The 72,089-nt window shown below is 44.9% G+C and overlaps 1 protein-coding gene and 1 pseudogene across 1 annotated transcript; one reads left to right on the top strand and one right to left on the bottom strand.

The window, feature by feature from the left end:
• Positions 1-40,044: 40,044 nt before the first annotated feature.
• LOC117853340 (large ribosomal subunit protein eL20z) lies at positions 40,045-47,022 on the top strand. The gene is made up of 4 exons (XM_034735729.2): positions 40,045-40,358; positions 40,447-40,567; positions 41,256-41,370; positions 46,703-47,022. Exons 1-4 carry the CDS (start codon positions 40,184-40,186, stop codon positions 46,760-46,762), a joined length of 471 nt encoding a protein of 156 aa, XP_034591620.1. The 5' UTR covers positions 40,045-40,183; the 3' UTR covers positions 46,763-47,022.
• Positions 47,023-69,721: 22,699 nt separating this feature from the next.
• LOC117853526 (uncharacterized) overlaps positions 69,722-72,089 on the bottom strand; it is a 3,377-nt pseudogene continuing 1,009 nt past the window's right edge.

The raw sequence follows: 72,089 nt of genomic DNA, 5'->3' as shown, positions 1-72,089 counted from the left end.
CGTCGTACGGTGGGGTTTTCTTCTAACTCAATATTGGGGAATGCCATGTGCTCTACCCGCTACTGTGAGATCTTGCTCATATACAAATTGATCCAGAGATTGATGAACCATCAGGGGCCACCTGGATTTCAAATCGGCTCTCCCTTTGATAGTTTGAGAGGGCCTTGCCGGCACTAGATGGATGGATCACAACTCAAGCACTAGTCAACTAACACCTTCACATACTACATGTCATCCTAGGTGCATCGTTGCGATGTGATCCATACGTTTCCGCCCTTTTCGTGGAGTAGAAACACGTCTTAAGGGACCAAACTTCAAAGCTGAGTTCCTGCTCGTGAGAGGGCCTTGCCGGCACTAGAATGGATGGATCACAACTTAAGCACCAGTCCAACAACACCTTCACATACTACATATCATCATAGGTATATCGTCGCGATGTGATCCATACGTTTCGGCTCTTTTCGTGGAGTAGAAAAACATCCTAAGGTACCAAAGTTCAAAGCTGAGTTCTTGCTCGTGAGAGGGCCTTGCCGGCACTAGAATGGATGGATCAAAAGTCAAGCACTAGTCCAACAAGACCTTCACATACTACATGTCATCCTAGGTGCATCGTTGTGATGTGATCCATACGTTTTGGCCGTTTTCGTGGAGTAGAAACACGTCCTAAGGGACCAAAGCTTAGAGCCGAGTTTGTTCCTCCCTGAAAGTCCATAACTTTTTCATTTTGAGCCTAAATTGAGCGTGGTTTCTTTCATTTGATGCAGAACGCTATAATTTACATACTACAAGGCGAATTTACAAGATTTGAGAGACTGTTTTTATGTAAAAAATAAAATGATGCCCATATGTGGATGTTAGCTTCCCTTGGCTGTGGTAGCGGTGCTGCTCGTCAGTGGGCCTTGCCTGGACTAGAATGGATGGATCACAACCCAAGCACTAGTCAACCAACACCTTCACATACTACATGTCATCCTAGGTGCATCGTTGCGATGTGATCCATACGTTTCGGCCCTTTTCGTGGAGTAGAAACACGTCTTAAGGGACCAAAGTTCAAAGCCGAGTTCCTGCTCGTGAGAGGGCCTTGCCGGCACTAGAATGGATGGATCACAACTTAAGCACCAGTCCAACAACACCTTCACATACTACATGTCATCATAGGTGTATCGTCGCGATGTGATCCATACGTTTCGGCTCTTTTCGTGGAGTAGAAAAACGTTCTAAGGTACCAAAGTTCAAAGCTGAGTTCTTGCTCGTGAGAGGGCCTTGCCGGCACTAGAATGGATGGATCAAAAGTCAAGCACTAGTCCAACAAGACCTTCACATACTACATGTCATCCTAGGTGCATCGTTGTGATGTGATCCATACGTTTTGGCCGTTTTCGTGGAGTAGAAACACGTCCTAAGTGACCAAAGTTCAGAGCCGAGTTTGTTCTTCCCTGAAAGTCCATAACTTTTTCGTTTTGAGCCTGAATTGAGCGTGGTTTCTTTCATTTGATGCAGAACGCTATAATTTACATACTACAAGGCGAATTTACAAGATTTGAGCAACTGTTTTTATGTAAAAAATAAAATGATGCCCATATGTGGATAGAAGCTTCCCTTGGCCGTGGTAGCGGCGCTGCTCGTGAGAGGGCCTTGCCCGGACTAGAACGGATGGATCGCAACCCAAGCACTAGTCAACCAACACCTTCACATACTACATGTCATCCTAGGTGCATCGTTGCGATGTGATCCATACGTTTCCGCCCTTTTCGTGGAGTAGAAACACGTCTTAAGGGACCAAAGTTCAAAGCCGAGTTCCTGCTCGTGAGAGGGCCTTGCCGGCACTAGAATGGATGGATCACAACTTAAGCACCAGTCCAACAACACCTTCACATACTACATGTCATCATAGGTGTATCGTCGCGATGTGATCCATACGTTTCGGCTCTTTTCGTGGAGTAGAAAAACGTTCTAAGGTACCAAAGTTCAAAGCTGAGTTCTTGCTCGTGAGAGGGCCTTGCCGGCACTAGAATGGATGGATCAAAAGTCAAGCACTAGTCCAACAAGACCTTCACATACTACATGTCATCCTAGGTGCATCGTTGTGATGTGATCCATACGTTTTGGCCGTTTTCGTGGAGTAGAAACACGTCCTAAGTGACCAAAGTTCAGAGCCGAGTTCGTTCTTCCCTGAAAGTCCATAACTTTTTCGTTTTGAGCCTGAATTGAGCGTGGTTTCTTTCATTTGATGCAGAACGCTATAATTTACATACTACAAGGCGAATTTACAAGATTTGAGCAACTGTTTTTATGTAAAAAATAAAATGATGCCCATATGTGGATAGAAGCTTCCCTTGGCCGTGGTAGCGGCGCTGCTCGAGAGAGGGCCTTGCCCGGACTAGAACGGATGGATCGCAACCCAAGCACTAGTCAACCAACACCTTCACATACTACATGTCATCCTAGGTGCATCGTTGCGATGTGATCCATACGTTTTGGCCCTTTTCGTGGAGTAGAAACACGTCTTAAGGGACCAAAGTTCAAAGCTGAGTTCCTGCTCGTGAGAGGGCCTTGCCGGCACTAGAATGGATGGATCACAACTTAAGCACCAGTCCAACAACACCTTCACATACTACATGTCATCATAGGTGTATCGTCGCGATGTGATCCATACGTTTTGGCTCTTTTCGTGGAGTAGAAAAACGTCCTAAGGTACCAAAGTTCAAAGCTGAGTTCCTGCTCGTGAGAGGGCCTTGCCGGCACTAGAATGGATGGATCAAAAGTCAAGCACTAGTCCAACAAGACCTTCACATACTACATGTCATCCTAGGTGCATCGTTGTGATGTGATCCATACGTTTTGGCCGTTTTCGTGGAGTAGAAACACGTCCTAAGTGACCAAAGTTCAGAGCCGAGTTTGTTCTTCCCTGAAAGTCCATAACTTTTTCGTTTTGAGCCTGAATTGAGCGTGGTTTCTTTCATTTGATGCAGAACGCTATAATTTACATACTACAAGGCGAATTTACAAGATTTGAGCAACTGTTTTTATGTAAAAAATAAAATGATGCCCATATGTGGATAGAAGCTTCCCTTGGCCGTGGTAGCGGCGCTGCTCGTGAGAGGGCCTTGCCCGGACTAGAACGGATGGATCGCAACCCAAGCACTAGTCAACCAACACCTTCACATACTACATGTCATCCTAGGTGCATCGTTGCGATGTGATCCATACGTTTCCGCCCTTTTCGTGGAGTAGAAACACGTCTTAAGGGACCAAAGTTCAAAGCTGAGTTCCTGCTCGTGAGAGGGCCTTGCCGGCACTAGAATGGATGGATCACAACTTAAGCACCAGTCCAACAACACCTTCACATACTACATGTCATCATAGGTCTGGAGTGAGCATGTCCGTGATGTCAAGACACATTTTTCTTAGTGTTTTGGCGAAGATGATGTTGAGTCCGCTTCCACCATCGATGAGTACTTTGGTCAATCTTGAGCCTACGACAACAGGGTCGAGTACAAGGGGGAATCGGCCTAGTTCTGAAAAACTTGTCCATTGATCCCTTCTGCTGAAGGTTATGGGTACTTCAGACCATTTTAGTGGTGTTGGAGCAGCTGGCTCGATGGCCATAATTTCTCTAAGTACCAGCTTGCTGGATTGTTTGGATGCAGTACCTGGGATTCCACAAAAAATGACGTTGACTATTTTGGAGACGGTCTGGAATTCTCCCTCGCCTTCTTCATCCTTATCGATTTTGTTTTTTCCCTTGTCCTTTTTTGATTATATTCTTCAGGAGGTGGTGGTGCGGGTAAATCTTGCATTACTCGGCGCATGCTGTAGCAATCTATCGCTGAATGTTTGCTGTTTGGGTGCCATGGGCGTAGTTCGGTGAAGGTGGGTCCTTCATCGCATTTGTGGGATCCTTTCTTTCCTGAGTTGGTCATAGAAGCAACAGTGTTGTCAGGTTTGCGTTTGCGGTTTGAGGTACTCGAGTAGTTATTTTGAGTATCGGTATTCCGGTTCCTGTCTTGTTCATGACTGTTATTGTTGCGCCTGCGGTTGCGATGGGAGCCGAATCGCTCACGCTCTTTATCTTCTTCGTCTGCCCATTGTTGTACCATGACTTTGAGATCCTTGACGGTGATTAGTCGTCATCTGCCAAAGTCTTGGTACGTTCGACGATCGTAGAGGCCATTTTGAAAGCACTTGATGACATCTGTTTCTGAAATGTCGACTATAGTAGCCTTCTTCTCAAAGAATCGATGTAGGTAGTCGCGTAGTGCCTCGCCTTCTTTTTGTTTGACTTGACTTAGGTCGATCTTATTGCCTGGTCGGGTCATGGAGCCCGCATAGTTATTGGTAAAAGCTTTTGTCAAATCTTCCCAAGAGTCAATTGTTCTAGGTTTGAGCGACTCAAGCCATGTTAGAGGCGCGGGTTCCATGCATATGGGAAAATGGATGACATTTGTGTTGTCGTTGCCTCCGGCTGCCTGAACTGCCAGTGAGTAACACCGGAGCCATTGGACTGGGTCCTGCTTGCCATCATACTTAGTGATTCCTATTGGTTTGAATTTTTCGGGTAACCTTGTCCTCATTACCCACGTGGTGAAAGCAGGAAAATGGTTATAATTGTCGACTTCATGTTCGCGTTCACGACGACTATTGATTATTTCCTATAGATCGCTGAAATTTGATATTTCGTGATTTTTTCTGCCATGGTGAGGACTTTTTGCAGAGTTGGTGTAGCTGGCATCTCTGGCGTCTTTATGTCGTATTGGGGCCTCGCGTTTGCTCTGTACTTTGCTATGTTTCCTTGGTTGGTTGACTACTTCGTTGTTGTTTCTTTGAGCTCCGTGATGGCCATTGTTGGCTGCGGCACCCCTGCTACCCTCTCGATGGGTTGAGTTGTGAGGAACAGATGGGATTGGTGATTCTTTATCGAGTAGTTTGTAACTTGTTCTGCGAGTTGTGCGATTAGTCCATTGCCTCGATGCGCGAGTTGAGCTGTTAATTCATTATCTCTGTCTTGGGGTATTAGAGTTGATATGAGATTGATTGAGGCGTTTAACGCGAGTGGAATGTTGTGTTCTTGGGCTTGTACTGCGTCGAATGCTCTTTCAAGGTTCATGATAGGGATGTTTGTGGCTAGTAGCTGTCAACGTTCGGCCCAAGTAATATTTCGTGCCCTCCTTTGGTTTCTTTGCTCGGAAGTTTTGTCTTGCAGGGCATTAGCCGATGACTCATCCTCTGAAATGTTATCGGGCTATGCTATCCGTCGAGGGGTTCTCTGTTGGCTAGTACCCACATTATTGTTTTGAGCGATGACAAAAATTTCTCTGTCTGGGTAGTAGCTTCCAGAGCTTGATGTTGCAATTTTTGTAGTGCTTTCCTCATAGTTTGAACTGAGCGGGATGCCTAATTGATACGACAGGTTGTCTATGTGAGCGACAAGGTGCGACTCGTAGTCATGGGTAAGGAAAGATGGCCTCATCCCCGGCCAATAAACGAATCTGCCTTGTGGGGTTGAAGTAACTACCAGACCTTGAGCTGGTCCTGATAATCGAATTTCTTGGACATAGTCTGAGTCAAGGTTGCAATCTTTAGCCTTCCCATGTTCGGGTTAGGCTCAAGTAAGGAAACTATGGTGGACCTCGGCTGTGTTGTGTAGTCCGTATGGGAATTGTCTTCGAGTTGAAATCGACTTGCAAGGTGACTGGGGCTTTAGCTTGTGTCGACTAGTTCGAGTTGAGGTCGAGTTCGAACTGCAGTCAAGCTCAGTGTTGTTGACTTTGAAAACTTGGTTTTTCTCAGCGAAATCTTCCGTCTCTTGCTGAAGAAAGCTTTCGTTGAGAGGTCCCTTCCCCTGGATGTTGATAATGTGGCGCTGAAATGATCCAACACCGTCGGCGGTGCAAAGCCAGGATCCGAAAACAAAGGTTGCACCTGCCTCAAAGGTGAAAGCAGGCTTGATAATGATAGATGCCATCGAACTCACGCGAGAAACTCGACGACCACCCCTACCTAGCACGCCAGCTATTAGTGTTTTAGACCGGCAACCCGCCTAGGGGGTACCCTAGGTGGTCTTTTGTGCGACAGGTGTCATCGAGAATCAAGGAGCCGATGGTGATGTAAGGAACATGATTTAGACAAGTTCAGGCCGCTAGATCACGTAATACCCTCCATTGTGTGTGTTGATTGTATTGTATTGTAGACGAGTTGTTTGGAGGGGGTCCCTGACTGCCCTTACATGATAGGGGGAGCAGGGTTACAAGGTAGAAACCTAGTCGGGTACGGTTATAGAGTCCTACTCGGTCTAGACAGAGTAGTTTCCTTACGTATTCCAACTAGTCTTGAGGAGTCCGAGTGGGCCATGTTCCCCTGCCACGTAGCCCCCGAGCCCTGATCACGTCCGAGTACGCCTCTGAGCGGGCCGTACAGGGCCTACTCATGGGCCTGGGATGTATGCCCGACAATGATATCCGAACAGATTTGAACTGTCTTGTTGCCTTGATGTGTACTCCAAGTATCTTCATGTCCTCAGCCCGCATGCCCTGGTCAGGCAGGCCCACTTGTCAGATCCGGCCAGTATCTTGATCGGTAGGGAGCCATGGGGTACCCATATCCCTTAGATGATATTCCTCGGCTTGTTGAATCGCGTCTACCCTCTTATGATCACGCGAGGCTAGATTCTGTTCAAGCTCTAAAAATTAGAGCACTACAAAGACATGGAATTTTAGATGTAGGTTCTCCGAGTTGGTCAGCATACTTACAAAGAACAATGTGGTAATCCTGGAGGATGACTGCCGCAACTCAGTAAGATCTTTGTTGTCCTCTGCCACGTACCCAGCAAGGTTAGTCCTGGAAAAGTCCAGGGTCTCAGGATCATCTCCTCCTCGCATGTCCACGCCAGCGTCCCTAGTGGACTTCTTCGGCAGCGGATCATCCCTAGGAAACTCTTCCAGGTGAGGCTTAGCTCCGGCTCTCTCACCAGACAACTACTCGGGCCTAGAGCCAATTACATCAGCATCCATAGGAGCTGCACTCGAAGCCATAATATCCCCGACTATGCCTTACTGCGGCACCGGGATTGGTATAGCTTCTCCTCTAGTGCGACTATCTTGATCCCTCCTAGCCTTTGGAGGCAAAAACTGTTCAAGGACGCGGCCGCTCGCCCCTTCGGCATGGGATGAGCCAACAATCAGTTGCGTACTAGATTCATCATCTAGCACGACCTTCCAGTATCGTTGGTGCGAGAGGCAACTTAAGAAAGATAGGCAGCAAAAGAACCACAACACTATTAATATAACCAGATTGCACTTACATGGTGCTCTGCTTCACCCGGAACTTGGGATGCAAGGGTGGTGGTGGCGACAACACATCTTTGCTCTCCCCCCCATGAATTTTTTTCTTCAGTGTCTCCTTGATCCGCTCAGCATCGGCCGAGGTCATCTCAAGGAGCTCAGCCTTCTTCTTCTTGGTGGCCGAGCTCGGCACGTCCGACTCCACGTCCGCTTCGCTGGCCAATCTTCCCGTGGAGGCTATGCTCGGGGTAGCCTTCTCTTTCTTACCGGCTGCCTTCTTCTCTTGCCACTCGACTTCTGAGATTTGGAGGCGTGAAGCTTCTTCATGGCCTACCATGTTCGGCGTCCAACTGGTACGGAGTCCTCGACCCAACTGACCTCATCTGACACATCCTCATCCGACCCAATGATGGAGTCCGACTCCCAATCGAGGGTGGCAGGTGGCTGGTCTGACTCGGTGGTTGGGCGGACCTTGGGTCATTGTTGCTTGACCCCTCCAGGAAGTGGCGCTAGGAAAAAGAACTCAAACTCATGACTCTGGTCAATCAACAAGATTAGTCGGAGACAATACAAAAGAAAAATGGGATGCCAAATCTGTATAGTTAAGATCATACCGGCTCGGCCGACCTCTTAAGGGAATATGCCTTGGGGTAGCACTTGTTCTTGATGACACCACCAAAGAACTCGCATACCCAGTTGGCGACTTCTTCTTTGGTCCCCTTTCACCACACCTCTCGGGTTGGATCTAGTGGTCCTATATATTCATATGCCAGATGGACCCTGTCCTTGATTGGCTGTGTTAATCTCTGACAAAAGTTGATGCTCACAGCCCTGGCTGTGAGCCCACACCTTTTCAAGTCAGCGGCTTCCTCCAAGAGCTGCTTCACCTGCATCATCTCTGTGGAGGTCAACTAGTTTGACCACTCTGGCATTTGTTACGGGTGCATATCCACAGTGGAGCGGCAACTCGGGCTTCTGATTGGCAATAATGAACCATTCCTTATGCCACACTTTGTTCAGCTCTTTCAGCTTCAAATCAAAATATTCATGGACTCTCTTCGGCCGTAGCAAATATCCACATCCCCCACTCATGGCTTCCCCTTGGTCGACATAGTTTTCAATTAATATAGATACTTCCACAAATTGAAATGGGGGCAATGCCCAAGTACGCCTCACAAAGGTGGATAAAAACTGCGATATCAAGAATGGAGTTGGGGTTCAAGTGTACCAACTCAAGTTTGTAGTAGTTCAACAATCCGTGGAAGAAGTCCCCACAAGGGATCCAGAATCCACGCTCAAAGAAGGATGCGAAGACCACTGTCTCCTTCTTGTTCGCACTGGCGAATTCCTACCCGGCGGTCGCCTTCTATTTGAGCAGTGCCTTGGGTCCCAGAACACCCTGCTTTGACGAGCACCTGGATGCGCTCCTCCATCATCAGGGACTTTACCTAGACTCAGGATGGATCTAGTGCCTATTCTTGGGCCATCTCCTCAATTTCTATACCTCATGATTTGGATCTGATGGTTGCTAGGGTTTTGGTTCACATACGATGGCACGGTAGCTACAAATTTAACTCTAGGCGGCGGCGGCAGATGCGGCTGCTGGATGCGATGGCGTGCCCTAAGGCTTTCAAGTGCGGTGGCGACGGTTAAAGTGGTGATTGCTCTTGGGAGTGAGACGGAATGCAAGTCAAAATGAAGACCGCACCCCTTCGGCTTTTGAAGATGACAGCATGATCTAGCGATGGAATCTGTGGGTTCTCTATTATTGCAGCGCATGCGCACAGAGTCCGTGGGTTTTCCATTATGTTTTTCATGGCGTGCCTCCATGGCTCTGCTAGTCCTCGTGCTCATGCTCAGGGGCTGGGCGTCTATTTCAGGTTGGCGTGCCTCCATGGCTCCGCCAGTCCTCGCGCTCACACTCAAGGGCTAGGCTCCTATCTCTGATCGGCATGCCTCCACGGCCCCACCAGTCCTCGTACTCGGGGGCTTTTGGGTGCCTATTTCTGGTCGGCGTGCTTCTGCGGCTCCGCCAGTCCTTGTACATATGGATTCATTCATGCTACGTTATGCTTTTGACCATTGGACCAATTATTTTAGTTGTTTCAATGCTCGGGGGTTACTCCATATGGAGTGTGTCTTGCGACGCCCTCCATGTCCTTCACTTCGACCTACTGGATGCCCAACTTCTATCAGCTCGGCGCTCGACTTCACTCTGCGCGTATGGCTCTGCGTTCGCTCGAGTTTTCTTCTTTTTTGATCACTGCACAACCTCTGTGTCACTATGATTCCATCGTAGTGAAGCTTGGATAGTCGCAGTTTCAACCGACCATTGCAACTTTAGCCGAGCACATTCCAAGCTTCACTATGATGTCCTCAGGTTCCTATTTTCCTACACATTGCTCAGGGGCTTGAAGGATATGGATACCCCATAGGTCCCCACCGACTAGGATACTGGCCGGCTCTAGCAAGTGAGCCCGCCTGACCAGAATGTGTGGGCCAAGGATGTGAAGATACTTGGAGCACAAGTCAAGGAGGCTGGGCGATTCAAATCAGCCCAAATACTGCGAGATACTTGTTGTAATCTGACTCGGGTTGCTTTCCATGTAACAACCGACTAGATTAGATTCAAACTAACTTGTAACCCTAAGTTATCAGCCTATATAAGGCGGCCAAGGGCGCCTCCCAAGGGCATCTGATCTATTCTTCACATCCGCGCAAAGCAATACAAACCAGCAAAACACAAGACATAGGGTATTACTCTCTAGAGGACCAAACCTGTCTAAACCTTCATGTTCTTGTGATTACCTTTGAGTTCTTAATATTGCAATCCTCCCTGCCTACAAATCTACCACTTGGGTAACCCCCTGGTGGATTGTCGGGCTACTAAAACCAACAAAGACCAACCCGCTCCGGGTGCCACGCTTCACAAAGGGAGTTTCACCAAATCCCTTTCAATTATACTCGTTTAAATCTCAACTCCTCATCCGGGTCTATCAACTTGGGAAAGCCTCCTCATTTTTATGGGACAAGCTATTCCAAGTGGAAAAACTTGATGAGGGACTATTTGATAGCGGTCAACCCCGCACTTTGGAAGATTGTTGACATAGGTGTCAATTTCCTAAGAGGAAATGAAGATTCTCCCATCACACAAGATCAAGAGTTTGAGATTTAACGAAACTTTCAAACCTTGCACATCATCAAGAGTTCATTATGTGCCGAAGAATTTAACAAGATTGATGGGTTGGAATCCGCCAAGGAAGTGTGGGACACTCTTTTCATCAACCATCAAGGGACAAGGAAGGTTAGAGAAGGAAGAATAAGAGCATTGGAAAGTTAGCTCAACCGCTTCATCATTAGAGAGAATGAGACACCACTAGAGATGTACAATAGGTTGAACAAGATTGTCAACAAGATAAGATCTCTTGGAAGTGACAAGTGGGGAAGAATAGAAGTGGTTGACAAGATTCTATCAGCATACATGGCTAGAGATGTACAACTACCTAGCTTGATAAGAGAGAAGAGAGGGTTCAAGAAATTCACCCCGGCGGATGTCATTGGAAGAATTAAGGAACATCTCATCACCATCAAGGAATCCAAGGTATCTCAAGAAACGTCCAAGATTCATGAGCAATTAGAAAATAATACTGGAGTAGCTCTCAAGGCAAGCCACAAGAACAAGGAGAAGAAAGCAAGCTCATCATTCAAAGTAACTACCAAGGATGATAGTGATAGTAGTGAAAGCATGAACAAGGAAGAAATGGCTCTATTCATGAGGAAGTTCAAGAAAGTGATGAAGAAGAGTGATTTCTTTGACAAGAACAAGGACAAGAGAAAGACAAAAAGACAGTCAAAGAGGTCATGGTTTGGGTGTGGCAAGAAGGGTCATTTCATTGTGGATTGTCCGGAAGCTAAACATAAGAAAGAGAGATCCTTAAAAGTTTGACAAGAGCAAGTACAAGAAGAAAAATGTTCATGAAGCTCACTTGGGTCAAGAATGGGATTCAAATGAAGAAAGTTTCGACTCCGATGAAGAAGTGGGATTGGCCATAATGGCTATTGGAGTAGAAACCTTCAAGTCATCTCTATTTGAAAATCTCACCAATGATGAAGATGACTTCATTCACACTTGCCTCATGGTTAGAGGCCCTAAGGTAGACTCCGACTCACCTTTTCATGATGATGATGATGTAAATAGTGATGATGAAAAGATGATAAAAGGTTTAGGAAAACACGCCTCTAAAAGAATAATGAAACTAATGATGGAACTAGAAGATAGAGATGAGACTCTTGAGGTGCAAGAGGAGCTATTTAGGCTTGAGCGAGAGAAAACTATTGCTCTTGAGAATTCCCTTGAAAATAAAAAGAAGGGTTTCAAGATGCAAGAGGACTTGCTCAAAGCTACAATGGAAAAAGTTATTAGCCTCGAAAAATCTCTTGCTAAAGAGAAGATGAAAGTGGAGGAATTAACTAAGAAACTCTCCTTAGCTAAGGACACTAGTGCTAGTCTTAAGATTGAGGAGATTGAGCTCCAAAAGAACCTTATAAGTTCTAAAGCCAAACACATGGAACTTGAAGCTTAATTCAACACTCTTAAGAAAAGCACCTCATCTAACTCTAATGATGCATCCATATCTTCTAGTGTCTCTACTAGTAATGGTTGTGCTAGATGTTATAAAGTTGATATGAATGTTTGTGCTACTAACCTTGCTGAGATGCATGCCATGAAGAAAGAGATTGCTAGACTCTCTAACTCACTTCTCAATGAAGAAAAGAGTACCTCTAAAAGGGGTGAGTTTAAGAACCACACCAAGGCATTTGGGTCAAGCTACATGAAGAATTTTAGTTTTGAGAATGGAAAGGGTCTAGGTAAGTATGAACAAGGTTCATGTGACCTATTTCCATTCAAAAGGAAGAACCATGCCACGGACAAAGGGAAACAAGAAGTGCAACCCAAGGCTCAAGCTCAACAAGTGAAGCCAAAGGTAACTCAACCTAGGCAAGTGAAACCTATGGTTGCACAAGTCAAGAAACCCAAGCCATATGCCTCACAAAGTAGTTTCTATGCCGATTATGAGCTGACTTGGGATCACAAGGATAAGGTGATTGCCAAGTAATTGGTTTTAGGAATCTCTATAAATTTTAGGGTATTTACTTTTACCCCTAAGAGGTTACTGGTTCACCTCTCTCATTTACCACCGTCGGCTTCTCTCTCCTCCTCTCTCTCTGTCTCCTCTCGTCTCTCCGGGCGATTTGGAGTTTCCACCCTCAAAATCGCACGAGATCATCAAGGAATACTCAAATCAAGAAGGGAAATTATGTGGAGGTATTGGATTCAAGATTTGAAGGCTTTCTCTCCTCCTCTACAAGGTATCCAAAGTTCACTTTGCCCGATCTCTCAATGTAGGTTGTTTCTAAGGATTCCTTTTAGATAGAAAGCCTCTCTAGGCTGCATAGACCTAGGGTCTACAATATCAACTTCTCTCCATGACGGATTTGTTGGGTATGAGAAATTAGGGTTTAGTCTATGAAGTTCCGAAAACTCTGGAAAATATGTTGTGGAAATTCTGCAACTTGCGGAATCTCCGGACAATTTTCCGGACTCTCTGTAACTTGGGAGATCAACTCCTTCTCTTTGATTACTCTCTGAGTTCTTCCTGATTCATCCTCTCATGCATGTTCCTTTCACTACTCAAACCATGTGGAAGAAGCCAGAGACACATGCTCATGAGATGCAAAGGAGGACCAAAGCTCGACATGATCCAAATCCAACTCCTCCCCAATATGACAGTGATGGCATTGATGAACAAGAGGAAGTGGAAGAGGAAGAAGAAAAAGAGCAGTACACCATGGTTCACAAGGACAAGGGCAAGGGAAATGTTGGAGAGAGCTCACGGTTCAAATTCCATCATCACTACAAGCCCCAAGCTCCATACATCTCTAGCAGCGGTCCCATCTGTCACTCCAAACCACTCAAGCTTGCCAAAGGCCTAGCACATGCAATCTGTCCTAAAACTCCAGAATAGCTTGTTGTCAACTTTTCTCCAGATCAAAGGGTCTTGAAAACTCAGGTTGCTCTCCATGATCCAGCTCATGTCCATGGCTATACTGAAAGTCTCACAAGGAATTACTACAAGAACTCTGTTGCACTTAGAGATGAGAGAGATAATGATCCCTACATATACGGGAAGATGACATGGATTCATGAGCAGTTTTGGAATGAGTTCCATAGAGATTTCTACTTGTCTCTGGTGAGGAGGTCGGAAAACAAGGCTAAGGGCAAGGCTCCTATTGTTCAGATGTGTTATGTGGATTGGCCCTATTATGAGAAGTCAAACAATGAAACATTCAAACAAGTGGTTGCCAAGTGCAAGGAGTTTGATCTCTATAATATTATGGGTTTTAGGTACAATTGGAACAAAGAGATTCTTTCTCAGTTTCACTCATCTTTCTACTATGACAGTGGCACCAACTCTATTCATTGGACTACTATGGGCAAGAAGTATGCTATTGATTATATGACTTTCTCACGGCTTTTGGGTCTTGGCTCCAAGGATGAGACATGTGATCCAATTCATGTTGAGTACAAAGTCAAGCCAAAGGATGTTCCTTTCATGTTCTACAATCCGATTCTAGCACATGGGGGTAAGGACGACAACCTAGTGCCATACTACTACACCTTCAATCAATTCTTTAGGGAAACTATTGATCCAAAAGGAGGAGATGACACCGACTTCATTTTTATGCCATTAATCTTCTCAACGATGTGGCACCCGAGGGCAAGCCATTTTGCATATTTGACTACATTTGGAATGAGCTTCGCCTGGCTATGAATGATTCAAGGAAGAGTCTTCCCTATGCGCCCTACATTATGTACATGATTGATAGGGTCACTAAGATCATTCACCCCAAGGATGTTATCCATGAGCCTCTTCATGTTCGTCCTCGTGATGGTGATGCTCCTCACCACTCCAAGAAGACTCAACGACCAAGATAGAACTCGGCATAATGATGCTCGGAACAATTATGCGAGTAATCACAATCGCAAAAGGAAGCCCGACAATACTGTTGCTACCATGACTAACTCCGGGAAAAAGGGACCCCGTAAAAATGATGAAGGGCCAACCTTCACTGAACTACTCAAAAAGCAGTGCCCATGGCAGCCGACTAGCAAGCACTTGGCCATAGACTGCTATAGCATGCGCCGAGTCATGCAAGACTTACCCGCACCACCACCTCCTGAAGAGTACACCAAGAAAAGAGATAAGGGCAAGAACAAAGCCCGCAACGACGAAGACGAAGAAGGTGACTTCTAGACTGCCTCAAAAACCGTCAATGTCATTTTCGACGGTATCCCAGGCACCGCATCCAAGCGAGCCAACAAACTCGTACTTAGGGAGATCATGGCCATCGAACCAACGGATCCAACACCGTTAAAATGGTCAGAAGTTCCCATTTCTTTCAGTAGAAAAGATCAATGGACCAAGTTCTCAGAACCAGGCCATTTCCCACTAGTCCTGGATCCGGTTGTGGCAGGCTCAAAGTTAACCAAAGTACTCATCGATGGCGGAAGCGGACTCAACGTTATTTTCGCCAAGACATTGAGGAAGATGTGCCTCGGCGTTACTGAAATGCTTACTCCAACAGATTCACCTTTCTACGGCATCGTCCCTGGAAATGCGGCTATACCACTAGGACAAGTTGTCCTTCCAGTCACCTTCGGAACTAAGGAACATTACCGTACCGAGTACATTAGATTCGAAGTCGCCGACTTCGAGACATCTTACCATGCTATACTCGGAAGGCCAGCACTCGCCAAATTCATGGCCATACCACATTATGTTTACCTGGTACTCAAAATGCTAGGCCCCAAGGGAGAACTCACACTGCGAGGAGATCTATGGCGATCCTACGAATGTGACACCGAAGCCGTGGAAATTGCTGCGACTACTCAATCACCTAGTCCCATGCAGCAAGTCTTCACAGCTTCAAAGAAGCTCCATCCAACCGAACTAGAGATCCTGGAAAACAAGTCGGGGTCCACAAAGGTGAAACCCGCCAGTGAGCAAGACTTCAAATCAGTTGACCTCCAGACGGGTGACCCTTCCAAGACAGCCCTGATCGGAACAAGGCTAGATCCTAAATAGGAATTCGCGCTCGTCAACTTCCTTCGGGCTAACCACGATATCTTCGCTTGGAAATCGGCCGACATGCGAGGTGTGCCCAAGGAGCTGATTGAGTATTCTCTCAATGTTGATCCCAAAGCTACTCCAAAACGGCAACGAAAAGCAACTTCACCACAATGTCGAAGCTTATGTCAATGACATCGTCGTCAAAACAAGAAATCGGGACGAACTCATTGCTGACTTGGAGGAAACTTTCTCTAGTCTACGCGCTTTCCAATGGAAACTCAATCATACTAAGTGCATCTTTGGAGTACCTTCCGGTAAGCTACTCGGGTTCATCATTAGCCATCGCGGCATTGAGGCCAACCCGGAAAAAATATCTGCCATCACAAACATGCAGGCACCAGCTAGCATTAAGGATGTGTAGAAACTCATAGGCTGCATGACCGCTCTCAACCGGTTCATCTCGAGACTCGGAGAACAGGGAGTACCCTTCTTCAAGCTTCTCAAACGCCAGGACAAGTTCAAATGGACGGAAGAGGCAAATGAGGCACTAACACAACTCAAAGACTTCCTGTCAAAGCCTCCTGTACTCACCGCTCCTTCTCCGAATGAAGACTTGCTCCTATACATTTCAGCTACTACTCATGTCGTCAGCACGGCAATAGTAGTCGAACGGTCTGAACCGGGCCACGCTTATAAGGTCCAATGACCTGTCTACTTCATCAGCGAAGTACTCTCGGACTCCAAAACTCTGTATTCACCGATACAACAACTCTTATATGCAATTTTGCTCACCTCCCAGAAACTGCGCCATTACTTCCAAGAGCACAACATCACAGTCATCTCCGACTTCCCGCTCGGCGAAATTCTCCACAACAGAGATGCCACGGGTAGAATCTCCAAATGGGCAGTTGAACTCAGAGCTCTCACCTTGGACTTCAAGCCAAGGACAGCTATCAAATCCCAAGCTTTGGTCGACTTCATAGCTGAATGGACTGAAAATCAAGTGCCAACACCAGTCGAACGGCCAGAACATTGGGTAATGTACTTTGACGGATCCCTCAAACTTGAAGGGGCCGGCGCAGGAGTATTACTCATCTCCCCTAGGGGAGACCAGCTCAAGTACGTGCTAAAAATATTCTGGGAAGCATCTAATAACGAAGTCGAGTACGAAGCACTGCTACACGGCCTTCGCCTTGCAATCTCCCTCGGCATCAAACGATTACTGGTGTACGGCGACTCTCTAATCATTATAAACTAGGTCAATGATGAGTGGGACTGGAACAAGGACAACATGGACGCTTACTGCAAAGAAGTCCGCAAACTGGAAAACAAGTTCTCAGGCTTGGAATTTCATCAGATCGTCCGCGACAACAACGTTGCTGCCGATGTCTTATCTAAAATGGGCTCCACTCGTGCAGAGGTTCCAGCAAAAATTTTCGTACACGAATTGCACAAGCCGTCCATATCCGACCAAGTCACACCACCAGCAATCCCGACTGCTGACGTCTCTCGTGAAGTCAAGATGATAGAAGTTGACTGGAGGACACCCTTCATCGACTACATCAAAGATCACTTGCTACCATCCGACAAAAATACAGCTGAGCAAATCTCCCGGTGAGTAAAAAATTACGTTCTAGTCGGAGACAAGCTCTACAGGGAAGGTGCATGGTCTGGAGTACTCATGAAGTGCGTCACCAGAGAAGACAACCAAGAAATCCTAGAGGAAATTCACAGAGGTATCTGTGGCAACCACGCCTACTCAAGGACACTAGTTGGCAAGGCTTTCAGAGCAGGCTTCTACTGGCCAATGGCTCTGGCCGACGCTAAACAACTAGTTCAGAAATGCAAAGGTTGTCAATTCTTCACAAAACAGCAATATGTACCGGCCTACAAGCTAGTCACAATACCTCCAACATGGCCGTTTGCCTGCTGGGGGCTCGACATGATAGGGCCGTTACCAACTGCGCCAGGAGGATTCAACCGAGTACTCATGGCAATCGACAAATTCACCAAGTGGATCAAGGTCAAACCAGTCACTTGCCCCAAGGCAGACCGGGTCCTCGACTTCTTGGACGAAATCGTACACCGCTACGGTTTTTCCAACAGGATTATCACAAACCTAGGGTCAAACTTCAACAATCATGACTTTTGGGAATATTGCAAGAATAGCGGCATCGACATCCGCTATGTCTCGGTCGCTCACCCGCGAGCCAATGGACAAGTCGAGCGTGCTAATGGCATGATACTCGACGTCTTGAAGAAAATACTACATGACGTTGGCAACACCAAAGGTGGCAAATGGCTCAAAGAGTTACCCAATGCTCTATGGGGCTTACGTACCCAATCGTGCAAGACTATGGGGCTATCGCCGTATTTTCTGGTATATGGCTCGGAAGCCATACTACCCGCTGACATCATGTGGCAATCACCATTCATTGAGCAATACGATGAAGAACTGACAACAGAAACAAGGCGAACAGATATAGACAGTCTAGAAGAAACAAGATGCGCAGCCCTGGTACAATCTGCCAGATACCTTGACGGTTTAAGGCGTTACCACGACCGCAACGTCAAGGAAAGATCTTTCAACTCGGGCGATATGGTCCTTAAGCGTATCCAAGATACGTTAGGGTTGCATAAACTCAATTCACCATGGGAAAGTCCTTACATCGTATCAAAGGTTACGGGACCTGGATCTTACAGACTCCAAGAGCTTTCAGTAGAACAAGTACCAAACTCCTGGAATATATAATATCTTTGTTGCTATTACCCATAGTAGCATCCGAGTAACTGCTTCAAGGCAATAACTCATGATGACTACTCGGGCTAACTGCCCGACTACCGATTTCAAGATACCTCAGCTTTGAACAAGAGTTGTCAACTCAACAAGGATTACTGCCCTGGTACAAATTTTCCGTAAAGTATTTCTTTACCGAGACGAAGATACATCAGGTTACATACGAGTACAAGTACTCGGAATACACAACGACTACAAGCAACTGCCTACTGGCGGGATGCATTTAAGCCTCAGGCTTTTACAATATCACAAGGCCACTCAAGTCTGCCGACCACAAGGGGAAGGGCCCACACGCAAGGAAGCTGCGCAAAACACAGCCATATCCAGGTACTCTACCCAAGGCAACGCCAGGAACTCCAGCATTGCCACTGCCTTGACAGCGGCAACGATGAATCCGGCACGACACGCCTAGAGGGAACCAAGGCTGCTCTTTTGCTAGCCTTGCAGAGCCAATCTACTCTACGGCCGCACCTCCACCTCTCAGAGAGTGGGATAAAGACCGCGGCACTCATCACCCATCACTCGCGAGTTCCAGCGCGTCCTCCACTCGATCACGAGCTGCAAGATGAGGCGTGCGATGAAACCTCCTACGAGGATTCTTCTAGCATCGCTGCTATCCCTACGAGCGCAGGAGTCTGTGGAGGGAAGGTGGCCTCAATCTACGAGGAATCTTCTAGCACCGGTGCACTCTTTGATGGCTCTCTACACTCAAACAAAAGCAACCGAAGGCAATCCATTGTCACTCAGAAACTTGGTTTGGTTCGCTCTCCAAATGGCTCTATTTATAGCCGAAAGATGCAACTACCACCTGCCCAAGAGTTACTATGCGCCCATGATCAATGAGTCTGACGACTCCTGACTCTGCCCACGTGATGGTACTGATGCCACAAAGGACAAAAGAGCACAGTACACCCGTGCATCCACAAAGGACAAAGGAGTACAGTACGCCTGTGGCCTTCAAAACCAGAGTACTCGACAGCATTACGACTACTCGACACTCAGAACTACTCCAAGCCATGCACGGCCTACACGCTCCCCATTATCTTGGGGGCTTGGACTACTCCAACCCTCCGCTCAGGGGTCAGGCGCACCCGACCCCAAGACTCAAGGTTGGGCGAGGCGGAGTTTCCCCCCTCAAGGGGTCGGGCGAAGCGGAGTTTTCCCCAAAGGGTTGGGCTCAGTCGACCCTGGGACTTCGGGTCAGCCAGCACGAAGTAAAATTACTCTTCGCAAGACAATCACCTCAAGCAATGGGCAAGTATTCATTTATCAAAAGTATTGTTCAAAGTACTCGACACAAATACAAGAGTACATACAAAGCTCAAGGCTCTTCTAGCGAGACAAACTCCGACATCTTCGACGCAATAGGCTCCGCCTCCTCGAGGTACTGCGCATATGCCTCTTCTGTGCAGTTGTGAGCCACGCCATCACCAGCTGCCATCAAGTCTGCCCTCGGGTAGTAGGACTTCACAACTGCAAGGACCTATTTGCAAACAGTTTTGCAAAGTCCTGCCACTCTACTCGGGGCAGCCTTCAATTGCTCGACTAGTGATTGCGGCCCTGCGCCCTCTTCCACGGGGGCTATGGCGTTCACCAAGTCTTCAGCTGCTACAGTTAGCTCCTGGAGTTTGCCTCAAAGTTTTCCCATGATCTGGGCATGATCTCTGCATGCCACCATGGCCATGGCAAGCATCACGCCATTCTGCATCTTCCTGTCCCGCTGATGCTCGCAAGCAGCCTATGCTTCAGTCAGCACGGCCCGCAGATGTTCAGCTTCATCCGCCACTCGGTCATGCGCGTTTCTCCAGTCGAGAACATGGCTCTTTGTAGCAATCTCTTGCTTCTTGAACTCTAGAAGCCAAAACAAGTTCAACCATAGCTGACTACAATCGGACATACTCGGAGTATGCAAAGTGCTTACCTTGATACTTCTTGTTCAGCGACTTGTAGCGGCTCTCCAGTTTTTGCTACAGGACCGCGTGATCCGTACGTTCCACAGCAAAAGACTTCGCCCCAACCTCGTGAACCCTCAGAGCTTCTGTCAGACGGCCACACTCCTGTTCCAGTTGATGACTTCGTTCCTGAAAAGGTCCAAGTATGCCAGGTACTATAGTGAGTCAAAAGCCTCACAACTACTTGGTCCATGTGACATCTCAAAAATCGAAATTTACCTGGAAGCTCCGAAAAACATCGATGGCCTTCTGGAACTCCAAGTTGGATGGCAGGCTAAATCACCGGTCTTTGGGTACTTTCTGCAAGATGAGGAGTTGTACCCAAAATGGCACCTACAACATTTATCATCAGTCAACTGCTTGCTACGACTACAATAACAAGGCTACAAAAACATACCTGGAGCAGTCGCTTCTTTGGCTTTTTCAACACCCACTACGGCCAGCGATCCACTAGTAGATGTTGATAAGGCAGCACTTCCTGAACCCGATGCAGCGGCGGGAACTTCCACCGAACGGATGACGTCTTGAAGCATCGACATAGTAGCTCCAAGACAACCGGCATCAACCTCGGGTACCTCCTTAACAATTAAGTCCTCGAAAGGAGCAGATAATGTAGTCGGGGGATCCGGCCCTACCCCTGTTTCTACAGGGATAGTTTCCTCTGCATCTTTGCACCAAAATACGTCACTACATGATTTCAAGACAACTTAAAGTCATTCAACAGACAAGAAAGCTCACCGGGTTGAGCGTGGCGGCAATCGCACACGCTTCTTCTCGGCGACAGGCAGCCGAGTACTAGGCGCCGCAGGAACAGCTGTCGGCGCTGTCTTCTCGCCAAGGCCTGTGAAGCAGAAGTCAAGACTAAAATACAAGTCAAACAAATACATTTAGAGGGGACAATGCTTACCACTGGCGATCACATTGGACAGCAAAGTACCAGTAGCAAGTACTGGCGACACCTCCTTTGCAACACCTGCTACTCCGGCAGGCAGCCCCAGGACCGCTTGGTCAGCAACGGGCAGCGTGGCAGCCGACGGAGCAGGTGCGGATAGCTCGGGGGCTACTCCAACTTTTGCTAATGGCACCTTCTCTGGCACCATATCAACAGATACATCACCGACATCAGAGTCGATTACGACTACTTCTTCAGAAGCAGCCTCATCACCACCAAGCGCTGTGTCAACAGCCTTTATAACAAAAACGAATTAGTCATAATAATAGCAAGTTCAAATTTATCAGCTACAGATAAGTCCACGACTGCATACCTTGGTACCCGAGACTTCTCAGGGGTTGAAGCAGACTTAGCCGCAGACATCTTGCGGACCTACTCTGCATTTCTTGACAAGAGGAGAGGGTTCGTCCTCTGACTCCTCAGCAACAGCCTTTGACTCTTCTTCCGACTACACCAAATAGCCGGCAAGAACTCGAGACTACAAAAAACAAGTCGATATCAACAACAAACATCACACAAGTCAAAAAAGTACAAGTCAGGTGCAAATACATACCACTTCTGGCTCATACCAGGCGTCATACTGATGAAGGGCCGCAGGGATTACTGGTACTCCCTGTTAGTTCCTGAAGAACTTGGCCAGCAGTGCCTCTACGTCATCATCAGATATATCCTCATCGGACATACGCGATGGATCCTTAAGACCTGCGTACTCACTTCCCGAGTGAGCACGTTGTTGAAGCGGCTGGACCCTTCTCTTCAGAAAGCTAGCCGCCACATTGATTCCAGTTAGACCGAGTGCCTTCAACTTGGTAATCTGCTGTATCAGGTGATCAAGCTCGGGAGTGTCTTCGGTTTCGCTCACCCAGTTTTCCGCATGCTTGGGCGCATGACCAGTCACCACAGGTAAGCAAGGATCGTGGTTCCCAATGTAGAACCACCTTTTCTTCCACTCCCCATATGAGTCAGTCAAGCTGTACTCAATATACGCGCCCGAGTTCCTGAGTTGGAACCCGGTGCCTCCAAAGACTTCTGTCCTATGGACACTAGGCTGTGGCTTATAGCGGAACAGCTTCCTAAACAACTCAAGACTTGGAGGAATTCCCAAGTACACTTCGCAGAGGTGTACAAAAATCGACATATGCAGTACACCATTGGGGTTCAAATGCACGAGTCGAAGTTTATAGTACTCGAGAATACCTCTGAAGAAGTTGAAGGTGGGCACTGCCAACCCCCTCTCCACAAAGTGTGCGAGCATCATGGTCTCGCCTGGATGCTCCTCAAATTGCCACGCATTTGGAAATGCGGGACGCCACTCCAGAATCTCTTTCGGCTGAAGAAGCTTCACATCGACTAGTGCTTGCATGGCTTCCTCCTTCATCATTGAAAGTTGCCACGTTGCCCCAGGCGGCAGCGGCGCAGTCTGGTTCGTCGGCCCACCTTCGACGCCGGCAGCACCAGCTCCTTTCCATTCTTGGATTTCGCCTTGCCCGTCGCCGGAGCCTTGCCCTGGGTCTTCTCAGGTTTCTTGCCCATCTTCTTGGTGCGCATTTGACGGACTCAACCTCAAGCTAGAACGGCACTCTCACTCAGATCTTTCTCAAGGGGCGGCAATGGCGGCGGCAGCACTGACGGCGACGCAAATGTGCAGCACGAGGACGGAGGAGGCAGATAATCAGATCTGATTACCGTGTGGCGTAAAAACAACTAAAAGGGGGCCTACCAGTTTTATCTCTGCCAGCTCTAGTTTCCACGCGTCGGTTGCGCAACGGACAGATTAATTGTAGATTAATCGCCTTAAACACTCAACGGCTACTCTTTTCAACGGACTGCTGACCACTTCAACGACAGAGATCGCCTAAGTGCTCGGGGGCTGCAGGTACCGTACCCATTGGTTGGTTTTTTTCTTTTTCAAAGACTGCCAAGGGTAAAAAAGACAGAAGACTGATTTTGACCCTAAGCCTAACTCTTCGACTCAACCTAAGGCTCGGGGGCTACTCCATATGGAGTGCGATTGACATCACACTACCATATAAAATCTCGGAACAAGAAGCAACTCGAAGGAACAAAAGAGTACCTTCCAGCCACGCGACAGTACTCGAGCACTTCAGTCCGCAAACTCTACGACTAGCTACTCGGATAGTGCCTGCAGTGCCCAAGACTGTGGTGCACCACTACAAAGTACGCGGGGGCTTGTCGGGCATACACCCCAGGCCCACGAGTAGACCTTGGATAGCCCACTAAGGGACGTACTCGGACATGATCAGAACAAGGATGGGCGTATCCTACTCGGACTAGTTAAGTATGTTTATGAAAAACTACTAAGGCCTTACCGAGTAGAACTCTGTAATAGTACCCGACTAGGACTCAAACTTGTAACCCTGCCCTCCCGTGTATATAAGGGCGGGCAGGGACCCCTCTCAACAACAACTCCAGTTCATCAATACAAACCAACATACAGGACGTAGGGTATTACACGATCTAGCGGCCCGAACCTGTCTAAATCGTGTTCCTTGCATCACCATTGATTCCTTAATTCTCGACGACCCTTACCGCATAAAAGACCACCTAGGGTACCCCCTAGGCGGGTTGCCGGTCTAAAACACCGATACTAGCCAAGCCCCTCACTATAATGATGAGCCACTTCCTACTACCTCTTCTAGGCAGCCTCGCAAGCCAAAGCGCTCTATGATCAAAAGGGTTCTTCAGAGCATATTTAGTATGTGAAAACACATGGCGCAAGAAATCAATGACAACCATCATGACATCATGGAGATAAAGGCATTCCAAGCTCTTCCTGTTGATCCATATCATGAGTTGCCTGAGTTTAATGACCCCTATACCGAGTGGGATGCTATTTATGCCGCTAAAGCCGTTGCTGCTACACCTCCTATTCCCACTACTCATGTTAGCTCTTCTCGCCCTCGCCACTCTACACGTGCTAGCTATGTTTGTGGCAGAACCACCCAAATTAACCCGGCTAAAGTGTACCTGAGTCGCCTAACACGAGATCTTACACTTTTGTTGTTGTCAAGATTAGCGGATCAAGACTACGGCTAGTAAATTTCTTTTATGCGCGTAAGGCTTCGGATGGTGGTGTGGGAAGACACGGGGTTAGACTGGTTCGGGCAAGGAAAGCCCTACGTCTAGTGTGAGGAGCTGCTCGTGTTACCCACGCGGGGTCTGTAGTAGGGGTTACGAACAGGCGAGAGAGGGAGCCGGTCCTAAGTCTCTTGGGTGTGCACTAATGCCCTAGAGGTGAGTGTGAGGGTTGTGTTGGCCAGAGAGTCCTCTTGGTATTGGGGCCCCAGGTTCTCCTTTTATACCGCAAAGAGGGCTCAGGGTTACAGGTGAACTGGGAGTGTGGAGACATAAAAGAGATAAGCTAAGCAAAGTAAATACAAGGAGAAGGACCAAGTCCCCGGGTCGCCACCTCCTGCTCCAGCCTCCAGCTCCTGTCAGCGCATCCACCGGAGGACGGCGGCTGTCTTCGAATCCTGTCGACGATCTTCCTGGCGACCGCTGCCACCAAGCATGATGATGGTGTTCGGTCGTGGCAACTATGCACGTTGGGGGAGACGGCTGACCTTTGTTGTCCTGCTTTTGGCCCACGGAACACGGACGTCGTGTCCCTATCGCCGGATACGCGGGGCTCGAGAACGTGCGAAGCTCTCCCCTATGCTGGGCGGCGCATGCCATAAGCAGGGGGAGCCACGGCCATTGTAGCATGTGCGGTCGTGACTACAGTGTTCCGCCCGGGTACTTGTGGCGGTCACGTCGAGAGGCGCGGGCCTCTTTCTGCGCGCCAGAGCCGCGACGCATTTATGGCAAGATCGGTGAGGGGCCCACGAGATCCGCGCCCTCGTCTGCCGGTCTGCGCCCGAGACGGACCCTTTTCTTGTGGGCCCGGATGAGTCTGACCACCTACGCCCGGGGTCGGGTGAGGCGGAACCTTGCGGCGAGGGGTCGGGCGCATCCGACCCTGGGACCGTGGGTCGGGCGAGGCGGAGTTTTGCCATCGAGGGGTCGGGAGTGTTCGCCCCAGGGTCCTGAGTCGGGCGAGATGGAGCGGAATGTTCCCTGCCCACACTGGGCCGGCAGCAATCGTCATTACCGCAGGTGGGCCTGGGCCTTCATGATTGTTGTCTTAAGGGGCATTTTGTTGGAGGTATGCCCTAGAGGCAATCATAGAGATGATGATATTCCATTTGTATCCATGATTTATATTGTGTTCCTTGAATATCCATTAAAGGCTACTTGAATTGATTTGCAATTATGTGAATTGTGTGTGAAACTCTTTACTTGTATGGTTATTCTAAAGTTGTCCCTAGTCGGAGATCATATGAGGACACACATGAATATTAGACTAGCACATGTATTAGTTGATGACTATGTTTCACAAGTCATGGACATGGAGATGTTGAACTAATAATGTGGGCACATGTGGAGACATGTGCTAGGACTGACCCAACACGAGAAGTAGTTCTCTCTTTAAACAACATATACGCTTTGTCCTTAGACCTTAGATTGTCGCATGTATTCAAGATGTGGATCGACCTACTTAGGGGCTATCAAACGCTACGCCGTAACAGGGTAGTTATAAAGGTAGCTTTCGGGTTTGTCAAGAAGCATGCTGTGAGACATGGTCAATCAAGATGGGATTTGCCCCTCTCTGATTGAGAGTGATATCTCTAGGCCCCTCGAGTGATCGGATCCGAAAATGCATGGCCATGCTACGTACGGTTAAGAGTTGACCTACAAAGGGATTCCGAATCACAGGATCGAGAAAGAGCTGTCGGCTTGAAGCTAGACCAAATATCATGAGGCAAAGGGAATAGCATGTATATAATGTTGTGATGGTTCGTCTGATATGATCTTCGTGTGCATATAGGAGTTGGCACGTCTTGCTAGAGGCCGCTACCGACTATTGGGCCGAGTAGGAGTACTCGGGCCATGTCTATATGTATCCGAACCCATAGGGTCACACACTTAAGGGGCTGGAAGCCCAATTCGAATGTGATCCGAGTTGGATTAGGTTTAGAAGTACTAATGGGCCTCGGACCCAGAGGCCCATTAGGAACCTCTATAAATAGAGGGGTGGGGGCGCCCTAGGGTTGACACCCTTTTGGTGAAACACATCTACCGCGCCTCCCACGCCCTCCCCTGTTGCAACTCACGGATCTAGCAGTCCGGCTTGCGACGCTTCCTCCCTGCACGTGTGGATACCTTTGAGGTGTTGCACCTACAACACTTGGATGAGCCGCCGATGAGCCATGACGAGCCGCCGACGAGCCACGACGAGCCGACGACGAACCGCGGCGCGAGTGCGATCTTGCTGCACGTGGACGAGCTGCTGGACGTCGACGTGATCGACTACGTACGACTACGTTAATCGACTTCGCTGCATCGACGCGAATCTACATCTTCCGCACCAGTGCGTCGAGTGGTAATCCCGTGATCCTTATACGGCAGTTTTCCTGGTTTACGCGGTAGAAATTTTTTGATTTGCGCTAGTGTAGCCTACCTCGTATTCGTACACATTTGGAGGTCGTTAATATTTCCCCCCAACAACTTTAATCGAGTCAACTCGATCGTCCGTCGGATTTCATCTGATAAACCACTTAACAAGGATCAACGGCAAAGCAAGTTCACACAAAGGTGAGTGTGATTCCCCAAAATTACAACAATTCATCCAGATTAACATAGTGCAATAATTTATTACATCAGAGTTCAAAAGTCAACCAAGTTTGCGAGGTGTTCAACAGCGGAAGATAAAATTTAAGCAGAAGCTAAATGTCGATACAATATATCATGGCAAAGCCAACCATGACATCAAACTCGATGATCCTCGCCGACCGAGGATGGGTCCCAAACATGACAACACCAGCAACCACACCTGAAAAAGAAGCCACAGGCAAGGCTGAGTATACTAATACTCAACAAGGCTTACCCATCAGGTGGTACCTACTCCACCGACTCCTACACATGCAAGGCCTTTTAGCTGAGGGGTTTGTTTTGCCAAAAGCATCTAAAGTAGGTCCTTACTTTCAAGTTTTAGCATCAGGTTCTAGTTGATTAACCATTCTAGATAAGCAACCTGATCTAATCAAGCAAAGTTATCAATACAAATTAAGTACAAACATCAATATTATCATCATACTGTTCCACTTGTTACTCAGTGCAGCATAGCGATCAAGTCGTCCCAAACTATGAGAGGCAGATAAATCGATTCGAATTTATTAACCATGCATGGTGACCTAATCCCATGACATCCGCACACCACGTCGCTTCATTTGTCAGTCGTCCCTGTCAATTCCAAGACCCGTGTCGGGCCTACTTCCCTTGGTACAAGGCTCCATAGACCCGGACTACACCGTACTATGACTGCACTTGTCACCACATGATGCACTAGGGGAAAACTAAGTTTTCAGAGACAGTAGGGCGATCCGCTCACATCCTGGTTCAATCAAGTATTAGGCTTCCCCATCCTATACTAGTATGAGATTAGTACTTTCAAACACTTGATCACGAATACTATCATATCTCGACCTTAGCCAATTTCGTGTACACAAATGGGGCAATCCACTGACCACCAAAAACAGTTCACAGAGCCCTGCCCCGTCCATCGTCCTTATAGTTGCAATGAAAGGAAAGGTCATTCAACTCCTATAACTCATGAGTGATAGGAAATCACTTGACTTTTACTGAGTCATATTAAGCATTGCAACTATTCGACTCAATATACTAGTGTTCATATCAAAGGGTACTATGTTCATGCATCTACGATTTTAATCAATTCCTAGAAACGTAAATGCACAATCAAAGAAACCAAATATATTGCAAGTAATTAAAGATAGGAGTTTATGCTCCAGGGCTTGCCTGAAATCCACACTAGGTTAGTGTTTGTTAGATGACACTCGCTTGGCAAGCATCTCCCATCTCGGCACTTGCTTAGTCCTTCCATCTTCGGGATAGGTCCACCATACACCATTTTCGGGTTCGGTTCCATCATCACGTCCTTCATGTGGTTTATCTAGTGTATCTAGATGAGATGCAAGATGCAAGAGCATGAATACGAAGAATGGTAAAATGAGATGCATCACACAAAAGTATTCAGGACAAGCACAAGGTTACACCACAAGACATAAGCACTTAGAGAGCAAGTTATTGAATTAACTATCACTCAAGTTTACCATAGAGATATCAAGCATAACAAGCATGGCACACTAGTTAACTCAAGTCAAGCTATTGCAAGCATTTAACAATCAAGAGCTAATTAAGCCTAGCATCATACACGAACTAGGGTGATGGTGCTTATCAGCATGGCATATATAAGTGCATCACATAACCAGCAAATTGAAGGTGATCAAAGTATATTATATTTGTTTTTAAACCACTCATACACTAGCAAGTCACGCACCAACATCACTAAGGTTATAGTAAGTTATGCAGTAAGGTTATTTTGTAGCAACATGTATACATGACCATTTATTAGTTAAGTGCTTGACCAACATTATATAACACATTTATAAGATCCTCAGGTAGATCAAATTAACTCTAATAGTGATATGAGCTAACTAACAAATACACAAGGCAACGTCAAGTTAAAGCTAATAACTTAAGCACATACACAGAATCTGGATAGCAGCACAGTAGTCACTTGTTTTAGCTATAACTAGAGATATAATCATCCGACAAGGGTGACCCTAGACTTTATGTAAAGTTAATGAAATTATCTAAAACTTTGTTATTCATTCACAAAGCTAATTCACAGGTTAACATGATCCTCAGGTCTGTATTGATAAGCACAGAAAACTAACATGAACTTCAGAAATATATAATTGAAGTTCTAATCATCCAACAAGTATGATCCTTAACTTTATAGAAATCTTATTAAGTTATCTAAAACTTTATTCTTATCATATTTAGGTGATTCAATAGTTATTTAGCCTTAAACACACAAAGCAACAATTCTGTCCAAAATATCTGTTCAATCTGATATGCAACTTTAGACAGCAATAAGTTGAGTTCTAGCTTTCACAACAAGGTAGTTCTAGACTTTTTAGAAATATTAGGGAATCTTGCACAACTTTGTTATAAACACCACAAGCTAATTCCAAAGTTAACCAGGTCAAACATCACAAAGAAGACATCTCTATCCAGATTAGGACAGATTCTGTCATTCCACTTCACAAGCTTATAACTGGAGATTTAGACCACCAAAAGGGGTGATCTTTAACAATTATAAAAGATCCTGAAATTCACTACACTTCTTCTATTATCCCCAAGGCATGATTCAAATCTTGGCTAAGTCAAACAACATAATCATTCAGACCTATACATAGAGCACGCAAAACCTGACAATGAACTTGTAAAATCTATGGCTCATAAACCATCAGGCATATGGTCATGAAAATTTAATACAAGATATATTATGAAGTTACCTACAACTTTGTATTCACCATATTTATAGAAAACATCACTTGCATCATGAAAATCTGGCACCACAAAAGTACACATGCAGCCAAATTTCAGAAGGTAGCATAATGTTGGTTTTCACGTGTTTGTCTCAACAGAGATTTCATACATATCATTCAAGGGCTCAAACAATATCCATATAGATCAACTACTTTTTACAAGGTTGGTGTAACTAAAGTAGCATCTAGCCTATTTGTTATTAACTTCCATTAACTTCCATAGAATGATATGTGTATATATATATATATATATATATATATATATTATTTTTAGTGCCATGTGAGAACAACTGAGATTTCTATGAGTGGTAGATGCTATCAAAATATGGCTACTGTACAAATTTCACATGCTCAGGTGGTATAATTTAATTGCTACGAAAAAGACAAATTGCTAAAGCAAAAAAACATGTAAAAACAAGATAATTATAAAGATCATCATTTTCTATAAACACATAGCCATATAATATATTTTTATGGTAGAACAACCTCATAAAAAGGTAGTGGAACCATAATTTGTATTTTTAGACACTCCTAATATTTATAAATCACATAACAAGCATTAAACAAGTTAAATCAATAACTCAGTCATACATGCACCAATAAATATGAATGTTTTACCACAGCACAAGAGCATCATTTATAGTCTACCATAAAAATTTCACGGCAATTGGAGCACCACAACTTTAGATATGAAAATGACAAGCAAAACAAGCTAAAATTGCCTATTAAATCAAAACATGAAAAAAATAGCACACCACTAGCATGTTTAATATTTTTCTTAGCTAGAGAGTGTCATCACAAGACTAACAGAACTGGAATCATAATCTTTGGACTTCTATAACTCAAAATATGCATCCAACCAACTTAAAAGGATTTCCAAAAGCACTTTGTAAGGATAAATAAAAAAATCAGAAACTTTCTACTAACACATATCATATTATATAACTGCTGCATAGTTATTCTCACAAGGATTCCAAAACATCCTCATTTTCTATTTTACAATTTTTCTACAATTTACTATGAATTTCCAAAGTTGTAGCCTTTTTAGATCTAGGAAATAAAGAAAACCGAGGGCAAACTTGCAATTTAGCCCCTGGATCTACGGGTTAATCGTGCAAAAGTCCCTAGATTTCACCCATAACCCCCTGCACTTCTCTCATCTTCTCCACACAAGTCCTCACGTCCCAAACAGAAATAGCACGCACGGGAACAGGCACGGCCGGCCATGAACTTGGGTCGGCGGTGGGGGAAGAGAGAGGGCGGCTTGGAAGAGGAAGAGGGGCGGCACCTTAGGCCAAGGAGCTCACTAGCAGGGGAGGAGGCGCCTGGAGGAGAGCAGTGTAGGGAGGTTCACGGCCACCAGGAATGGTCCCGAGGGGGCGCCCGTGGAGGGGATGGCCTGGCGAGGGAGGGAGCCCGGGAAGGGGCAAAACGGATGCGGGGCGTCGAGTAGGCGCCATGGCTGTGAGGAATCGAGCTGAGAGCTCACCACAGCGATGAATTTGGCTAGCAAAGAATGGGAAACAATGGAGTTTGTGGTTTGTAATGGTGGATGGGAGGAGGGGAGAGTTGGGGGCTTTATATAGGAGGAGGATGGTGAGGATAAGGATGGCGTGGTGACTCACCCCCGTGCGCAAGGATTGGAGGGGAGGGGAGTTCCCATGGGCGCCGGCCAGGTGAAGCTCGGCCCCTGCAGGCCAAAGGCGTTCATCTGGTGATGTGAGAAAGGAGATATGCTGACGCATGGGCCCGCGAAGAAATAAAACGTGCAAAATTTGACCCCTTAAACGACCTAGCTATCGGTGTCCAAAAATTCTCCAAAAATACTCGTTGGAAAGATAAATTCACTTCAATGAAACAAGAATCAACTCAAAATCTATTACGGTTTGCACACAATTGACAAAACAATACAGCTAAAATTGAACATTAAATGAATTTTTAACCCAAGCAAACATCTCTGAAAAATTTGGTAAAAATATTTTAAAATTACTAAATAGTGTCTAATTTTTAAATAAAATATTTGGGGGCATAGTGCTATGGAAGAAATTGTCGTTCCTTCACAAATTTGATTTTTCACCAATAAATAATAAAATTCTGGGCACTTAACAATGCATGGTCAAAACAATCATTTATGCACAAATGATGCTCATGACGACCAACTATACACAAAAAGATGTTCATGGGGCTTAAATATTCATGATGATGCTCGTGATGCGTGTCGTGGCGAAGGTGTCGGGTTTAACGCGTATTCTCATACCAAGTTCGAACTACGTGATTTAATTTCCAGAAGTGAAGGTTCGGGAACAAGGTATGTGCTATGACTTTTATAAAGATCAACAAGAATAAGCTCGATGAAGTTGGGGATAGGATGGTAGGATCTTTGGTGGAACGTCGATCAAAGCTATTTTGGAATCAGATTTGAAATTTGGCTAATCGTCTACTCGATTTTGGAACATGCTCTGCTCAAAATCAGAGAAGTATTGTGAGTGGAAGGTGTTCAACTTGAAAAGTTCTACCACTTTTATATTGGCCAAAAATTAAGTTCTTATGTGAAGTTGGTTTTTATCGGCCTCAAAAGTTATTGTCAACAGGAGAAGTTTTTAACATCTAGCCAAAAATCTAAGATGTTTTTGGGTACTTAACTCTCAGCAACTTAGGGTTAGCTCTCACTTATTCCTTAATTCCTTTGTTGATTCTTTGATTTAGTTTCTTAATCACTTTGATGATTCCCTAATTTAGCTGCTTAAATACTAGGGCTGTCACAATGTTGAGGAGGACAAAGAAGAAGATGAAGAGGAAGAAGAAGATGAAGAGGAGGACGATGAGGCCACCGATGAGGATGAGGAGTAGCAGCTACTGTCTTTCATTTCCTTTTTGGCGCTTGATGCCAAAGTGGGAGTGAAATGATTATGGATTTATGTATCTTGTCTTGTATCGAACTAAGTCTTTCAATTCCTATGGTGTGTAAGACTATGTGAGCATAAGAACATGGGTGTGCTATACTTAGAACTGCTTTTATTTGTCAAATTTATGTGGTGCTTGTTATTTTGGGATGACAGAATGTTCGGAGATTTTTGAAGATTGTTCTGGAAATTCTAAAACTTGCAGAAACTCCAAAAAAATCTACAGAAATTCTGTCATTTTCTTTATCTTCTTTTCTTGAAATGCATGATCTGTTATAAGCATCACGTATATACTATTTTTCACACTTTAAGCACCCCACTTATGCAAGGATGTGAGCTTCTCACATGTTTTTACTTATATTGTACCAATGGATCTATGAAAGTCGTCTTGGAATTCAATTTTTATGGCAAATATTAAGGGAGAGTTGCACATGCTCTTGCTTTGTTTTTAATTTTGAGATACATTATTTTCTTATTTGTAAGTCTTAAGCATGTTGTCATCAATCACCAAAACGGGGGGATTGAAGAGTATCTTGGCCCCCTAAGTGGGTTTTGGTGAATTAATGACACAAATTTAAGTGTCTAATGAACTTTCAAGTGCATTAACAAGTTCAAAATGATTGGTGGACCTGTAGCACTTATGGATGAGGAAATGAATAAATATGAGACACACCTTGAAGGCTAAATTTATTTTTAGTTTGAATTTGAGTATAGGAATGCCGTACTATTAAGAAGGATGCGTAATGTTTGGTCTTTACGTTGAAAAAAAGGTGCTCAAGGTGACGTAACCAAACTATGAGAGATACATTGAACCTGCACTTCACTTGGAGAATTCTTAAATAGGTGCTGACCTGAGAGTTCCGGAGTTTTTTTTGGAAGTTTTTCCAGAATGTCCGGAAGTTCCGGAATCTCCAGAGAAAGTTTCGGAGATTCCGGAACATAACATCCCAATAACTACTTTTGGGGTGAAGGGGTATAAATACCCCCTCCCACAGTCACTCTTTTGACCTAACTTCATGTTGAGCTTCAGTAAAGTATTCAAGTCCTCCTCTTTACTCCCCTTTGACATTCTTTGTGAGATTTGGTGGGATATCCTAGATCCTTTCACATATTTGACCCACGGCCCTGGCACGTGGACCAGTGGGTCCTCGTCGCTACACGTGGCAGCCACGTAGATACGCTGGACCCTCTGGCATCTCAAGTGGACCTATGGGTTCCAACGCTACGTGTGGCCCTCCGGCCGCACCGTTTTGTGACGATATGAGATGTTCTATGCTGCGTGTTTTTTCATCATAATTCCATAGCAGCCGAGGTTCCCGCCGATGATCTATGATGAACCTGAGATTTTCGTTATAAATGTGGCATGCTCAATGATGAAGTTTTAAAACGTCACGCGCAAAGCATCATGGAAGCTACTATTTCTAGTAGCGGTCTCTGTGACCTATACCTGGACCTGGCTATCTCTATCTGATCCAGTTGATTGTTCATTTGATTGATCTGGTTGCTGGCACAGTAACCAGACACTCACAGAGCCGCCGGTGCACATAAAGCTAGCAACGGGCATGACGATCAGAGGGGGCAATATAAATGTAGACATACATGTTATGTGTTAATACTACTCAGCAAACCAGATTTCTAATACTGCCAAATTATCAAAACCAGTTTCATACCTATCAGGTTGAGCGCTCACATGTCAATCCTAGTGAGCAAACCAGATTTCTAATATCGCCAAATCATCAAAATCGGTTTCAATTGCTCTCTTTATCCAAAATTGTAGGTCATTTTAACATTTCCAGATCCATACTTTTTGTTGTGGACATGGATGTACAATATATCTATATACATAGTAAAATTTATGAATCTAGATATGCCAAAATGGGATTGGGAGAGTTTGTATCAACAGTGTTTTGATCTGGTTTCGCAAAACTAGGATATTAAATAAATCATTTTATTGTTTAGGGTTATTTGGACATAGCTTACTTGGTATTCCCTTCCTTTAAAAATGTAGACTATTTTAGCTTTTCTAGATATTTAGGCTTTGCTATGCGTCTAGATATATAGCAAAATCTCATGCGTCTAGGGTGGTGTTTGGTTCCACCTTGCTAAACTTTAGTTGCTAAAGTTTAGCAACTCTTAGCTGCTAAACTGCCAAACACCCTTGCTAAAACTTGCTAAAGTTTAGTTGCTAAAGTTTAGCACTTTAGCAAGATTTTGGTTGCTAAACTTGCTAAAAGGTGGTGCTAGACACCCTATACCCCTCATTTATTGTTGTCTGGTGCGCACCCGCACTCCTGCACTCGCACCCCACCCGCGTCTGCCGTACTCGCACCCCACCCGCATCCTCCATTCCTCCCTACCCCTCCCGCACTCGCACTCGCACTCCTCTGCTCCTCGCATCCACCGCCGCCGCCACCACGCATCCACCGCCGCCGCTTGACACATCCACCGTCCGCCGGCTCCTGCAGTCCAGCCCCGCCGCTGGTGCTCGCACCCCATCCGCCGTAGGTCCTGGATTCATCCCCATCTCCGCATCCCATCTTCCCCCTGCCCCACCCCCACCCTGGATCTGTCCCGCTGCCACACCCCGGATCCGCCATCCTCGCCGCCACAACCCCCGGATCCATTCTTATCGCCGCCGCCAATAGCCTCTGCTCCATCCTCCTTCCCGTCGGCGCCTCTCCCTACTCCATCTCCATTGCCGGTGTAAATATCCCCAGCCCCATCCCCACCGCAGCCGCCAACGTCCCCCTACACCATCCCCATCGCCGCCGCCACCTCCCCTTACCCCATCCCCACCGCAACCGCTCCGAGCAGATGGATGGATACCGTGATTGGTTATCGCAGGGTGCTTCATCCTCGGAGGCCCCTTCTTTCCCTAATCCTGCTACCATATCCAATCCAGATGAGTTGGAGTTCCTGTCCCAAGGCCCGTCGAGCGCTCGGGCGGCTCCATCTCTCTCGGTTGGGAGGGTTAACATGCAGGATCTTGACCTCAACTCCCAGGATAAGGCATTCCCCTGCCTCGATGAGTACTCCGATATTCTGGAGTCTGGAAGAGGACGCGGCGATGGTGGTCGTCCCGGCTCGTTTCAACCTCCCCGTCAGAGCGATGGTGGTGTGTCCATCGATCGGGGAAGGGGTGTCACCGCACGTGGTGGTTGCCATGGCCGTGGAAGGAGTGCTACTGCTCACTTTCGCCGCTTGCAGGTTTACCTCTTTTTTTGTGTTGAATTGGTTCATCTTGGTGTTTGTTCTTGGTGATTTGTCGTTACAGGTTCTGATTGTTGCTCCTCTTACATTTCAGATGCTAGTCTTCCTATCCGGCAACCTGTTCGGGGGAGGTTGGGACAAGGCCCAGCCCCTGCCACCTTTTCATCATCCATGAACATAGAGGATGTTGAAGAATTGGGCGACGAAACTGGGGACGAACCTTATGTAAGCGTCCTATCCTCCTAGAGTAGTGTGCATCTCTTGTTTTGTTAGAGTATTTATGTTTTGCATTTTGTGTTAGAACAAACATGACAAAGCAAACTGGAGCGAAAAAAACACAGGCATTTTTTGTGAATTATCTGTGGAACAAATCCGTTTAGGCAATGCAACAGGTGGGGTGGTGAATTCTAGAGGTTTCAAGGAAATAGCTGCAAAATTCAGGGAGAGGACTAACCTCAAGCATGAAATCAAGCAATTTAGAAATAGGTGGACACAATGTAGGAAATTATATGAATTTTACAATTTGGCGATGAAACAATCAGGTTTAGTTAGAAAAAGTAATGGAGCAATTTCAGCTTTGAAGAAATGGTGGAAAGAAAACAACAAGGTAGATAGTTTTTTTTGTTTGTGTTGTTTACTTTTTTTTGTTCCAAGGTACATAGTTTCTGAATTCCTCTGTCATTGGATTGCAGTCCCCAGAATGCAGTAAATTTAGTAGATTCATACCTCACTATGCTGAGCTACTGCATGAGATGTTCCACAAAAAGGTTGTTGATGGATCAACATCTACCATAGCTGGAGATGTGGATGAGGATAAGGAGTTCCCTAATGAAGATGACTACCGGTGGATGAGGACGACTAACCTCAAGAGAGCCCTATGAGTAATGGCAGCCGAAAAAGGAGTACCAGTACAACTGATACAGCATCAAGCCCTCCAAAGAAGAGTAAAAGTCCATTTTTTAGCATGTTCAAGGGCCTCATAGACACTATGCAAGCTAGCAGCTCTGAAGATAATAATACCATGAGGGTTAATATGGAGTTACAGTCGAAGCAGAGGGAACTGGAACTGCAACAACAATTGAAGCAGAAGGAGCTGGAGTTGGAATTTAGAAGGCATTCTCAGGATAAAGAAGAAGAGGAGTTCAAAGAAAGCCTTGTTATGGCACAGGAGTGTGGAGCATCAGAAGAGTCAGAGGAGTACTTTGTTGCTATGGAGTTGTTTACCATAGACTAAACAGAATAGCTTTTAGGACATTGAAGATAAAAGAAGCAAGGTTGAAATGGTTGCAAACTAAGTGTGGGAAGTACTTTGGCAGGTCATGAAGTGTAGGCAACAACAAGTAGCTGTCATGAAGTGTTGGCTTTGTCATTAGACAGTTAGAAATTTTTAAGAAACTTGTGTGAACTATGTTTCTGTCATGTGTGGACTATTTAGTTGTTGTGTGAGAACTGATTTAATATCTTGTGTGGACTATTTGATTGTCATGTGAGATATGATTTCCTGCCTTGTTGAGAACTATTTCATGGTTGATCCATGGCATTTCCATGTGTGTACAGGTTGACTTGTTTGATTATGTTGATGACTGGCTGGTTAAGAGGAAAAGGATAAGAAGAGAACTTGTTGCCGTTGGTGCTTTGCTCGGTATGTACTATTATGACACATATTTGAACAGATCACAATATAGGGTGCTTATAGAATCAGGATATGAATGGGTTATCAAAACTTTAGGAAATAGATCATCTTGCTACAACATGTTCATGATGAATAGGGATGTATTTGATAGGCTTCATAATCTCCTTGTCCAATCTTATGGATTAAAGTCTACATGGAGAATGACATCAATAGTCTTTAGCTTTATTCCTATGGATGTGTGGTGCCCCTCAAAGCATGAGGCAAGCCGAAGATCGTTTTGTTAGGTCAACTTGGACATGTAGTAGGAAGTTCGATAAAGTATTGCACAATATTTCCAAGCTAGCAGGGGATATCATTAGACCAGTTGACACAACATTTAGTACTGTGCATCAGAAGTTGAGATCACCACGGTTCTCTCCATACTTTGACAATTGCATTGGAGCTATAGATGGGACACACGTGCCTGTTGTTGTACCAGCAGAGAAGGTTGTCCAACATACGGGACGACATGGGTACACTAGCCAGAATGTGTTAGCCATATGTGACTTCGACATGAGATTTACTTTTATCATTGCAGGATGGCCTGGATCGGTTCTGTTGACGCCAGATTTCGTCACTAGTAAAATCGGCGCCAAGAAGAGAGGGAATTGGAAAAGTACAGTTGGGAATCGGCCGAATGGTGCTACAGTACAAGATCGGCCGATGACTTCTGCCTCGCTTCGGATCGAACGCGCCGGGTTCCCAATCGGTTGCCTTTTGCCGATAAGGAATCGGCCGATTAGGAGGTTGGGTTAATTGGGCTTGTATGGGCTTGGAAAGGAATAGAAGGATAAGGGGGAGATCAGCCCATGAAGCGTATAATAACCAACCTAGCACGAATCGTGCTTGTAAATATTCGTTTTGAATTAGGGATAGAATTCTAGTCAGTTAAGGAGTCATCTGTACGGGGCTATAAATAGCTACCTTTGTAAATCTGTAATCATCAACAAATCAATACAACCAACTACTTTTTCCTCGTACTTACTTTCAAGCAGGCAACTTCGCCAAATACTTTCTCTTTTCACGAGTTCGTACGGGTTGGCAGGGCTGCATCAACTTGATCTCCGGCCGATCTTGTAAGTTCCGTTTACCGAGTAAATTCTAAGCTTTAACTTCGGGCGCATCGTTGTTGTTTCGTTTAGATTTATTCACTAGTTATCAATATTTACTAGAATCATAGGTTTTACCTGTCTTTCTAGTTTTATCACCAATTATCCAGCTAGGAATCGGTGGTTTCGGCTTTCTTTACATTCTGCTATTAAATTCATCTATTTTATATATTGCCGATTAGATCTATTCCTAGTGCTGTTACCATAGCATTGTGTCGATTACTCTAGTAGTTTTCTGTCTACAAGGCTATAGTGATCGGCTGCCTTATAGCCGATTTCCTTATTACGGCAAATTGGCCGATTCGCTGATAAGCTCTCTCGAGATCGGAAACTTAGCCGATCGTGATTTCTGAACCTGACACGTATCTGCCAATCAACAGGTCAGATTGGCTGGCACACCGCGCGAACCGCACCAGGGCAATCACCCGAACAGGAGTTAAGCAGATTCTCCCGGGTCGTGTGTCAGACGCTGGGGATTCGGTTGACCGATTTCTAGCGCCAACAGGTTCATGACATGAGAGTCTTCAAAGATGCATTGAACACGTATGGTGACAGATTTCCACATCCCCCGAAGGTACTTATATCTTCCATGATACAATTCTTCACGTAGTATGAATGTTTCTGCATATAGGTAACACGGGTACTATTGATGTGCAGGAAAGTTTTATCTTGTGGACTCTGGATACGCAAACCGACCTGGGTATCTTGCCCCACACAAGGGTACGAAATATCATCTACCAGAATTTCGAGCCGGACCACTTCCAAGAGGTAAAAAGGAGCAGTTCAATTATGCACATTCATCGTTAAGAAATATCATCGAGAGGTCTTTTGGAGTTTTGAAGAAAAATGGCGTATTTTGCGCGATTTACCAGCTTATCCAATGGCAAAGCAAAGTCAAATAATTATTACTTGCATGGTAATTCATAATTACATTAGAGAGAGTGCTATTGCTGATGTTGATTTTGAGAGTGCGGATCATGAAGAAAACTATGCTACACCTTCGGAAGGAGCATCATCTCAAGCAAATGAAGGTACTACCCAACATGGAGATGAAGATCAAAGCATGAACCAGTTTCGGGATTGGATAGCCGATGGATTGTTCAATAGGTCATAGGTATCTTTATTTTTTTTGTAACAATGTAATTTTTAGGATACACAATAATTTTTGGCTTCAATAAAAAATAAATAGCTGCCAGCACCGTGGCAAGCCATTTTGTTCCTTAGCGCAAGGTAGAAATGGCGCATGGCGCCAGGAAGAAATGGCGCCAACTCCCCTGGCGCAATCTTCAGGAAACTGGCGCCAAGAACCCTGGCGGTTGGCGGTTGAACTAGGGAGGAGGGAGAAAAAGATGGGAGGAGGGAGAAAAGAAGGGTAGCATTCATCAGGGGCAAACAAGTCTTTATCCTTCTCATTGAATGCCTTTTAGCAAAGGAAATCAAACAGCTCTGGCTAAACTTTAGCAACTAAAGTTTAGCAACTTTTGGCAACTAAAGTTTAGCAAGAGGAGCCAAACAGGGTCCAGATATAGCAAAATCTATCTTGACATTTCGAAACACAGGGACTAGTTTAGACTTTTTCCTCTTTTTTTTTTCGTCTTGAAACCCGGCGATCCCCGTCGACCGTCCTCTGGCAAGGTCCAACAACCGCGCGTGCCTCCCCTCGCTTCGAGATCCGTCCATCTCCGGCAGTCCGGTTCGCCCCATGGCGGCGATGCTAGAGGCCAAACACTCCACCAACAAGCCCCAGTCCCCACCCCCGTCCCATTCAGCTTCCGCCCCCAGCTCGCTCCCATACCACCACCACCACTACGGCACCTTTCCCCCGCCGTTGCAGCCGCCGCCCACCTTAGGCGCCGCCTACCACGCCTCCCCGGTCGGTCGGTGCCTTCCTGCAGCCACCCTACTACTATCCCTCGGCGCTCGCTGTTCTGGTTCTGATGAATGCTTCTGTTTCTTGTCGCGCAGGGTTCGGTGGCCAGGGCGTAGTGGCCTTCCCCAGCGCCGTCCAGCAGCAGGTATTCGTGGAGGGCGTTCCCGTCCGGGAGCCGCCACTGCCCTTCTGTGGAGTCGGCATCGGCTGGTTTCTGTAAGTGCCCTCTCTGTCTCAAGGCGATACGGATCAATCTAATACGGCGGGGAAGATGTAGATCAGCTAGAGCATTGAAACTGCATACACATACTGTTGCTGTGTTTTTTAACTAATATAATTTGACAATAACAAGTTAGATCTGTGCTGTTTGAGCTAAATGGCCTTATGAGGATATGGCTCACGTATTACTTTTGTTCATTCTTAGTAGCAATTGCAAGATCTTTATTTAGGTGCAAGGAGACTTGTTTATAAAATTCTGTCCTGAATTCCTGATGTCTAAGACGAGCAGGCATTTCACGATCATTTGGCATATCAACAATGTTTACATGTTATTGCAGTAGTGCATTTCCTTATGAATGTTTTTGTTAAATGCTAACTTGCAGTCTGACAGTGATAAATATATATCCGAAAACAATACACAAAAAGTGGATTTGTTCTAGTATAGAGGCATATGGACTATGATTATGTAGTGAAGTGAATTGTGCTCTGCGATAGAAAACTGCTGATTAGGAATGTCAGATGGCGTGATGCTTTTGTAGCATTACTTGCTTATTTGTATTGTGCAAATCCATCATAGCATGAACTAAATCTGCTTGTGCGGAACATTTATCCCATATTTTGCAAGTGTCTACAAAAAAAAAACAATTTCCTACCATACAAACTTAACTTCTGTTTTCTGTTGAAGTTTCTTATTGGGGTTCTTCTTGGCTGCCATACCCTGGTATGCTGGTGCCTTCCTTCTATTCTTTGTTGCCTTGGACCACAGAGAGAAGCCTGGATTAATTGCATGCACCATTGCTGTAAGTATCCCATTTGCTAGACTAAACAATGAAAAATGTATTTGCTACCTTATTCTTTATGCATCAGAATTAGAAAACTGTCTCTTTTCTATAGTCGTTGTATGCATGATACAAATGGTCCGGCTGAAATTGATCTAATATAGTATTGTGTTTTGTTCCTTTGTGTCCTACAATTAGAACTCTTTGGTTAGTTGCCATCATAACAGTACAATAGAGTTGCAGCGAGTCATATGAGACAAAAAAAAATGTGTTTTCCTATTACTGATGGTTTTGAATGATAATGATGGCAGTGACAATAAACATAACTAGTATCGTCGGTTTGTTTACATTATAATATTTGTTGTTCCAGTTATATGCGCAGTTGAAGTACTTGACATAACTCAGTCTGCACTACTAAGAAGACATAGATTCAGAGTGATAAGTTAAGATACAATGACCAGCTGAGCTGAGTGGATGGCGTTTTCTTTTATACTAGAATTATGTCTTATACTAAACACTGTACAAAAGACTGCCATTTTGACAAACTTCTGCAGCAAAAGTCCAATTTACGCCCTCCAACTAGCACATAGTCCAATTTTCAACCCTCAACTGCAAAGTGGACACCAAGCACCATCCAACTGTTGAAGCCAGACATATTTAGTCCTCTAGCTATTTTCGAAGGTGGTTTTCAATTTTCTAGAAATGATAAAAATCTTATTTATAATCTCTAAAAATTATAAACTAATTCATTTTAAATAAAAAGATTAAAACTTCAACCAATTTGTTTCCTGAAAATCTAATCTATTATTGGTAATCTTCTTAGAGTCATTTGGAATGATAATTTTAATAAATAACATTATCACAACCGTGGCTACAAGCAATAAAACATTGGGAACAGGTACAAGTAATATAAAAAAACCTAATGTTATCGGTATAGAGGGCCTAGCCAGGTTAGATGGGCTCAGAGTCGGCCGAAAGAGGGGAAGGGGGTGGGGTGGGGTGGTACTGTTCACGGGTGAACAGTACTCGTGTGAACATTACCCACGGGTACTGTAGTGTGGCAGCTGCCACGTGCCTATCTAGGTTATGAATTTTGAAGAGTCTAGAGATAGGTTTGCTTGTAAGTCAAGTCATTAAGATGACTTGGGAGACATGTAGGGTCCTTCCCATAAATATGAGCGGAGATGTAACCGTTTGGAATTAAGGGGTAAAACCCTAAAGCTCTAGCCCTCAGGCTTCGGCTCCCTCTCCCTCTGTCCCTGCACCTCCACCATGGCCGCCAGCCACCTCCTCCCTCTCTAGTACCCTAGGTCCATGAGGTAGCCTAAATCCATTACATTTGGTATTCAGGGACCAGGCTACCGATCCCCATAGCCACTACTGCTGTTGCTGCAATAGATCAAATAGAGGAACTAGATGAAGTGAGCGAGTTCAATCCTTGAGAATTCATGAAAGGGTAGATGATTTGGCAAGAAGATTTCTTGCGTCATTAGATCGTTAAGAAAACAGCCTTCACGAGACCGCTTACCTTGTGAACAGTAATGAAGCTACTGTGCACGTTCATGATGTGGAGAATCAACAGGAAGAGACCATCAACAACACCGTTCATCACAAGAACAGAAGCCGCGTGGCTGCAGATGAGAAGGGAGACACCATCAACGACATGGAGAATCAATCTGCTGCATCAACAATCTCTGCATCCGACACCCATGTCAGCCCTAAAAAATTTGTAGATGCATCTCAAGATCCATTGCACACAGAGGACTTCAACATCATCTAATGCACCGACAACTCGTACCACTGCGTCGCCAATCATTACGTCATGATTTCATCTACACCTACATCAACGCCATTGCTAGCAGCAACTCCACCAACATCGGCTGTAACGTTGAACGCATCTCTGCAGCTTGCTGCATCACCACATTGGAAATGGTGTTTGATCTAGCAAAGCTGCCTATCAACGCTCCATCGGCAATGACCATGACACCAACACTCTGCATCAACAAAAATAGTGTCATTAACAACATGCCGATCATCAGCCCCTCCTATGGGCTGAACAGCTTCTTCAGTTCATCACAGCTACATCTACAACAACAGTGTCGTCAACACCTTCTTCCCCGACGATGACTACAACATCGGCTGTGAGTACCACTACGACATGCTGCGCCACTGCCACATCTACGTTGGCAACCTCTTCTACCTGGGACACCTCCATCAAGGCGCCATCTGCCGACGCTACGCCTTCAACACACCTAAGCGCCGCGCCTCTAGAGGAGTTGCCCTCCACCGGATCATCCACGTGTCCAACCACCAGTGACAGTCAATCTACATCGACCTCGTCCTCCATCAGCTTGGCGGTGCGACAACTACAACGATAGCAACTGTGATCGTGACTCCGACGCAACAGTGCATGCTACCAGCACGCCAATTCCAACTAGCTAGGAGTTGATTGTCGAACGAGTTGCATTGTCAACCTCGGTAATCAAGAGTACATCCATGAGGAAGGCAGTCGCCAAGTCATGGCGACCAATAACCTCAGCTAACACGACACATAAGGCAGGCGACCCTATATTACAGGTACGCATAGACCGCCTGGTAGTGCACCCATGCCTCCCCCGAGGCATCTATGGAGGGCATCAATAGAAGAACAACTTAGCATGTTCAGGACAAACATGAGGTTCTTCCATCTGCAAGTGCTTCACCCTCCATCTGCACATCTTCTACGACTCTAACGGACTCTTGCTCACCTTTGGTGAATAGGCCATAGATCACACCTTTGGCAAGGGGCCCTAGGATGACCACTTCATCTACGAAACTGCCGATCTCCTCCAAGCACCTCGGCGAGCACCCTAGCAGATTGGAAGTAGGCACTTATACCTCACCCTGAGATATGAGAATTGGCCGACCAACTCAACCACCTCCACCACAAGTGGTTGGATCGATTCTTGGTCTACCCCTACCCTTCTTCAGCGACAACCATCAGCTCTCATATGCCGGTCATCATCTTCGACTCTATGCCCTCAACTCTTAGGATGGTCACCTCTCCAAGGAGACATGACACTACCGCATCAACCTCAACAGAAGCGGAGTGTCTACATACAACGATAAGGGATGCCTGCGGGACAACAACCTTCTTCAACTCTTGGACATCCACAAGTTCGTAGCCGCTCATACTGCAAATTCAGTAGAACTAAAGTGGTTTACTATAGAATAATTCCCCGGCACCCTCAACTACAATGGCAAGTGAAGGCGCCAGCACTACAGGGCATTAGGACACAACCACGCCTTTATCAATAATGGCGACTTGTCCAGCAACTACCCCAACAACGACATGAGACGCACACAAGCAAGGCTCCATCTACAATATCATCATGTGCCATCCAAGTTGGGATGATTGACTGACCTCTTCCTACGCAATCGATGAGAGGAACAATGGGCGCCCAATCCTCTCTCCTTGTTCTAGATGGGCGCACATTTCAGCCGGTTGCCCCTGCACGTCGACACCAGCATCCATTGCAAATCGGCAGGACACTAGCATCAGGAGCAGCGGCAACACCAATACCTCATCAACTACAAGCTGCCCTCGACATCGGCCATGACCTTCACTCCGTCGACGACACTACTGAAATGATCCACTACACTGGCGACATTTTCATCATCCTACTCAGTTAACCTTTGACACCTTGGTGACCAACGCAGCGCTAGCTTCATCACCATCAACACGAGGGCATTGACGTCTACCTTGACTTCAACAAAGTCCCCGTGACAATGTGTTGCATCACCATCGGCTTTGACACCTCCATGCTGCTCCTTACATGCAACTCTTCACCCACATGGAGGTGATGACATCAAGGCACCAGCCCAGCTCAACATCACCATGGGGTTACCTTGGGCAGCAGCCATGGCTCCCACCTCGGCTTCAACCAGAGAGCCCTAGCATGGCTATGGAAATAAAAGGTGGCTCTGACGACAGCAACCTCGACAGCGACAACACATGGAGAACACACCGTGAGGATGCGTTGCAAGTCGAAACGGGGGGAGATGTTGTGGGTATAGAGGGCCTAGCTAGGTCAGATGGGCCACAAGGGCCCAGAGTCGTCCCAAAGAGGGGGGCTGTGGTACTGTTCCCAGGTTATGGAATAGGAAGAGTCTAGAGATAGGTTTGCTTGTAAGTCAATTCATTAGGATGATTTGGGAGCCAAGTAAGGTCGTTCCCATAAATATGAGGGAAGATTTAACCGTTTGGAATCAAGTAATGAATTAAGGGTAAAACCCTAAAGCTCTCTAGCTCTCAGGCTTCGGCTCCCTCTCCCTTTCTCCCTCCCCCCCTATGCCTCCACCATGGCCGTCGGCCACCTCCTCCCTCTCTAGTACCCTAGGCCCAAGGGGTAGCCTAAATATATTACATCTAAATAGAGCACCAAGAGATAATTTATAACTTTAGGAAAAAATGTGGTACTAGCTAAAGGCCCAAATGAATTTGTTATGGTTTTTATTAAACCAGATTTTTCTAGAAAATAGAAAACCACCTTTGAAACTAGCTAAAGGCCCAAATTTGTCCACTTTCAAATAGTTGGATGGCGCTCGGTGTCCAGTTTTGTAATTTAGAGTTAGAAATCAGACTATCGTGCTAGGTTTTATTCATTTGTTAATTGACGGCAAACTATCATGCTAGTTGGAGGGTTATACTGGTCTAAGAGATGTATAGAATATTACAATGGTTTCGTCTGTAGACCCTTGTGATCAGGGTGCTTTGAGTATTTTTTACTATTAACTTTGTCATGGTACATGGTATCATAATCGTTCCAAAATATCAATTTGATTACTCTCATGTAACAAATATACAATCTTGAGACACTACTCAGCAACCTTCAAGATAAAATTAAATGTGCTACTATAGTGCATAGCACAATGTTGTAAAATAGTAGTATGTACTGTGTTATTGTTACAATAGTGTAATCTTAAGACTGTATTGGGTAAATAAAAGTAATTACCTTTTTGCTGACAACTTCAATACCATATTATCATGCACCTGCATATTGATTTTTTCTAACAAAGTGACAGTTAAAAAAAATCAACAGAGGGGGTTCAACGCAAAAGATAAAATCAATCAATAGTATTCTAGGGAGCAAAAATAGTATACTGGATTGTATATTAGGCTAAATGAGTCGTGGCACATACTTATTTAATTTTATTGGAAAAAAAGGAATGTAATGACTCATGCTAAATCCTCCCGAGGGGTAACACATGCTATTCACTACATTTGTTTGATTGTTTCTAGAATTGTGTTGCTGTTTGTCTTCTTATTTTATTTTTATTGGTTTGTAGGCTGTAACAGATAATTCTTTTGTAGGCCATATTTGCACTAGTCTCTTTCATTCTGAATGGTATCAGAATGCATCCTTTCTGGTGAACAATGCTGGATGTCGCCAATCAAAATCCATATGTAGTTAACATTTCTGGCGCCACATTTGATATGTCCATAGCTCTATTGTATTGCCCCTGCCCGTGAAGAATGAAATATATGAGCTTACGTGTAAAAAAAAATCACCATATTTTTCCATCCGCTGGCTCACATGCCCTGTGATATATATGTTTAATCATGAATTCTACAGTTTATCTATATGATATGGTACCAATTTAACAGCTTACCGGAGCAGGATTAAATAGTTATACGCCTGTGCGCCATGGTCGATCTCTTTGCTTCACTACTTTATTTGCTAATCTTTTAAATTTTGCCTTAGAATGTTGCCAATCTCCTATGCAAATTCACAAGTCACAGCATCCCAGCCGTTTTTTCTTGGATGTCTCTTATAGAGCTCTTGATCAAAGAGGTCTAGGGCCTGGGGCCTGGGGAAACTAATTCTCAAATCCTGTGTAAGCGATCCATTTTCGGGCCATGGGCAGCTGTTTAAATCACCCCATGTAGAGGCCTAGAGCATTGCTGCCTTGGTGTCCAGTCCAAGTTCCTTCAGAGAATGTGTTTTAGTGTTTGGTTCCACCACAGGTAACACAAATGAATGTGCATATAAATATCTATGAATCTAGAAAAGTCAAAATGACTTACAATTTGGGATGATAGGAGTAGCTTGGAAAGGGTCTGCAATGCAACTCTACACCGGCGTTGACCGCAAAAAGCGATAGGTGCTTGCCTGCTGATTCAGGAAGAACTCCACCACATTGATCTCCCGCCGAGGTTGGAGGACCGGCGTTTTAGAAGAAAACAGAGATCCAGGAGAGGGAAGAAGAAGCGATTGGTGTTGCTCTTGCAGAGATGGCTTCTTACTCAGGGGAAAGCCAAGGCGGCGGAGCTTCTCGTGCAGTGGAGATGGACGGGCCGGATCTTAGGGGGTTGACTTCTGAGGCTCTCGCAACCAGCACGCCGGCCACGGGCAAAGCTCCTCATGGTGGGAAACAAGAAGGCAGCGGAGATGCTTGCGTGTAGGAGAATGACGACCAGACTCGAAGGGTGCTTGAGTCGTTGAGCAGCGGCGGTGCAGCGGTAGCGGGAAGAGATAACAGCGGAAGATGACAGGAGTTGAATGAATGGCGGGAATTGAATATGAATAGCTTGGTTTCCAATTACAAAGGTATCTAATTACTGGACACATCGAAGCAAACAGGTTTAACGGGAATGCTTAGCGGTCGTAAGGGTAAGTATATTGCTACACCTCAGCAGTCTTATAGATCATCTTATACAGTACCACGTAGAATTTTTGCTGATGTGGAGAGAGGGTAAGGAGAGAAAGAGGTCGTCGTTTCGCGAAACAACCGCCTCATAGGTTAGATTTTAGAACTATGAGACGACTACTACACTATTGTATGAACTGTGGTTGCATGCAATTCATGAGAGCAAGTACATTGCTACACGTCAACGGTGTACATTGCTACACGTCAACGGTCTCATCCACGTAGAAATTTTGATGACGTGGAGGAGAGAGAGCGAGAGAGAGAAAAAGTTCATTGTTTTACGAAACAATCGCCTCATGAGCTAAATTTTAGGACTACGAGACAACTCAAGAACCATTGTACAAGTTGTTGTCATGCAACTTATAATATTTATTTTTTCTTATTCACATATTAAGGAATCATATAGCTCTACCGGACAACTTATAAGACCATCTATTGTATGGCAACTGAGTCGTCTTAAGATTACGTGTCAATGCATGAGACTTTTTATTAGACGACACCAATGTACTTGCCCTAATATTTTTTTTCTCTATGCACAATTTAAGGAAATATAATTACTATGAAACAATTTAAAATGATAACCCATTGTACAGATTGTTTGTAAAGTTATCTTAAGATTACGTGTCAATACATGAGATCGACTATTAGACAACACCAATATACTTGCCCTAATCCAATTGCGTTACAGAACGCTGAACCAAACACTGTAGTGTTGCTCAAAATGCGGACAAAGCGGTTGCAAGATCATTTGCAAACGGAACATATGAAAATTTGTGGACAATCACTCGTTCTTCAAACTCCATCAGCGAATTGCCCTTGGCCCTCCAGGGACGCACAATGTATAATTTCTCGCCTCTAGTGAGATGTTAAACCTGTTTTTATGCCTAACTAGGATTGTGCCCGTGCGTTGCTACGGGCAACAAAATTTTTATATTGCAAAACATTGAATTCAATGGGATAATAAAAATATAAAACATGTATAAATATGAAATAAGTATATCATCCAAGATTGGATTCAGCAGGACAATAATCATGTAGAACATGTATGAATACAGGTCATCCAAATGCCCCTCATCTATCTTATTTCTTTGCCTGTGATGCGCCAAAGGAAATATTTTACAATGCCTGGTAGTCTTGTCCTCCAGGTATTCGCTTCGTGCGCTAGAAGATCGATGAAGAAGTTGTGCCGCATCGTTATAGCATCCTGTAAGTAAGATAAGTGCTTACTTCAAGTTAAGCTTGGATTTATCGTATATTGTAAAATTACAAAGGAACGTACGACAAAGCATATTTACTCACTTTTTCGATGTGCACGTTTCGAGGACTATCCCACCATGCCATGTACTGTAGTATAAGCCATCCATCTGAAAATCTGTGGTACGATTCCCATTTATGAACATCCTCCCATGAATCAGGTTTAAGCTGTCTAAATGCGTTCATAAATTTTAGGCGAAATCCTACAATCTGTATCGCATAATGTTTATATGGCACATCCGTGGCATATTTTGGAATGGGTGTAGTGTCAATCACAATAAATTTCTTCCGCTTAATATCAAGTACATAAAGCATGTAGGTATTGACATGCTTCCATGATAAGAGAAACTGCAAAGCACTCAGTATTAGGACCACAAAAGATATGTAATGAACAAATAGTAGCATGAAAAGAACTTACATATCTACAACCTAGTATGTCATATTTTACTATTTCCCATCCACCAATCACATCACCCAACTCTTTACCACTGTGATGTTTACGATATTTTTCATGACGTGTTAACTCCAACATTTTCTGAAGCAAAATGATATATAGCCATGATCAGTATCACCTATCAATTTTATGTATAACTAATAAATATAAATAGACAATGAATGCAGTATATTCCACAGTTATGATTGTAATTATAAACAAGCTAACTTACACAGAATCGCAGATCCACATGATGCTTTGCAACCTTGTTGTTGTACCTTATCATCCCTTTAGCCTCTCGGTATGCAAGAAATCGGACACCTAAGTTGAAAAATGGTTCAAGCATGGGTGAACCTCGTTTCAACAACACCTTGAGATCACCGAGTTTATACACACTCCTATAGGGCAAATCACTTCTTACCCAAACCATACTGCAAATCAATATATAAGGACAATGCATAAGAAATCATAATAAATTGCAATAATATTAGTGGTAAATGAAAGTGATGAAGTACTGAGCTTACTCCAATTCTGCAGGATCCTTGATTGTCAAAATATAATCACAAAATATCTCAGCTAACTCATCTCTCTTCAAGGGCCAGTCCTTGTAGTATAGAAGAACATCTTGCTTATTTGAGTCTATCTCTGTATCGATTTTCTTTGGTTTAAGTGCATTTTCATGGCTGTTTGTGGATTTCCTCTTTTGTTTGATCTGCTGAAACTCGTTAGGTTCTATTATTTTTGCAAAGTCACTCGGGCTTCCGATGTTTTCATCCTCATTGCGTAGTAATGGTTTACCTAACCGTTCATTAAATATAGTTCATAGTAATGTAGCTGCCATTTTAGTCCTAAATTTTACCATACTCTCCTGTACATTAGTAGTAACACAGTTTATTCAAAAAATATGCTAGTAAAAAATATTCACTAATTACTTGTGTTAAAGTTATACATAATGTACCTGATCCACGGTAGCGCACAGATGATCCCCAGTCCAATACTTTATAAAAGCAACCATGAATAACCCACATGAGACACTATAAAATCATTATTATATAGAAAAACGTAAGATATATACATATGAGATTGTAGAATTGGTATTTTAAATTAATGTGCAATATCATACATACCATCAAACTGTATTCTGTCAACCATGACCTCCACAACATCCCAGGTGTTAACATTGACGTCCGGCCAAGCGTGATCTTTAAGGCCAGTGCATTGCAATGTGTATTCCATCTGCATCCGCAATCCCTTCAACTGTTTGTACATGTACTGGTTAATTAGTATGTGCAGTTTGCAAAAAAAATAGAAATATCTGAGATGGCAAAAACTCACAGTATTTTCGAGGTCCCTGCGCCCAAACAGTGTTCCATAAGAATCTAACACATGTATCTTACGCCTTCGCGCATTCAGTACAACAAGATACCAGTGTGTATCTTTTATATTTATTGGTAAGAATAACTATCAAGTATTAAAAAATGTAATGTCAATCAAGGAACGTATATTGGATAAATGAAGTATATATCGTAATGTTGAAAATAGTATTTACCATATCGTGTTGCATGTACGATAATACCCTTTCAGCCAACCGTGGAACCTGTGAATGCCCACGGGAGGGAAAGTGATCCTCCATGTCCTCCATGTTCCGTTTTTCTTCACCATCCCCCTTCATTAACACGGTCATACTTGTATTTTCTAGGTAGCACGTACCACCTGGCCTATTTATCATATTATCTTGAGTCCGCAATAGGTGGATGTACGCATTTATGACCTGCAAAAAATCAACCATGAATAATTTCTCCATATAAAAAAAGATTTTTGTTCCCATAAATTTGTACTCCTCGTCATACAGGTATGCATTTCGACAAAATAAGCACTCGATGTGATTCCTATTCACCAGGACATCATCGATGAGCACAAGCTCTTCCCTACCTGGTTCAGCTGAGATCTTTTTAGCAGCTTCAATGAAGGCATGATCATTGACAGTACATTCGTAACCTGAAATAATCATAAAATTTGAGGATAAAGATCATTGCACATGATAAATGTTGTGAAAATATATCAAATGAGCAACCTAATATATGAATGAAACATAAACTACCTTCCGGAATCTTGAAAGCATCTTCTGACTCGTTGGTTTCATTAGTGATCAACACCTGCTGTGACATATCAACATCTTTGAGTTTGTTAGGTGTCAAACCCTCTTGGTATTTATTGGCATCCAAGTAATCTGTCTTGGGAGTAGTTTCTTCTAGTTCCAGCAATATATCCATACTATAGACATCATCGTCACCGGTGGGCGTCAGCTCCATGGATGGCTGCTCCAAGGATGACTATTGATGGAAAAAGGAGGTAACATATAAACTCATTAACTTAGTACCGGTTCTGCAATATGATTCAGTGAGCGTTAAGCTTGTGGGTAGCTTACCTCGGAACCGTCCGACATGGATGGATGCCGAGATTTAGGATGCTGAATGTAGTGGTTTAAAGTTAACTAGGATCGTACAATGACTTGCGCTTGTTGAATGCTAATACGGATTGACAATGCAAAAAGGAGTTTGCTAAAAAAAAAGGAGTTATAAGCAAAGCAACAGTTTCAAGGAGACATTCCAGACAATAAATTATTTTTCTAAAAGAAATACGATTACAGTAAGTTCTAATTATATTAGAACTACAACTGCCTTTCTCTTCGTATTTTACAAGAAGATTATTTCAAAAAATAAAATTTCCCGCTACATCATGGCCTGCTAAGTGAAGTTACCGTTCAATCTTAATTCCCCACTACATCATATCTAATTAGGCCTAATTATGATCTAATCATACATGATTAACAAATTATTTAACATAACACATGCCATATCGGAGAACCTCTTGGGTATAATCATGTCTGATTAGGCTTAATCATGATCTAATCTACATGAACATGTTTAACAGAGGGTAACGAGAACTCGCACGGCACCCTCCAACCTTCCAGTGCAGTTTGCGACTAGCGTTCAGCTTCGCAACAGATCGGCGTCGATTTAGTAGCGAGGTCAGGGAGTAGGCGACATGTAGGAGGAACCCATAGCTGGATAACTGCAAGTTGAACATTTGTACTGTAGTGAGTCTTATTCGTTAGGATAGATGAAGGAATAATGATATAGGAGCTTATCACTTTGGTGTACTGTTCCATAGTTACAAAAAAAATATTTATCATTATGTACCCTTGTTATATGTATATCATTTATGTACATATTTTATGACTTACAATACGACTGAATCTAATGCTCCTCCAATTAAAAAGATGCTAGCTGCTACTGCCTACTCCTAGACACTCCTCTCTCTTCCTCTTATTGTTGGGATACGAGGTAGGCTACGCTAGCGCAAATCAAAATTTCTACCGCGTATAACCAGGAAGAACTGCCGTATAAGGATCACGGGATTACCACTCGACGCACTACTGGTGCGGAAGATGTAGATATGCGTCGGTGCAGTGAAGACGATCACGTAGTCGTACGTAGTCGAACAACGTAGTCGTACGTAGTCGATCACGTCCAGCGGCTCCTCAGCAGCTCGTCCACATGCACAGCAAGATCGCCTCCGGTGCCGCGGCTCGTCGTCGGCTCGTCGTGGCTCGTCGGCGGCTCGTCGATGGCTCGTCCAAGTGCTGCAGGCGCAACACCTCCAAGGTATCCACACGTGCAGGGAGGAAGCGTCGCAAGCCGGATTGCTAGATCCGCGAGTTGCAACAGGCGAGGGCGTGGGAGGCGCGGCAAGTGTGTTCAGCCAAAAAGTGTGAAACCCTAGGGCGCCCCCACCCCTCTATTTATAGGGGTTCCTGATGGGCCTCTGGATCCGAGGCCCATTAGTACTCCTAAACCTAATCCAACTCGGATCAGATCCGAATTGGGCTTCCAGCCCCTTAAGTGTGTGACCCTATGGGTTCGGATACGTATAGACATGGCCCGAGTACTCCTACTCGGCCCAATAGTCGGTAGCGGCCTCTAGCAAGACGTGCCAACTCCTATACGCATACGAAGATCATATCAGACGAACCATCACAACATAATATACATGCTATTCCCTTTGCCTCACGATATTTGGTCTAGCTTCAAGCCGACCGCTCTTTCTCGATCCTGTGATTCGGAATCCCTTTGTAGGTTAACTCTTAACCGTACGTAGCATGGCCATGCATTTTCTGATCCGATCACTCGAGGGGCCCAGAGATATCACTCTCAATCAGAGAGGGGCAAATCCCATCTTGATTGACCATGTCTCATAGCATGCTTCTTGACAAACCCGAAAGCTACCTTTATAACTACCCTGTTACGGCGTAGCGTTTGATAGCCCCTAAGTAGGTCAATCCACATCTAGAATACATGCGACAATCTCAGGTCTAAGGACAAAGCGTATATGTTGTTTAAAGAGAGAACTACTTCTCGTGTTGGGTCAGTCCTAACACATGTCTCCACATGTGTCCACATTATTAGTTCAACATCTCCATGTCCATGACTTGTGAAACATAGTCATCAACTAATACATGTGCTAGTCTAATATTCATGTGTGTCCTCACATGAACTCCGACTAGGGACAACTTTAGAATAACCATACAAGTAAAGAGTTTCACATACAATTCACATAATTGCAAATCAATTCAAGTAGCCTTTAATGGATATTCAATGAACACAATATACAAATCATGGATACAAATGGAATATCATCATCTCTATGATTGCCTCTAGGGCATACCTCCAACAGTCTCCCACTTGCACTAGAGTCAATCTAGAAGGTACCTAATACCCATAGCTCTTACATGCGCATCATGCTTAGCCTGCGGGAGTGGTTTTGTCAACGGATCAGAAATGTTCAGATCCGTGTGTATTTTGCATATCTTGATCTCACCCCGGTTAACAAAGTCTCGAATGAGATGAAATCGCCGCATTACGTGTTTGTTCTTCTGGTGGTTCCTTGGCTCCTTTGCTTGCGCAATTGCCCCATTATTATCACAGTAGAGATTCAATGGGCTGGACGCATCCGGGAACACACCAAGCTCAATGAGGAAATTCCTTATCCAAACACCTTCCTTCGCGGCTTCCGAAGGCGCGATGTACTCGGCTTCTGTCGTAGAATCGGCCACCGTCTCCTGCTTGGAACTCTTCCAACTAACAGCACCACCATTCAGTGTGAACACAAATCCTGATTGTGACTTTGAATCATCTCTGTCGGTTTGGGAACTAGCATCGGTGTAACCTGTTACAACGAGCTCCTCCTGACCTCCATAGACGAGGAACATATCTTTAGTCCTTCTCAAGTACTTAAGAATGTTTTTCACCGCTGTCCAGTGACTCTCACCTGGATCAGATTGGTGTCTGCTTGTCATACTTAGCGCATATGAAACATCTGGGCGAGTACTTATCATTGCATACATGATAGATCCAATAGCCGAGGCATATGGTACTCTACTCATGCGATCCCGCTCATCAGCAGTCGAAGGACACTGAGTCTTGCTGAGATGTATGCCATGTGACATAGGCAAGAACCCTTTCTTTGCCTCTTCCATGCTGAACCGCTTCAACACTTTGTCAATATAAGTATCTTGGCTCAAACCTATAAGCCTTCTCGATCTATCTCTATAGATCTTAATGCCCAGAATATATGCCGCTTCCCCTAAGTCCTTCATCGAAAAACTATTTTTCAGTGAAGTCTTTACGGACTCAAGCATAGGAATGTTATTTCCAATCAGTAATATGTCATCCACATATAAGATTAGAAATACTACAGAGCTCCCACTAACCTTCTTGTAAACACAAGACTCTTCTTCGTTCTTGGTGAAGTCAAACCCTTTGACCACTTCATCAAAACGAATGTTCCAACTCCTAGATGCTTGCTTCAATCCATAAATGGATCTCTGAAGCTTGCATACTTTTCCAGCATTTTTCGGATCGACAAAACCCTCGGGCTGTATCATATACACGTCCTCAGCTAGGTTTCCATTCAGGAAAGCTGTCTTGACATCCATCTGCCATATCTCATAATCGAAATATGCAGCTATAGCTAGAATAATCCGAATGGACTTAAGCATCACTACAGGCGAGAAGGTCTCGTCGTAGTCAACTCCTTGAACTTGTCGAAAACCTTTTGCGACAAGTCGTGCTTTATAGATGTGAACATTTCCATCCATGTCCTTTTTCTTCTTATAGATCCACTTGCACTCTATGGCTTTAACACCATCAGGCGGGTCAACCAAGTTCCAAACTTGATTGTCTCCCATGGACTCTATTTCGGATTGCATGGCACTCTGCCATTTTTCGGAGTCTGGGTCCATCATTGCTTCTGCATATGTCGCAGGCTCATCATTGTCCAACAATAATATTTCTCGCATTTCGCGGAGCCTTGCCGACCTTCGTGGTTGTGGCGGTGCTTCTCTTGCCATGGGTATCTCAACTTGTTCTGCTACGTTAGCATCACTCATTGATTCTTGCCCGATTTGCTCATCTTGAACTTCTTCAAGATGCACTGTCTTTCCACTCTTTTCTCCTTTGAGAAACTCTTTCTCTAGGAAAACCCCGTTCCGAGCGACAAACACTTTGCCTTCTGATCGGTTGTAGAAATAATATCCCAAAGTTTCCTTTGGATATCCCACGAAAATGCACTTATCCGACTTGGGTGTGATCTTGTCCGACTGAAGTCGCTTGACAAACACTTCACATCCCCAAATCTTTAGAAAAGACAGACTAGGAACCTTTCCAGTCCATATCTCATATGGTGTCTTAACTACGGATTTAGATGGTACCCTATTTAGTGTGAAAGCTGCTGTTTCTAGAGCGTATCCCCAAAATGACAACGGTAGGTCCGACTGGCTCATCATTGATCGAACCATGTCTAACAAAGTTCGATTACGTCGCTCGGACACACCGTTTCTCTGAGGTGTTCCAGGCGGCGTAAGTTGTGGAACAATTCCGCAACTCTTTAGATGATTGCTAAACTCGTGGCTCAAATACTCGCCTCCACGATCAGATCGTAAGGCCTTAATTTTCTTGCCACGCTGATTTTCAACTTCATTCTGAAATTCCTTGAACTTTTCAAAGGTTTCAGACTTGTGCCTCATTAAGTAGACATATCCATATCTACTAAAATCATCAGTGAAAGTTATGAAGTATTGGAATCCTCCTCTAGCCGTCGTGCTCATTGGTCCGCATACATCACTATGTACGAGTTCCAACAAGTCTACTGCTCTCTCAGGAAATCCTGTGAAAGGCGTCTTGGTCATCTTGCCTAGCAAGCAAGCTTCACATGTCTCGTATGATTCAAAATCAAACGAAGTTAGAAGTCCATCAGAATGGAGCTTCTTCATGCGCTTTTCACTTATATGACCTAAACGACAATGCCACAAGTAGGTAGGACTCAAATCATTAGGCCGAGGCCTTTTAGCACTTACATTACAGACAGGTGAACCATCAAGATTTAAAACAAACAATCCATTCACAATGGGTGCAAAAGCCATAAACATATTATTCTTAGAGATCACACAACCATTGTTTTCACTCGCAAATGAATAACCATCCTTCATCAAACATGAAGGAGATAAAATGTTTCGACTTAAACTAGGAACAAAATAACAATTATTCAACTCCATAATAAATCCTGACGGGAGGTGGAGTTGCATCGTCCCGACGGTCAAAGCAGCAACTCTTGCATTATTGCCCACGCGGAAATCAACTTCTCCTCTTTCCACGCTTCTACTTCTTATCATTCCCTGCATCGAATTGCAAATATGAGCAACCGATCCGGTATCAAATACCCAAGAATTAATAACTGTATCAGCGAGAAATATGTTGTCTATAACATTAACAACAAGCGTACCTGAGGTAGAAGTACTCTTACTTCCGCCGTTCTTCAACCAAGCTAGGTACTGCTTGCAGTTTCTCTTCCAGTGACCAAGTTCATGACAGTAAAAGCACTCTTTATCTGGAGCAGGTCCAGGTCCAGCTTTAACCTTGGGCGGTGGGTTTGGCTTGGACGTTCCAGCCTTGCCCTTCTTCTTCCAAGAATTGCCCTTCTTCTTAAAGCTGGGCTTGTTCTGTATCGCCATCACATGGCTGGTACTAGCGCTTTTCTTTATGTCAGCCTCTGCTGTTTTGAGCATACCACACAGCTCATTCAGACCCTTCTCCGTCCCATGCATATGGTAGTTCGAGATGAAGTTCCCATAGCTAGCCGGAAGAGATGAAAGAATGAAATCAGTGGCCAACTCTTGGCCCAGTGGGAAGCCTAGCTTCTCCAACCGTTGAGTGTAACCAACCATCTTGATTACGTGTGGTCCTACTGCTGCGCCTTCTGCTAGCTTGCTCTCAACAAAGGCCTTAGACACATTGAACCTTTCAGTCCTGGCCTGTGTTTGGAACATGTCTCTAAGCGCCACGATCATATCGTGCGCCTCATGGTTTGTTTCGAACTGCATCTGCAGCTCGGGTTCCATGCAAGCAAGCATAAGGCAGCTTACTTCGAGGTTAGCATCACATGCTTTCTTGTAAGCATTCTTAGCAGCAGCGGGTGCATCCTCAGCAGGTTCTTCTGGTAGTGGGTTGTCTAGAACATCTTCCTTTTTCTCAGCCCTGAGAACAATTCTCAGGTTGCGGATCCAATCCGAGTAGTTTGTTCCATTCAACTTGTCCTTCTCAAGGACCGAACGCAAAGCAAACGATGTGGTGGTGTTGCTAGGTGCCATTTAATCTACAACAAAAGTAATGCAAAATACACTAAGACAAACGTATCCATGATAGAGCAAATTACATTAAACTATTTTAACAGAATCTACTCCCACTAAAATCAATATCCCTCTATTGAAACTTAGTGATTCAGGATCCACAACTAACAAGTCCACTAGTGAGCTTTAGCATCACCGCTAGCAAACGAGGTAGATCGGTAAGCAACTTTTGCTAATCATATCACATATGACTCCTGTTGTTGGGTGACATCTCTATGTCTCGGCGCCCAACCTTTATGCCCCAAGGTCCTTAACCGTTAAGATGACCTTGTTAAGCAAACCAACCCTTATGCATGTAAGTGTCCGACACAGACCCGTCTAGTCAAGGAAAACTAGTGGCACCCTAATTTCATAGACCCACCACTAATTGTACAAGACATGGGACGGTGCAAGTTCTAGTTGGGAGGGCATACTAACTTAAACTTTGTGAGGGATCGTTCTACTTCTAACATCACAGCATGCAGAAAGTAAAACATAAATCAGAATAGCATTCACACAGTTGTGACACAGTATGGCCCATTTTCATATGGTGATCTCCATCTCCATTGAAGCTGTTCACCATGGTGATCTCCATCTCCATGTTCCATGTGCGCCATCCTCCTGGTGATGAGTCCTCCAAGAACTAGAACATGCTATTACGCCTAATAGCTAGTAAAGAATCTAGTAATGAAGATTACATAGTTGCTTGGATCATCACAGATTGGTACGCAGACCATTAAATACAATAAAGTGACAACACATATGGCTCCTGCCGTGTTGCCGTACGCGCGACACGCAGGTCACGAATTAGTTACACACATGCATCACATACACAAGGGGGCCATACTGATCACAAGATACATACATACATCCTGCAAAACAGAGTTAGGCGTCCTATCGTTCCAAACTTGGGAGGCCCGAAACTCCATCTTCCAAGCCGAATTTGGGAAATCTAATCTCGCCGAATTCATGTGTAACTTTTTCTGTAGATCAATTTTCGTATAGAAATCGCCCCGATCCGAGATCATACCGAAAAGTTACGGCTGATTTACCGAAGCATGCGCATACGGCAAAATCCCGACCCCGGCAGTAGATCCCATCTACCATTGCACATCTAATGCGCCTGGCGTATGACCCTGGATCTCGATTCGACCAATCATATTGATCTTCCCTCACTGCAACTGGATTTACGTGTATCACTTAACTCCGATGGCGGAAACCGACCGGTAGGAGTATGTCGTTACACTACCATTGCAGCAAGGGCACGAAACCAGGACATAGATCAAACAGACAACTCGCATATCTCCATATGCACACATCCCGAATCCAAAACTAAGCAGCTAAGGCTCTGATACCACTGTTGGGATACTAGGTAGGCTACGCTAGCGCAAATCAAAATTTCTACCGCGTATAACCAGGAAGAACTGCCGTATAAGGATCACGGGATTACCACTCGACGCACTACTGGTGCGGAAGATGTAGATATGCGTCGGTGCAGTGAAGACGATCACGTAGTCGTACGTAGTCGAACAACGTAGTCGTACGTAGTCGATCACGTCCAGCGGCTCCTCAGCAGCTCGTCCACATGCACAGCAAGATCGCCTCCGGTGCCGCGGCTCGTCGTCGGCTCGTCGTGGCTCGTCGGCGGCTCGTCGATGGCTCGTCCAAGTGCTGCAGGCGCAACACCTCCAAGGTATCCACACGTGCAGGGAGGAAGCGTCGCAAGCCGGATTGCTAGATCCGCGAGTTGCAACAGGCGAGGGCGTGGGAGGCGCGGCAAGTGTGTTCAGCCAAAAAGTGTGAAACCCTAGGGCGCCCCCACCCCTCTATTTATAGGGGTTCCTGATGGGCCTCTGGATCCGAGGCCCATTAGTACTCCTAAACCTAATCCAACTCGGATCAGATCCGAATTGGGCTTCCAGCCCCTTAAGTGTGTGACCCTATGGGTTCGGATACGTATAGACATGGCCCGAGTACTCCTACTCGGCCCAATAGTCGGTAGCGGCCTCTAGCAAGACGTGCCAACTCCTATACGCATACGAAGATCATATCAGACGAACCATCACAACATAATATACATGCTATTCCCTTTGCCTCACGATATTTGGTCTAGCTTCAAGCCGACCGCTCTTTCTCGATCCTGTGATTCGGAATCCCTTTGTAGGTTAACTCTTAACCGTACGTAGCATGGCCATGCATTTTCTGATCCGATCACTCGAGGGGCCCAGAGATATCACTCTCAATCAGAGAGGGGCAAATCCCATCTTGATTGACCATGTCTCATAGCATGCTTCTTGACAAACCCGAAAGCTACCTTTATAACTACCCTGTTACGGCGTAGCGTTTGATAGCCCCTAAGTAGGTCAATCCACATCTAGAATACATGCGACAATCTCAGGTCTAAGGACAAAGCGTATATGTTGTTTAAAGAGAGAACTACTTCTCGTGTTGGGTCAGTCCTAACACATGTCTCCACATGTGTCCACATTATTAGTTCAACATCTCCATGTCCATGACTTGTGAAACATAGTCATCAACTAATACATGTGCTAGTCTAATATTCATGTGTGTCCTCACATGAACTCCGACTAGGGACAACTTTAGAATAACCATACAAGTAAAGAGTTTCACATACAATTCACATAATTGCAAATCAATTCAAGTAGCCTTTAATGGATATTCAATGAACACAATATACAAATCATGGATACAAATGGAATATCATCATCTCTATGATTGCCTCTAGGGCATACCTCCAACACTTATCCCATCGAAGCATAATTGCTAATTGCAAGGATTTGGTACTAACAATGGCTAATTATGCAAACTAACAATGGATAATTTTCGTTGCCTAAAAAACATTGGGTAATTTCAACTTAATTAAGATAGGGTGATTAACCCGAAGCTATGAGGGCCTAACCTAGACTATTCTTGATTAGTTAACATAACATATGCCATATCCAAGAACCTTCTTGGGTATAATCATGTCTGATTAGGCCTAATTATGATCTAATCATAACGAACATGATTAACAGATTAATTAATATAACACATGCCATATCCGACAACCTCTTGGTATAATCATGTCTAATTAGGCCTAATCATGATCTAATCTACATGAACATGATTAACAGAGGGTAACGAGAACTCACACTTGAGCTGCATCGCCGCCGCTCGGATGACACCCTCCAACCTTCCGGTGCAGTTCGCGACCGAGCGTTCAGCTTCACAACAGATCGGCGTTGGTCTAGTAACAAGGTCAGGGAGTAGGCGATGAGAAAGCTTCAGGTGAATTGCACTAGTCCGTACCGATGGTCAACAATTACCTAGCGAGGAGGTCAGCGAAGGCGCAGGGCAGGCAACGGCGGCATGGGGCAAGCGACGGGTTTGTTTCGGGCGTGTGCGTGTGCAATGGCGGCAATGACTTTGTTATGGCGGCTGATAGAAAAAGGAAGGGAAGGAACCAGGATGGAGTACAATTCTGTTTGGCCTAGCAAATGGAGTGACTGCACGGCCGCCCCAAAGGATATTGACAAGTCTGGCGCATGCATGTAAGGAGCTAGCTGGATTTTTAATCTTTCCTTTCTTTTAACATGCCCACACAATTTTTAAAAAAGGATATTGACAAATCTGGCGCATCCATGGAAGGAGCTAGCTGATTTTTTAATCTTTCCTTTCTTTTAACATGCCCACAAAATCTCGCGCATGCATGCAAGGAGTTGATTTTTTAATCTTTCATTTCTTTTAACATGTCCACAAAATCTCGCGCATGCATGCAGGGAGTTGAGTTTTTAATCTTTCCTTTCTTTTAACATGCCCACAAAATCTCAAGGTATTGCTTGCTTGCTTCTCTCTTCCTCTTCTTTGTCTTCACGCATAAACTCCAACCTATAGATGTCCATGCAGCCCGTAGCTCGACAGCCCGGTACGAAGCACGGTTTTTTAGCCCAGCCCAAACCCAGCCCAACCCGTAACCCTTCTGGCTTGGGCTGACCCAGCCCGATGGCTCGTGCCAGGCGTGGGCTGTCGCCTCGGCCCGACGGGCGGCACGGCTCGGCACGAAACTTACCAGCAGCACGATGGTGGCCCGGTAGCCATGTGGCCCACAGGCCACAACCCCTCCGGCCCTCCCTCTCCCTCAATCCCCCAGACGGCCAAACCCCCACCGCCGCCTCTCTCTCAGCTCTCGCATCTGGGCATCTGGCGACTGGCGCCCTGCCGCCGCCTTCCCCCACCGCACGGTGCCTCGCCCTTCCGCAGCCTCGTCGCCTCAGCTGTCGTCGCTGCTCCCTCCCTGGCTCTCGCATCTGGCGAGTGGCGACCGGCACCAGGCCGCCCCCTACCCCCACGAGATCTAGCGGTAAAGCCGGTAAGACTGGGAGCGGCGGCGTGGGGCTGGTCGGGGAGCGGCGGCGGTAGGGCGAGGAGCTGGCCACGGTGGCGCATGGCCGGCCGGTGGCGGCGTGAAGCTCGAGCGGCGGCGTGGGGAGCTCGAGGGTCGGCGTAGGGAGCATGGCGCCTCCATCGAGCGGGGCTGGCTGCGAGAGGCCAGCGCAACGACTGCGAGGGGTCGGCAGTAGCGGCAGCTTGGGGCTAGTGGCGGCAAGGGGCTCGACGGCGTGGGGGGTGACGCTGGCGGCACGCAAGAGATGGCGGCTCTACAGTGGTGCACAGGCACAGCACAGGGAACAGGCCGTGAGGGCCCGTCGTGCCTCGCGGTGGCCCGAAGCGGCTGTGCTTTACGGGCCGGCGCGGCACGAAAAAGGCTTTGCGGGCCCGTGCTTGGGCTGTCGGTGCGGCCCGTGCGCCAGCACGGCACGGCACAAAAAATAATAGGCCTTGCCGGGCTCAGGCCGGACCGGGCCGGGCAGCCTGAATGGACAACTATACTCCAACCGCTATCTCTTTCCTTCTCAAGGTATTTCCTGCGACTTGTCTCTTTCCTTTGTCAGGTTGTCTGACGGTCGCCGCTTCATCTTCCAAAAACAGTCTTGTTTTATTCCCTCAAGTAATCCTCCTTCCAATTATGATGCAACTTATCAAATTTTCTCCCTACACTTTCTTATATTACTATTCCGTTGATCAGGATAGCAAGCACCCAATCATGGTGCGTTCTATAATCAAATCAAAATACATTTCGTTTACCTATATTTTCTAAATATAGAGCCTCATTTTATATTCAAGTGACACTGAGTAGCGAGAAGCAAAAGTAATTATTACAATTGCCTTTATATTAATTTTTGTACATTGAGGTTTTCCCTAAGCCTGCTATTGAAATTTATTTTATGCGGGAGCCCAAAGTGTTTGATCAGTAGATGAGCACTTTGTTCTCCTACTTGTGTTACGACTATGATGCATTTCTTTGTAGCAAATGAAACACCGCAGCATCCTTGTGCATCGGAACCTGCATACCTTTTGATGTTTACATATTAATACCGGTTCACACGAACGCTCCACTTAATGGTCTGAGTATCTATGCATAGTTGCGTGTGTTTTCACAGAGAATTGAACTTGAGGCTTTTATATCTGTATAAAACAAACAAACTTGACAAACGGTTCCCGTTTGTTATTCAAACATCTCTGTGGTCGAGCTTCCTAACAGAGTTCCTTATGGATTCCATGCCTTGTTTGTAACTGAGGTAACGATCATCTTTGGCGGTTGTGTTGAGTTGCAACAAATCTTCTTTCTGAGATCATCAGGTACAGAAGATCACCAAATTAAGAAATTTAAGGATAAATAAAGTTTACATGACTCAATTATCAGTTAGTTAATAAAGCATTATATTTATAATTTCCTCTAATAGGGTAATAAAAAGGTCATGATACATGGTCACTGTCTAAAAAGTTCATATAAGGAAAATCCTTGAAAAATATGATTCAGTATGTCGCGAACATCCAAACTTTGAAACACAATACAGAGTTGCTGAGCATCCTAGCATTACTACTTGTTGATGATATCTAATGTAAGGGCACGAGGCCGTCTTTGTAATTTGTTTCCGTCCAGCGCGTATCTGCTTGCATAGGTCTGCAGCACAAAAATCAGAGATCGAAACTATATAGCTTCAGTGAAACGAAGTTATTGAGCACAAACAAATGTTACCTTTCAAATCGTACGCATCAGAACATATGGGAGAAAAAATAATTTGACTATAATCTGTAGTAGTCACTCCACCTAATAGGCAAGGGAAAAGTGAATTAAAAACTTAAACAGACAAGGGGATACATGAATTTAAAGAATTAATGGTTAAATATATTGTTAATTTTATTAATAAAACTGAGTGCTCATTGATAATGTCATACCTTGCATCATAGATATCTTGACATGGAGGGCAGCTAATGTAGTGAATTGATAAGCCGCGCGGCGCCATTCCCATATGTGGCGTTGAAGGTGTGGGTCGTTCACATGGATTATGATGAAGTTTTTCCTACAAGCAACAACATTAATTCCGATCGACCCATGGCAGATAATTTTATATGTACATAAATACACATACCTTTGATTCATGATTACCACGTGCTTGTCAGGTCGCCTCCGGAAGTCACCCCTATCTTGGATCTCAGACGCATATACAACCACGCCTATGACATCTTCAACAACAAAAAAAATATATGCTTTGCATTTTAGTGTGAAACCAAGGACATCATATTTTGTTAAATGAAAGCGTGTATAAATTGATGAGTCACCTGCAAAAGTATCTACTGGCTGACGGTATACATCCTCGAATTTCCTAAAGGCACGAGGACACTCTGAAATCCAGATGGGCCTCTGTGGAGTCTTGACTACAGTATCCGGTAAAAGGACGACAACGTAGTATTCACACAGACGGTACATATTGGGAATGGGATCCACATAAGTTGGCGTAAAATACACTCCCAAAAAGTCATATGTTTCACCTTCAATGAGCACATTGTTGAACATCATATGATGGTCGCCGCATGCAACTGCCTCCATCTTGGTGCCCTACACAAACATTGTAGCCAACATACATCAATAGTTTGCAGTGAAACCACAATGCATCCGCCTAATTACACATGCATATAAAAAAAAGAAGTAGGCGGATGATTGAAGCACCTGCTCATCAACCAATATTACGCGCAAATACTCCTGTCCTCCATACTCTCGTATGTTTCCTTTCCAGAAAACCATGGCGCTCACATCCCATCTCCAGAAGATGTGTTCCAGCTCCACCTCATGAAACTCAACCCACCTATAATTCCGAGATTTTATACATATATAATGCGAGGGTGCATCATAGCGTACGAGATAAAAACTGATGTCATCATTCAAATGAAATCTGTACCGCTTCAGAAAATTACGAGTATCATACCTGTTCATTGTCGGTGCGGGCAAGGATATCAGCGGTGCAGGCAAGGTTACCCTCTTCCTCGAGAGCAACATGTAGGAGGAACCCATAGCTAGATAACTGCAAGTTGAACATTTGTACTGCAGTGAGTCTTATTCGTTAGGAGAGATGAAGGAATAATGATATAGGAGCTTATCACTTCGGTGTACTGTTCCATAGTTACAAAAAAAATATTTATCATTATGTACCCTTGTTATATGTATATCATTTATGTACTTATTTTATGACTTACAATACGACTGAATCTAATGCTCCTCCAATTAAAAAGATGCTAGCTGCGACTGCCTACTCCTAGACACTCCTCTCTCTTACTCTTATCCCATTGAAGCATAGTTGCTAATTGCAAGGAATTGGTACTAACAATGGCTAATTATGCAAACTAACAATGGATAATTTTCGTTGCCTAAAAAACAGTGGGTAATTTCAACTTAATTAGGATAGGGTGATTAACCCGAAGCTATGAGGGCCTAACCTAGACTATTCTTGATTAGTTAACATAACATATGCCATATCCGAGAACCTTCTTAGGTATAATCATGTCTGATTAGGCCTAATTATGATCTAATCATAATGAACATGATTAACAGATTAATTAACATAACACATGCCATATCCGACAACCTCTTGGTATAATCATGTCTAATTAGGCCTAATCATGATCTAATCTACGTGAACATGATTAACAGAGGGTAACGAGAACTCACACTTGAGCTGCAACGCCGCCGCTCGGACGACACCCTCCAACCTTCCGATGCAGTTCGCGACCGAGCGTTCAGCTTCACAATAGATCAGCATCGGTCTAGTAACAAGGTCAGGGAGTAGGCGATGAGAAAGCTTCAGGAGAATTGCACCAGTCCGTACCGATGGTCAACAATTACCCAGCGAGGAGGTCAGCGAAGGCGCAGGGCGGGCAACGGCGGCACGGGGCAAGCGACGGGTTTGTTTCGGGCGTGTGCGTGTGCGATGGCAGCAACGAGTTTGTTATGGCGGCTGATAGAAAAAGGAAGGGAAGGAACCAGGATGGAGTACAATTCTCTTTCCAACCAGGCCTAGCAAATGGAGTGACTGCACGGCCGCCCCAAAGGATATTGACAAGTCTGGCGCATGCATGCAAGGAGCTAGCTGATTTTTTAATCTTTCCTTTCTTTTAACATGCCCACACAATTTTTAAAAAGGATATTGACAAATCTGGCGCATGCATGGAAGGAGCTACCTGATTTTTTAATCTTTCCTTTCTTTTAACATGCCCACAAAATCTCGCGCATGCATGCAAGGAGTTGATTTTTTAATCTTTCCTTTCTTTTAACATGTCCACAAAATCTCGCGCATGCATGCAGGGAGTTGAGTTTTTAATCTTTCCTTTCTTTTAACATGCCCACAAAATCTCTAGGTATTGCTTGCTTGCTTCTCTCTTGCTCTTATAGTTTGCTGCTGACATTTTTCAATTTAGATTGCCAAATCATTACTCATTTATATTACATACAAATATACAAAGTGCAGAAGTATCATCTGCTGCTGACATGAAGCTTTAGATTGCCAAAAGATCAACCATTTATCAGATACAAATATGCAAAGGGCAAGACGAGCCCTTTCCTCCATTTTCCCTGTACCTACTAAATACAGCTCCGCTACGGTCATTACAACCTCCTATGATTCCTAATGAAGTTTGTTGTTATCAAAGAATGCACCATGTCACACGCATAAGACACCGCAGCTAGCACGGCCGACGCCGCTAGCAAGATAGCCTTCCACTGCCTGGTCGCCACCAGGATGGACGCGGCCATGGCCGCCGCAGCGAGGACGGCAAAGGCGTTCTTGAGCGAGGTGTACTTGACGCTGGCCATGCACCCCTTGCAGTGCACGACGTGGCGGAAGTAACCTAAATTAACAGGCTGATAGAAGATGGGTGTTTATAGCTCCACGGCTAATTAGCTTTCCATTCATATGCAACTTTGAAGGATTTATTTTCACCAATGCAGCAAGAGTTTCCAAAGCTGTTACAACTATCTCAGGGTCTGACGATGCCAGGAGAAGCTTAAAATGCTGAAAAAAAGTAACAAATTAACATGAGATGACTAAAAAAACATGGGTGGTTATAATTAGCATCTTCTGAAGTCATGAGGAGGTAGTTGCACAAACTTTTAGCTCACCTCAAGACAAGCAAAAGAACTTTAATTCCGGCAATTCTCCAAAACAATCAGTATAACTGAATTTTTCAAGGCATCCTTGCATTATAATAGGTCCTAAAACATGAGTGGCCTGCCAGGTGGGCATCTTTCATCCCTGATCTTGTTGCAGCTGCAAAGAGTAGTGAAACAATATGTGAAAATTGTATGGCTATATTAAAGGCAAGTCAAGATTCTCTACTTTTATCATTTTTCATATTTTCTCGAATGTTTAATTTACATGTTGACTGTTCAATTCAACAACCTGCAGCTTCTAAGCGAAGAAATTTTTGACTTCTCAAGAGGTGAAATGACACAATAAAAGATTAAAGAACTGAAGTCTTCACTTCAACCTAAACACTTGACTTCATAATTAGCAGCTCATGTGGATGCAAATTATCCATGCAGCGTATGGCAAAGCATTTAAAATTACCTAGCAAGAGCAAGAAACATGGACTTGATGAGTACAGTATTTTTTAAAAAATAAATGAAAAATGTAAGACACGCACGAATAATCATTATATTACCTTGCCTATGGTGTTAGAACCTCTTTGTATACAATATTCTTTGTATACGTGCCATCTACAGTTGGTACCCTTTTCTTCTTCACTGATGTACCTTTTTGTTCATTGTTATTTTGATTACCCTGGCCGTTCACTTTCTTATAAACTTTTTTCTTTTCCTTCTTTTTAGTTTGTTCCTCGTCTGCCTCTGCATTAGGCGGGAGGGCGAGGATCTTGATATTCGTTCTGGCTGTGGCTCTAGACATAGCAACATACAACTGACCATGAGAGAACATAGGGGCGGGCAGGTACACACCCACATTTGGTATAGTTTGGCCCTGTGACTTGTTGACCGTCATGGCGAAGCTGAGCCTAATAGGGAACTGCTTCCTCTTAAATTGGAATGGGAACATCTCATCATCAGAGGGGCACAACGGTATTTGAGGAAGGATTCCGGCATGCTGTGCCAGCACAATTTCAGCATCGATCGAATTTCTTTGGAAGCCTCGAACCACCAGCCTTGTACCATTGCACAATCCATTCGCAGGGTCGATATTCCTAAGCAATATGACCGGGCAGCCGATCTTGAGCTTAAGCAAATGTGGAGGAAGCCCGTTGGGAGTCAATGTGTTAAGGAACTCCGACGGATAGTAGTTATGCGGATCATCAATCGCGGAGTCGAAACTATGGTACACCATCTCCCCACCCTGGAACATGCCGATCATCTTCGTATTAATATTGTCCACCCAATCATTACGTGTGGATAGAATCGCTCTGGAGGTGATGTAGTCCTTGTTTGTCATGTTTGCATTGAGGTTTGGAAAGATGCATTCAATCAACCTGTCAAGATCTTTCTCCGAATCCCCAGAGTACGGGATAGATATATCGTCAGGAAGATATACATCACCATCTCCATTAACCTCCTCCGTGCCACCACCAATGCGCAGTAGATATTTCGCAAACCACGGGTCACTCTGCGCCCTCATGTTGCGCACGAGCTTAAGGTGGTGCATGGATTCCCAAAGATATGACCTCCGTAGAGAAGCATCGACTATCTGAGCCCTAGATCCTTTCCGTACAACAGGGAGGACCTGTCTGAAATCCCCTCCAAAGACAATAGTCTTCCCACCGAACAGCAGATCCTGCCGGCCCATTATATCACGTAGGCTATTGTCTAGAGCTTCCATAGCTTGCCTCTTTGCCATAGACACCTCGTCCCAAATGATGAGAGATGCTTGCTACAGCAGCTTTGCAGTACCACTCTGTTTGGTGAAACTACAACAACCACCATCCTCAAGAGTAAGGGGTATCTTGAAACGTGAGTGAGCAGTCCTCCCACCAGGCATTATAGACGCTGCGACACCAGATGTAGCTGTAGCAATGGCAAGCTTGTTCTGATTGCGAAGGGTTCCGAGAAGTGCCCTGTACAAAAATGTCTTTCCTGTGCCGCCAGGTCCATCCACAAAGAACAAACTGCCTTGTTCGGTGTCCACTTTAGACATTATCTCTTTGTAGGCAGCCCTCTGCTCCTCATTTAGGGAATCAGATAGTCCCACATCTTCCTGATGCTGATCAATGCTTGCCTCCTCAAATATCTCATGAGGGATACCGGTAGCATCGTCATATGCGTTGTCAATTCCTGGGAGAGGGAACGACCTTATTTCCTTCCCCATAGATTGCAACATGTTCCTAATGTCAATGAAAACCATCTGTTCCACCAGAATCGGGTTTGCATTGTTGCACCTGTAGTCTTCTGACATTGCGTCAAAGTGTTTTGTCCACAACCCAAACACATCATTCGGCTCGCAGAATACCAATATAGTCATGAATAACCTACGCAATGAGGATGGCATATGGAACAAATTGTTTTCAGTAAGACACTCATCAAGTGTATTATCTTCTTCGATTAGGCCTCGCTTCTCCGTGGCTTCACGGAACGAGGGCAGGAGCACACCGTCAACAGTCCTTAGGTCCCTGTATGAAGTAGCCCCAGCAACATGGTTCAGGAGAACCCAAAGAAAGTAGCGTTCCCCCTCAGCCGGATGAGCCGATACGAGTCTCCCGACCTGGTATACGGCGTTTTTCCTTGGTTTCCAAAATTTACCACTAGATTCCCAAGTATAATGCTCCGGAAAGTCACGGTACAAGATTCCTCGACCTTTCTCATGAAGCCTGTTGTAGTCAAAGTACGCTGTCAGCATTGACTCGTCGGCACCTGGACGCTTGACAACCTGTTCGATCTTGTCCCATTTATGATATGTAACCATATGCATGTCGGGAAGATGAAGCTGCAGCTGCTGCACTGGTGGATGGTTCTTGCTCAAGTCAAAGCCGTATATCCTCCACATCGCTTCTAGAGGTGTCACCCACCGAGCCTCTCTGTACTGCGTGATCTCATCAACGTTCCCCTTGTCATCTTTTTTTCCAGCCTCCCTAACAGCCACAGACGCTCTGTCATGGCCCTTGTATATGTATTTGAATAGGTATTTCACGGACTTAATGCTACTACATGCCTCAACATTGATGTGGCAATTGAAAGTATGCAGCAGGCATGGGTTGTATAGGACAACCCACTGATTGTCCAGGATGTGACCTCTAATTATTTCCTTACGACCATCATCACGTCGCCGATAGATGGTGTACGAATCCTTACCTTGCGATGTTGAATCGCAGAATGGCCGCGGGTAACGGTTCTTGCATGAAGTACGTCCCCTTGTGCATGGACATAATGGATTTAGCATCCCGCATGGGCCATGCATCATATGCTTCATCACCATCCTGTAGAGGTCAGGGTACTTCTTCTTGTTTGGTAGCTCAGCAGAGATAAGCAAGTCATACTGTTCTGGACACGTGATCTTGTACTTCCTCTGCATTATTAACAAAAAGTGTGCATGCGGCAAGCCCCTCTTCTGGAACTCCACAACATATACGAATGCATGGACCTTTCCAAGTATATCTTTTTCCATCAACATCTTCTTAAGCTCCTCCAACTTTGCCCTAAACACTCGAGTTACAAGATCTGGACGGTCCTGTGGACTCTGACCAGGATAAAGCTCATTCTTGATCTCATCCCAATTAGGATTGCACGTCATTGTGAGGAAGATATCCGGTTTACCAAACTTTCGCACCAAAGCCATCGCATCCATGTACCAACGCCTCATATTGCGGGGCCCTCCGATGAAAGTTGGCGACAGCACAGTACGCTTACCAACCTCATCAGCGTCTTCCACCCCCATACGCCAGCTGTCAACCAAACCTTGGTACAGGTCAGCCCTAAGAATGTCCTGATTGTTGCGGATGTAGTCTAGACGCGAGCTTTCAATCTTAACGTAGGTGTCGACGGCAAACTGCTGGAATAGACGGTTGCCGTATAGTATAGGATTAAAAATCCCAGGCCGCATCTGAAATTTGTAGCAATAGTAATCACGCACGGAGACGCATTTATTTCCAGCAGACCCTACACACATAAACATTATTCATGTTAATACCGTGAATGACGGCATGCAGAACATTTGTCTAATGTTTGTAAGACACTATAAAGACATCCGAATTTACCAGCATCATCGTCACCACCACCATCAGCATGCGCCTTGCGAATCGCTCGAG

The sequence above is a fragment of the Setaria viridis genome, chromosome 4 (assembly GCF_005286985.2).
Source record: "Setaria viridis chromosome 4, Setaria_viridis_v4.0, whole genome shotgun sequence".
Taxonomy (NCBI): domain Eukaryota; kingdom Viridiplantae; phylum Streptophyta; class Magnoliopsida; order Poales; family Poaceae; genus Setaria; species Setaria viridis.
Note: the sequence above shows the minus strand (reverse complement) of the source record. Positions and strands in the feature narration are given on the sequence as shown.

Excerpts from the sequence above, each read along its gene's own strand:
- LOC117853340 (XM_034735729.2), top strand. The coding sequence starts at position 40,184 with ATGGCGGCGATGCTAGAGGCCAAACACTCCACCAACAAGCCCCAGTCC. Across the intron at positions 40,568-41,255 it reads GTCGGCATCGGCTGGTTTCT|TTTCTTATTGGGGTTCTTCT; the intron begins GTAAGTGCCCTC and ends TTTCTGTTGAAG. Across the intron at positions 41,371-46,702 it reads TAATTGCATGCACCATTGCT|GCCATATTTGCACTAGTCTC; the intron begins GTAAGTATCCCA and ends ATTCTTTTGTAG.